The sequence below is a fragment of the Podarcis vaucheri genome, assembly GCF_965113315.1.
Source record: "Podarcis vaucheri genome assembly, chromosome: 5".
NCBI lineage: Eukaryota > Metazoa > Chordata > Lepidosauria > Squamata > Lacertidae > Podarcis > Podarcis vaucheri.
This window is the reverse complement of record NC_138763.1, coordinates 87635605-87706644: the sequence shown is the minus strand read 5'-3', so window position 1 is coordinate 87706644 and position 71040 is coordinate 87635605. Positions and strand designations below refer to the sequence as shown.

The 71040-nt window shown below is 44.7% G+C and overlaps 2 protein-coding genes and 1 long non-coding RNA gene across 7 annotated transcripts; 1 reads left to right on the top strand and 2 right to left on the bottom strand.

Moving 5' to 3' along the window:
* Positions 1 to 11033: 11033 nt before the first annotated feature.
* On the top strand, positions 11034 to 31460 carry VDAC2 (voltage dependent anion channel 2). Of its 3 annotated transcripts, XM_082225153.1 has the most exons (10): positions 17099 to 17259; positions 18497 to 18555; positions 20859 to 20930; positions 22871 to 22920; positions 24301 to 24453; positions 24543 to 24595; positions 25680 to 25907; positions 27297 to 27447; positions 29471 to 29528; positions 30894 to 31460. In XM_082225153.1, exons 2-10 carry the CDS (start codon positions 18522 to 18524, stop codon positions 30983 to 30985), a joined length of 891 nt encoding a protein of 296 aa, XP_082081279.1. In that variant the 5' UTR covers positions 17099 to 17259; positions 18497 to 18521; the 3' UTR covers positions 30986 to 31460. The 3 variants fall into 3 exon arrangements, with proteins under 3 accessions (XP_082081278.1, XP_082081279.1, XP_082081280.1); XM_082225152.1 differs by lacking the exons at positions 17099 to 17259; positions 18497 to 18555 and adding an exon at positions 11034 to 11175; XM_082225154.1 differs by lacking the exon at positions 18497 to 18555.
* On the bottom strand, positions 23285 to 43503 carry LOC309533621. 3 transcript variants are annotated; one of them, XR_014220320.1, is made up of 3 exons: positions 43346 to 43503; positions 38670 to 39065; positions 23285 to 24190 (listed from the first exon to the last, which is right to left on the bottom strand). It is a non-coding gene; the product is annotated as an uncharacterized lncRNA (long non-coding RNA). The 3 variants fall into 3 exon arrangements; XR_014220321.1 differs by lacking the exon at positions 23285 to 24190 and adding an exon at positions 33643 to 33661; XR_014220322.1 differs by lacking the exon at positions 23285 to 24190 and adding an exon at positions 33706 to 33841 and having other exon boundaries at positions 38560 to 39065.
* Positions 43504 to 55947: 12444 nt separating this feature from the next.
* COMTD1 (catechol-O-methyltransferase domain containing 1) lies at positions 55948 to 67874 on the bottom strand. Its single transcript, XM_082225101.1, has 7 exons — positions 67658 to 67874; positions 65681 to 65808; positions 64099 to 64204; positions 62237 to 62355; positions 58482 to 58536; positions 58006 to 58139; positions 55948 to 56214 (listed from the first exon to the last, which is right to left on the bottom strand). Exons 1-7 carry the CDS (start codon positions 67857 to 67859, stop codon positions 56062 to 56064), a joined length of 897 nt encoding a protein of 298 aa, XP_082081227.1. The 5' UTR covers positions 67860 to 67874; the 3' UTR covers positions 55948 to 56061.
* Between the last annotated feature and the right edge of the window lie 3166 nt (positions 67875 to 71040).

The window sequence follows — 71040 nt, the reverse complement described above, 5'->3', positions numbered from 1 at the left end:
ACCAGTCCAGATCAGTTGGAACTGCACTAGACCAGTTTGCACTGGTCTAAGTCGGTTGGACCTGGTCCAGACCAGTTGGAACCGGTTTAGGTCAGTTTGAACCGCTTTAGGCTGGTTTGTACCAGTATAGTCGAATTTGAACCGCTTTAGGCCAGTTTAAACCAGTCAAAGTCGGTTGAAAATGGTTCAGACTGGTTTGAACCTGTTTAGGCCAGTTTGAACCGGTACAAGCTGGTTGGAACCAGTTTAGGCCAATTTGAACTGGTCCAAGTTGGTTGGAACCGGTTTGGGCCAATTTGAACCGCTTTAGGCTAGTTTGAACTGATCGAAGCTGGTTGGAACTGGCTTAAGACAGTTTGAACTGGTCCAAGCCGGCTGGAACCGGTTCAGATCGGTTGGAACCGGTTTAGGCCAGTTCGAATCGATTCAAGCCCGTTGGAACCAGTTCAGACCGGTTGGAACTGGTGTAGGCCAGTTTGAACCGGTTCAAGACGGTTGGAATCGGTTCAGACCAGTTTGAACCGGTTTAGGCCAGTTTTAACCGATTCAAGCCGGTTTGAACCAGTTAGGTCTATTTTGAACTGCTCAAAGCTGGTTGGGACCGGTGCAGATCAGATGGAACTGGTCCAGACCAGTTTGCACTGGTCCATGCTGGTTGGAACCGGTCGAAGCCAGTTGGAACCGGTTTAGGCCAGTTTCAACCGTTCCAAGACGGTTGGAATTGGTCTAGACTGGTTGGAACTGGTTCAGACCGGTTGGAACCGGTCGAAGCCAGTTGGAACTAGTATAGACCAGTTGGAACCAGTCCAAGCTGATTGCAACAAGTCTTGATTGGTAGGAACCGGTCCAAGTTGGTTGGAACTGGTCTAGATTGGTTTGAACTGGTTCAAGATGGTTGGAACCGGTCCAGACCGGTTTGAACCAGTTGAAGCCAGTTTGAACCGGTTGAAGCTGGTTTGAACCGCTCTCACTTGTGCTCTACCAGCTGAGCTATTTGTGCATGCAGTAGTAGTTGAGAAGAGATGCTTTATTAACAAGCAAACACCCTTAAAGGTGCAATGTACATCAACTGAACTTTACAGCATCTGACTGAATAAGCTAACTGAAAACCTTCCTCTGAAGGTGCTATTCGTCTTAAAGATGCAGAAACATATATTAGCAGGGTGTGTGTGATCAAAAGGGGCGCAGAATAAAAGAGAGGAGGATGTGGAAGAAGGAAGGGGAGCTTAGAAGCTGCAATATGTAGGAAGAGGAAGATGCAGGAGGTTACCATGGGGGATGTTTGTGCGGAGAAGTGTCTACTGCCCATAGAAAAAAGGCAGATATCCAGAATTGTAGTCTAACTGTCATTGTGCTGGAATGCATCCCAAAACATGGAGTGTCAATGAAGACAGAAAATTATTATTTCATTCCAGACTCTTTTTTTCAATTGGGAAAAAGGCTAGCTACCCCCCAGAACACATTTTCTTCTTCTTTGGCGATCACTCATAGCTGAGTAAGATTGTCTTCCATAAACACGGTTTTAACAATGAGTCCGTAAGTGACTGTGGAGGCCAATTCTGGATCCACACGTCCTTCCACTGTGGGGACATACTGTATTTTTCGCCCTATAGGACGCACTTTTTCCCTTCCAAAAATGAAGGGGAAATGTGTGTGCGTCCTATGGGGCAAGTGCAGGCTTTCGCTGAAGCCTAGAGAGCGAGAGGCGTCGGTGCACACCAACCCCTCTCGCTCTCCAGGCTTCAGGAAGCTATCCGCAAGCCTTGGGAGCCCGGCGAGAGTTCCCGCCAGGCTCGCAAGGCTTGCGGGCAGCAGGACCTGTTCTGGGAACCCCCAGAACAAGCTCCAGGAACCCCCAGCCCAAAGGCTAAAAACGAAGCCAAGACAACTAGCGGGATCCATCCCGCTCAATGTCATAGCTTCTTTGCTCTTTGGGGCTCGGGAGGGGGGGAATTTTTTTTTTCTTTATTCCCCCCCCCCAAAAAAAAGTGTGCCCTATGGGCCGGTGCGAAAAATACTTTAGGTTTCTGGGCAGGAGTTGATCATGGTGAGGGTTTGCTAAGCGTGCCTTCCTCTTGGCTCATTTTTCCCTTTCATCCTGAGTTTGAGTGTCTTCAAAACCCATGACACCTTTGGTGAAAGCCGTTCTCCAATTGGCACGCTCGCTGGCCAGTGTTTCCCAGTTGTCGGTGTTTATCCTACATTTTTAAAGATTTGCCTTGAGAGAGTTTTTCAACCTCTTTGGTTGACCACCAGCATTATACTTTCCATTTTTAAGTTTGGAATAGAGTAACTGCTTTGGAAGACGATCATCAGGCATCCGCACAACATAACCAGTCTAACGAAGTTGATGTTGAAGAATCATTGCTTCAACACTGGTGATCTTTGCTTCTTCCATTACACTGGCATTAGTTTGCCTGTCTTCCCAAGTGGTGTGTAAAACTTTTCGGAGACACCATTGATGGAATCTTTCGAGGAGCTGGTGTTTATAAGCGGTCCATGTTTCACAAACATACAGTAAGGTTGGTAGTACAATAGCATTGTAAACAAACAAAGCATCTTAAAAATGACTGTACCAAGTCCAATTAAATCCTCATACTCATGTTGTAGCTCATTGAGGATGGAGGGTGCTGTGGTTGAGAAAGAATGAGTTAGCACAGTCCTGCAAAACAGCTCTGCATGGTTATACCTTGTGATTTAGACCTTATCTTGCAACCCCCCCAAGACCTGCAGGTATTGGGCAGTATACACAGTTAAATAGTAGTAAGGTAAAGGTAAAGGTAAAGGTACCCCTGCCCGAACGGGCCAGTCTTGACAGACTCTGGGGTTTGTGCGCCCATCTCACATCTATTGGCCGGGGGCCAGCGCTGTCCGGAGACACTTCCGGGTCACGTGGCCAGCGTGACAAAGCTGCATCTGGCGAGCCAGCGCAGCACACGGAATGCCGTTTACCTTCCCGCTGGTAAGCGGTACCTATTTATCTACTTGCACCCGGGGGTGCTTTCGAACTGCTAGGTTGGCAGGCGCTGGAACCGAGCAACGGGAGCGCACCCCGCCGCGGGGATTCGAACCGCCGACCTTTTGATCGGCAAGCCCTAGGCGCTGAGGCTTTTACCCACAGCGCCACCCGCGTCCCTAAATAGTAGTAGTTGAAGTCAAATGGGCCTTAGAAAGCACTGCTAATAACAAAGCCAGTGAAAGTGATGGTATTCCAGCTGAACTATTTAAAATTTTAAAAGATGATCCTGTTAAGGTGCTACACTCAAATATGCCAGCAAGTTTGGAAAACTCAGCAGTGGCCAGAGGATTGGAGAAGATCAGTCTACATCCCAATCCCAAAGAAGGGCAGTGCCAAATAATGCTCCAACTACCGCACAATTCTACTCATTTCACACACTAGCAAGGTTATGCTTAAAATTCTACAAGGAAGGCTTAAGCAGTCTGTGGACCGAGAACTCCCAGAAGTGCGAGCTGGATTTCGAAGGGGCAGAGGAACCAGAGACCAAATTGCAAACATGCACTGGATTATGGAGAAAGCTAGAGAGTTCCAGAAAGACATCTACTTCTGCTTCATTGACTATGCAAAAGCCTTTGACTGTGTCGACCACAGCAAACTACGGCAAGTTCTTAAAGAAATGGGAGTGCCGCCTGGCGTGCTCTGGTCCATGGGCTCACGAAGAGTCGGACACAACTAAACGACTAAACAACAACAACAAAGTAGTAATAGTAGCAGTAGCAGTAGTAGTAGTAATATCTGTATCATTGTAAGGAGGGGTGGCTGCAGTCCAGTGTTATTAGAGTGACTAGTGGGGTGCCACAGGGTTCTGTCTTGGGCCAGGTCTTATTCAACATCTTTATCAACGACTTGGATGATGGACTCAAGGGCATCCTGATCAAATTTGCAGATGACACCAAACTGGGAGGGGTGGCTAACACCCCAGAGGACAGGATCACACTTCAAAACTACCTTGACAGATTAGAGAACTGGCCTAAAACAAACAAGATGAATTTTAACAGGGAGAAATCTAAAGTATTGCACTTGGGCAAAAAAAATGAGAGGCACAAATACAAGATGGGTGACACCTGGCTTGAGAGCAGTACATGTGAAAAGGATCTAGGAGTCTTGGTTGACCACAAACTTGACATGAGCCAACAGTGTGATGCAGCAGCTAAAAAAGCCAATGCAATTCTGGGCTGCATCAATAGGAGTATAGCATCTAGATCAAGGGAAGTAATAGTGCCACTGTATTCTGCTCTGGTCAGACCTCACCTGGAGTACTGTGTCCAGTTCTGGGCACCACAGTTCAAGAAGGACACTGACAAACTGAAACGTGTCCAGAGGAGGGCAACCAAAATGGTCAAAGGCCTGGAAACGATGCCTTATGAGGAACGGCTAAGGGAGCTGGGCATGTTTAGCCTGGAGAAGAGGAGGTTAAGGGGTGATATGATAGCCATGTTCAAATATATAAAAGGATGTCACATAGAGGAGGGAGAAAGGTTGTTTTCTGCTGCTCCAGAGAAGCGGACACGGAGCAATGGATCCAAACTACAAGAAAGAAGATTCCACCTAAACATTAGGAAGAACTTCCTGACAGTAAGAGCTGTTCGACAGTGGAATTTGCTGCCAAGGAGTGTGGTGGAGTCTCCTACTTTGGAGGTCTTTAAGCAGAGGCTTGACAACCATGTGTCAGGAGTGCTCTGATGGTGTTTCCTGCTTGGCAGGGGGTTGGACTCGATGGCCCTTGTGGTCTCTTCCAACTCTATGATTCTATGATTCTATGATTCTGCCTCCTGGCAAAGGCAGTTGGGAAATGCAGCTGGGAGCAGCTGTGAAGTTTATTGCAGAAGCAGAGCATATGGAGTTGTGATTCATTGTTTCCCCACTCATGGCGGTAGAGGGAGGAGAGAGCAGTGAGACTCTTGTGGGTGGGTGGATCTGATCACCAAAATAGCCTGAAGGTAAGTTGTTGGTCAGACCTCCCCTGGTGCTGCTTCTGCAAACAAATGGACTCCCTTCCCCTGCGTTTCCCTGGAAAACAAACACACCCTGTGCCACTTGAGCCACGGGGTTGTCAAACAGCATTTCGAAAGGTCGCAATAAAAGTTGTTACTAGCTTGGATTTGGAAAAACACCCATCTGACAAATTCCTGAAATGCTGGTTCGTCAGTGGCTATGAACCATGACAGACGGAGGTGATGCTTGCAGGCCAGTTTATCCAAAACGCCAGTTGCTGTGGAGCGGGCAAAGGCAGTGGCGTGCAGTCAGTGGACTAGGAGGACTAGGCTAGTCCCCTCAATGTTTCCCATAAATTAGAGTATCACGGCATTAACACTGCAAGGAGGATCTTGCTTCTCCCCTAGGCATAGGCTTGGGTTCAAACAGAAATCAACCATCGTGCTCTGATCCTCTCTCCAGCTTGCTGCCCTGACCAGCCCATAACGTTTTGTCCTCTAAGTCACATCACAGCCAACTCTCCCTTCTAAACTCTGTCTTTTGTCCTTCTAACTAACTCAGAGCTGGAGGAGGGGCCCCACCCATTTGTCATCCGGTACAGAACCCCTTTCCTTGGCTTTCTTAATGGTCCACTACCTGTCCTTTGTGCTGTTAATGGCCCATCTCCCAGACTATTTCCTGACCATGGGAAACTGGGTCCAGGGCAGGGATTAGGAGTCTGGCATCCAGTTCAACGCCCCAAGCCTTGCTTAAATTCTAACACCTACTGGACCCAGGAATTTAGGGGAGTCTGGCATCCACAAACTCACAATATGTTATTAGATACAATGGTACCTCGGGTTAAGAACTTTATTCGTTCTGGAGGTCCGTTCTTAACCTGAAACTGTTCTTAACCTGAGGTACCACTTTAGCTAATGGGGCCTCCCAGTACCGCTGCACTGCCACAGCGCGATTTCTGTTCCTCATCCTGAAGCAAAGTTCTTAACCCGAGGTACTATTTCTGGGTTAGTGGAGTCTGTAACCTGAAGCATCTGTAACCCGAGGTGCCACTGTACAATTCTAAAACATAATTCACACCTAGCAGCAACAGCTTAAACAAGTGTGTGCATGCAGAAAATTGGCAGCAGGGCATCTAAAATACAAAAACAGGGCAACTGTACAACAGTCTTCCCTTCATGCAAAAGCAGCTCTTAACTCCAGCCTGATCAGAAAATGGAGCTTTCATTTCCTCTCTCAGTCTCCCACTCTGGGAGATTTTCACTTTCCTGCTATTGGGGTGATGCCATGACTATTGACATGGTATAAGACTGCTTTAAATGTATGATATATATGTGATCTAAGTTTTCTGGAAGCACTATTTATTTGGCGAGCATCTTTTGGCTGACGATGACCAGAATGAATGGTCTGCATTTTGTTTTGATTCAGAGTCGTGTGTTTTTTTCTACAACATTCTAGGCCCTTTACTAGCTAGACTGATCAATAGAGATACAGATATGTAAGTGTTGTGATTATCGGTTCCTATTTGTTGCCCACCCCAAGGACAGGATCAGCTAAATCGTGTAAACAGCTATGTTTTCTATTTTATTTTGCCTGGCGCTTCCTTCATTTCTGTAGGAATTCCATGAGAATGAGTCAACATCCTTTCGCCTGAAGCGGCATGGAAATTCAGGACAGATGGAAATTCCTGACGGCTGGAAGGAAGTTGTTAGCTCTGCCTCCAACTTGGGTTTGCGGCATTGAAGTAGGCAAAAGAGTAAATCTAGACTGAAGGAAAAGGCTTGAGCGAAAGATGATCTTAATTTTAAATAAATAAAAAAACTGCAACACATATTGGGGATGACAGTAAGCCAGGGAAGCCTGCTGCTGGTCTCCTACCACCCTGGTTCCTGAAGAAGATCTTTATTCCCCCTTGTTACTGAGGTAGATCATCATTCACTGCTTCTTCCCTGGTGGGGCATGGGGGGGCGCCATTTTTGTGATTTGCCTCAGGTGCCAAAGCATATGGAGCCAGCCCTGTCTGGAGGGGCCCTGCAGACCAAGTGGATGAACTAGAAGGGGCAACCTGTCTCCTCCCTTCTCTACAGGCTCTGATGGTGATACAGATTTCACCGCCATTGCTGACCGAGTAATTAAAATGAAGCAGTACAATGCTTGGGGAATGGAAAGAGGCAAGGAAAAGGGGTTGATTTTTCTGATCCTTAGAATGACTAAGAAAAGGGTCCAAGTTCCTGAGTAGGTTGGCTAAGATTTATAAAAGAATCAGATACGTGTTGGAAGTGTAAAGAAGCAGAGGGAACATTCATCCACACATGGTGGACATGTAAAAAGGTAAAAGGGTATTGGGAAATGATTTGTAATGAATTGAAAAAAATGTTTATAACTACTTTCCCCAAAAAACCAGAGTCCTTTTTGTTGGGGATAACCCAAACTGAAATGCCTAGGTGTCAGAAAAGGTTATTTATGTATTCCATTCTGAAGGAAATCAGCCCTGAGTGCTCACTGGAATGACAGATCGTGAAGCTGAGGCTCCAATACTTTGGCCACCTCATAAGAAGAGAATACTCCCTGGAAAATACCCTGATGTTGGGAAAGAGAGAACACAAGGAGAAGGGGATGACAGAGGACGAGGTGGTTGGACAGTGTTCTCGAAGCTGCCAGCATGAGTTTGACCAAACTGCGGGAGGCAGTGGAAGACAGAAGTGCCTGGCGTGCTTTGATCTACGGGGTCATGAAAAGTCAGACACGACTAAATGACTAAACAACAACAACAACAAATGTATGCAACAACTGCGGCCCGTGTTTTGTTAGCCCCAAAATGGTAGGTGAGTGAGGTCCCAACTAAAGAGGATTGGCAACTTAAATTGACAGAATATGCAGAACTTGCAGATTTAACATAAGAGAGCAAGAAGAAGCCACATTTAAAGAAGACTGAAAACATTTGTTGAATATATGGAAAATAATTGTTTACAGCTGAAAATGTTAGCAGCATTAAGATAAATTCAACAAAGTAAATAATAGTTGATGGATGTAAAAGTGGAAAACAGATTTGAATGGTTATAGTAAAATATGCAGGGATGTACGATATGTAAAATGAACCATGGAAAGAGAAGCAGGGAAGTCATTGGATATTTTAAAATGTTTATTTGGAAATGTAAAATTGAATAAAAATTATTATATATAAAAATGAAAATGGTTCAAGTTCTTTCTGATTCTCTGATTCATCTTGGAAACAACTCTGAGAATTTCTGAGTCAGTCTGGGGCAGGTGGCAGACACTCCCATCTCTAGTCCATAATGTGGCGTCCATAATATGGAGCGAGTTTGGCTCTTTCACAGACATTAGAGGAAAATCCAGCATGAAACAAGAGCAAGCCAGAGTGAATCCCCATGTCGGGGATTTCTATATAAATAGAAGTGGGGGCATGACTCTCTGCATCTAAATCAAACTCAGCATGCCACATTGGTGGCAGTTTGTTGTTTAGTCGTTTAGTCGTGTCTGACTCTTTTTGACCCCATGGACCAGAGCACGCCAGGCACTTCTGTCTTCCACTGCCTCCCGCAGTTTGGTCAAACTCATGCTGGTAGCTTCAAGAACACTGTCCAACCATCTCGTCCTCTGCCGTCCCCGTCTCCTTGTGCCCTCCATCTTTCCCAACATCAGGGTCTTTTCCAGGGAGTCTTCTCTTCTCATGAGGTGGCCAAAGTCTTGGAGCCTCAGCTTCAGGATCTGTCCTTCCAGTGAGCATTCAGGGCTGATTTCCTTAAGAATGGATAGGTTTGATCTTCTTGCAGTCCATGGGACTCTCAAGAGTCTCCTCCAGCACCATAATTCAAAAGCATCAATTCTTCGGCGATCAGCCTTCTTTATGGTCCAGCTCTCACTTCCATACATCACTACTGGGAAAACCATAGCTTTAACTATGGTTAACACCTTTGTTGGCAAGGTGATGTCTCTGCTTTTTAAGATGCTGTCTAGGTTTGTCATCGCTTTTCTTCCAAGAAGCAGGTGTCTTTTAATTTCGTGGCTGCTATCACTCGGTGGCAGGTAGATTTGACTAAACAGTTCTCAAGTCAAAATGACTGTGGCTCTTAATTTCAAACAACAGATTTCAAACAGCAACTTTGAGGCGCCTTTGCTGGAAGGCTGAGACAAACACAGAATAAGAAAATTCTTAATAGCCGGTGCCTGTCTGCTAGCAAAAAACACAATGGCCTGACATTTGAGGGTGAAAGGATTACCTTCCAGGAAAAAATATTAGTTTGTTTAGCATTCTGCATTTTCATACTCCAGCCCAGTGCGCTCCCCCCCCCCCCGAAAAAATTATGTTTAGGTGTACTCTCATTTTGACTCAAGAAAATCACCATTTTATAGTTCATATTGGGAAAAATAAATACAATAAGTGGACAAAAGTACAAAGATTCACAAAATGTTTAGGGGTGTACAGACCCCTGCATCTCCCCAGAAAAAAAAGCTCTGTTCCAGCCACATTTCTTAAAGGGAGAAAGAAACAAAACCGCAGCCCTTCACAATGTGTGACTGCAACAAACAGGTGTTTGCTAACTCTACAGGTAGAGTGATCAGGGAGCTGCAATAGCTGTAGCCCCTTTTGAGTGTATGCTTAGTGGCGTCCCAGGCTGGCAGCACATCATAGGCTCTTGGCAGAGGCGAAAGAAGCTTCTCCGCTGTGAGTCAGCTAGGGGAGTTTTTCGACACACATTCGCAATTTGTCCTTGCCACGTGGGGGCAGTATTGTGAAGCTGCTCAGACTCAGAAAATAAAATATTACAGTCGGATGTGAGAAATAAGGACGTGAATTTCACAGCGTGCTTGCATTTTACCACGGACAGGTCTTTCTGTGAGAGATTAATATCTTTATACCATTTTACAGTGCCCATTAACAGAAAAAAGAGAGACACACTCATGCAATCTGGAACAGTTAAAACAGCATCAGCATAAAAGCAGTCGCAGAAAACAACCACCGTTCAAACCACTTATAGGCACTGAAATGAAAAAGCTTGTGAGACAACAGAAATGTGTGTGTTTTTAAAAAAATGTTTTTTTGGTTTTTCAAATTACAGTTTTACGATCACATATCCAACATACAATATGAAAACAAGATTCCAATGAATCCCCTGGACTTCCCTCCTCCCCTTTCCTCCTGCATCGTTTATACTAATCCAAATCTTTTACATCTCCATTATATCCAAAATTCACCATTAAACTACAAGTGTTATTCCAATCCTACTAAGAATTTTAACTGTTTACAACGGTTTTTAAGATAAATTATAAATTTTCCTCATTTTTTATTAAAATTTTGGTCTTCCTGATTTCTGATTCTTCTGGTCATTTTTGCCATTTTGGCATAATCCATCAACTTAATCTTCCACTCTTCTCTAGTCGGGACTTTATCTTCTTTCCATCTCTGGGCCAATAACATCCGTGCAACTGTGGTCACCTACATAAATAGTCTTTTCTGCTCTGTTGGGATTTTGGCACCTAGAATTCCTAAAAGAACGGCTTCAGGGGTGTGTGTTTTTTTGGAAAATGTTATTTTAGACTTTTTTTCAGTTCATTATATATCATTTCCCAAAATTCTTTTAATACCTTACATGTCCACCACATATGATAGAAGGTGGCATCGAGACAACAGAAATGTTTTCACCTGGTTTTAAAGAGGCCACAATGAAGGTGCCAGGTAAATCTTTGTATGAAAGGCATTGCACCAACTAGGGTGCCACCACAGGAAAGACCTTCTACCTAGACAATAAAGTGGAACCAAACTATATAACATGTTTTGTGCATGTTTGCTCTGAAGTAAGTCTTACTAGGTTTAATAGGTAAGTGGGTTGGGATTGCAGCTTTGAAAATACACCCCTCCCACTGATATATAAGTGGCAGGAAGTGATTATTTAGTCTTCCTTCATTTACAAGAGGTCCCTACAGCCCCTTTAAAGACAGAGATCCTTCTCCCTAGAAAGAGGCAATGACAAAAGTAGTTTCGCCCCAGTGCTAAAGTCCACATCTTCTGCAAACAGAGTCTTGGATCGAGTCAGATTGCCTTGAAGGAAGCAAAATGCTGAGACGGTTTTCACTTATGGCTGAAGAAACGCCTTTCTCTGTGCTGCAGGGGGAAATGGTGGAAATGAAGAAAGAGGAAAAGGTTGAGAAGAAAGAGAAGAAAAAGAAAGGACATAAACGGTCGCATAAAGAGAAGCACAAATGTGAGTACAATCGTGGCCACATTAAGAAGAGAGCTCCATCCTCATGGTTCAGGCTTGACTCAGGGTGATGAGGCGGCAGCCAGGCGTTTATTTGGACCCTAAGACTGGGAGGGGCTGGCTGTGGGGGGCAGAAAGCCAGGTGGAAATTCTTGTTTAGCACACTCTCTTGACTCTTCCAGTTTAAAGGAGAGTCTTCCTAGGAATCTCCATGATCCTCAAAATGGTAGTGCTGCTATAAATCTCCTTGTATCTCTTATAGATCAGAAATGAACTAATTAGGGTTGTATGACGATTACCTGTATACAATGTGCAAGCAGCCTGCAGGGGAAGGTGTACGGAGGTTAGTCTGTAATTAGGGTGCAATTTTGGCTATAAGATTCTAAGGCCTTCTCTTGGATATATTCAATATTCAATTGCAAACAGCCCCCCCCCATGTAGTCTCAGAATACTGATTGTGATTTGTCTTGTTGTGTCTCTCATAATAACCATAGGGAATAGCACCAGTGCTTCTTTTAAAGCAAAAGTATTTGGCATGTGTGCCTGTTGCTAGGGCTGTTGTAACTGGCCGGCTGGATCTTACCTGGATTCTATCCATGTTACTTTTTTTTCTTGTGTCTGGATCTGGACCATTTTCAAGCAATCTAGAACCAAAGATAGGAGACAAAAATGTCTTTCTGATCATGCCTGCTCCTACCTTTCATTGTTCTAGCTCCATGTTAGATGCTGTCCCTAAAGATAAAAAAGTTTGAGTGACACACCCATTGACTGAAGAAAGGGCTTGCTGGTTATTTTGAATCCAGTTGTTTGTCTTCCTGGTGGAAGAGTGATTACTATCCATAGGGGATAGTGGGGAAATCCCTAATTTTATTGTAGCTGTAAGAATGTAGTATTGCATGCACTCCTAAACAAAAGGCAGTTTTCATTCTCTTTCATACTTTATAATGTACTTTTACTGTATGCAAATATTAAAGATTGATCGGAGGGGGGGTGGGCTAAGAAACACATATTTTGCACACCTTAGCTCCTTGCCCCAGAACACAGGCAAAGGGTGCTTTCTTCCCCAGTATGAACATTGCTGTAACCCACCCTGGGACCAAACAAACAAAGAATGAGAAATTTGGGATAGTTCTGTTCTTACTGGGTATCTCATTTGCTAGTTCCCCCTTTCCAGTGCCCTGGCGTATTCATACGAGTCGGCATCTGGGGTGCTCAAAGCAACAATCCTGTGGGAAACCCTGCTCTGTTGCAGATTTGGTAGACTTGAACTATGCTTCAGATCTTGTCTAATTTCACAACATCCCCCGTATTAAAAATTGGTTGCCAGCCAGGATCTCTGAATCTTTCTCTTGCCCTGGCAAAATCTTGAAGCAGGCTATCATTTTACTCTAAGCTCCATTCGTGCGTGCCGGGGGTGGTTTGCAGGCTAAATTCTAATTATTTTGGCGAGCTCTTGCTCTGGCCTATTCTCATTCTTCCCCTCTCCCCCTATTCTGTAAGCACTTAGCTCTTATCTGCAATGGCCTGTGTTGTCCTGCCTTCTAAAGTAAGGGTATTTGCAAAGAGGCTGTATGGGCCTCAGTTAGCTATGTATTATTATTTATTTTTATTGGTTTAGGCTGCCTCCCCCCCCCCGGCTACGCCCACTGCTGCAGCAGCTTCTTTTGTTAAAACTTGAGGATCTTGCTTTTATTCTCACAACCAATATGGTTGTACTTATCACAGAATAGTTACGGCTGAAGCAGCAACATCTACAACCTAGATAAGAGGGAGAGGAGTGAAGCGGTTCGCTGGCAATTTGTTTAGATCAGTGTTTCCCAACCTTTTTTGGGCAAAGGCACACTTGTTTCATGAAAAAAATCTCGAGGCACACCACCATGCCAGATGGGGAAAGGTCACTTTTTACTTATGTAAAAAAAAATAAATAGTAACAGCATAGAAGGTAATGGTTAGGCTAGCATCTCTCTTCCAAATATGCTAGGTTTTTATTTGCAGGGACTGTTCTACATGGGAAAGCATTCAGCACTGTCATTCTCCCATCTGCCATCTGAATTGGTACTATTCTGGGTCAACTTACTCTGCTGCATGTGTAGATGAAAATGGCACCAAGTGTGGGGGAGGGGGCAGAACAGGTTTCAGATACAGGATATTAAGCATACACGTACTTCAGATTGAACTGGTTGCTTGCTTTGCAAGTTTTCATTTCCCAAATGACTGCCTTGGCAAGCGCAATACCTACCAGGCTCAACGCCGGTCTCGCGCTGCCGCTTCCCGTGCTCTCAAGGACCCGGGAGGAGGAAGGCGTGAAGGCAATCCCGAAGGCGCGAAAACCTCGCGCATGCGCAGGCCTTCCGCCTGCGACAGCCCAGTAGGCCGGCCGAAGCGAGCGGCGATGGGATGTGGGAGGGAGCTTGCTCGCCGCCCCGCGTGTGCCTATGTGGGGCACGTTACAGCCCCGTGATGTCAGCGCCACGCAGGCAGCCAGGCAGGCAGACGGCGAGAGCCCCGCGCTGGGCGGCCTCTCCTCGCCGCCGCCGCCCCGCCTCTCGCCGCCCAATTCGCCCGCCTCCCTCCCACGGCACACCAGGCAACGTCTTGCGGCACACTAGTGTGCCGCGGAACACCGGTTGGGAAACACTGGTTTAGATAACCACGAAAGAATTAACTGAGTCACAACCAGGCTTTGTTCGCAAGAGCAAAAAAACTGGGGGTGGTGAAGTTGGAAAAACATAGTTGCCCTGCTATATGTGATATCATGGCAATGGTTCAAAATGAATTCCAGCGGTTGTGATTTGGGAAGTGGCAGTTGTACAGTCCCATTGTGCTTTAGTGTCCATGCAAACTCGACAGAAGTGAGATTCATGCAGGTGAATTCAGTGGGGGTTTTTTTCTGGGGGGACGCAGGGGTATGCGCACCCCTAAACATTTTGTGAATCTAAGTTTGGCTTCATTGAAGGGCAGTATTTCAATATGAGTTGGAAAATGAGAGTACCCCTTAACATTTTTTTTGGGGGGGTGGAAAGCATTGGGTGAATTAATTGTCTAAACCACTGAGCCTCTTGGGCTTGCGGATCGGAAGGTTGGCGGTTCGAATCCCTGTGACAGGGTCTGCTCTGTCCCAGCTCCTGCCAACCTAGCAGTTTGGCATCATTGAAGGGAAGTATTTCAATATGAGTTGGAAAATGAGAGTACAGTGGTACCTCGGGTTACATATGCTTCAGGTTACTTACACTTCAGGTTATAGACTCCGCTAACCCAGAAATAGTACCTCGGGTTAAGAACTTTGCTTCAGGATGAGAACAGAAATTGTGCGGCAGCAGCATGGCAGCAGCAGGAGGCCCCATTAGTTAAAGTGGTGCTTCAGGTTAAGAACAGTTTCAGGTTAAGAACGGACCTCTGGAACAAATTAAGTACTGAACCCGAGGTACCACTGTACCCCTAAATATTTGTTTGGGGGGTGGAAAGCATTGGGTGAATTAATTGTCTAAACCACTGAGCCTCTTGGGCTTGCGGATCAGAAGGTTGGCTATTCGAATCCCTGTGACAGTGTGAGCTCCCGTTGCTCTGTCCCAGCTCCTGCCAACCTAGCAATTCGAAAGCACGCTAGTACGAGTAGATAAATAGGTACCGCTGAGGCAGGAAGGTAAACGGTGTTTCCGTGCGCTCTGGTTTCCGTCATAGTGTCCCGTTGCGCCAGAAGCAGTTTAGTCATGCTGGTCACATGACCTGGAAAGTTCTCTGTGGACAAACGCCGTCTCCCTCGACCTGAAAGCAAGATGAGCACCACAACCCATAGGCACCTTTGACTGGACTAAACGGTTACCTTACCATATTGAATTGAACACGCCAACCATTTGTTTGGAAACGTGGGATATAAATTATTCTGACAAATAAATGGTAAGATAAAAACGTATCTATTTATTTTACAAACTACTTCTAAGGGCATGGGGGGCATGTAAAGCCTTGGGTATAGCAACTTTATTGCAAAACTATGCAACACTAAATATTTTATTTCAGAACTGGAAGAGGGAAATGGAGGATGGCCTGTACATAAGAGACAGTCCACAGTTAATACGCTATGCATCAATACAACATGACTATCCTCTCCTTTTCACATAAGCATTGGGTGGAATTTGACCCAGCTAAGTCAAGTCTTTATTAGCGCTGCTCTTGGTTGTTAAGTTGTTCCCCTTGGAAAATGTGTTTTAAGTACTGTATTTGTTCAGATTTGGACGGTGGCTATTCTTAACAATTTTGCCTATTTTTAAGCTATCCTTTGCGATGTGGCTTAACCAAACAATGATGTGCACCAAAAGGCAGATAATGTGGGCAAAAATGGTCCATTGTTTGCTTTGGACAAGTACCAGGAAAAAAGGAACCGATCCCAGAAGCATATGGTTACGGTGTGGTTAGGGCTGCAAAATCCCATAGCATCGTTGAGAAAAGTGGGATTTGCTTCTGAGAATCAGTGTGTAGCAGGCTGCTGCTGAGCTAAGAATCCAGAAATCCATTTTCAAACTCTTCTCTGCTGTACACTGATTAGGTGATGTTAGGCAAACAATTTCCTAATTCCTGAATCCAGCATGGATTCAATTGTTGGACTAACCAGGACAGCCTGGGAACAGCCCGCTAAGGAGGAATCTACACACATATTAAAAAAACGCTTTGAAAATGCTATTTTAAAAAACGTTTTGAAAAATACTCGCCCCAAAATGAAAAGAAGCAGAAGTCCCAGCAAAGGAAGAATGGATACAAAAACTTATGGAATATGCAGAAATGGCAAAACTTAACGGAAGAATAAGAAAGCAAGACAACAAACCTTTTTTTATAAAAGAATGGAAATGATTTATTGAATATTTACAGATAAATTGTAAACAGATAAGAACATTGGCAGGATCACTGCAATAACGTGCAGTTTTATAAGAGTATATATTTAAAGCAGATGAATAAATGAGCAAATTAATTTGGATATGCAGAAGACATTAAAAATAAATTTAAGTAACCACAGAAAGAGGGGGATAGAAGTCAAGTTTTGAAATCTTAAAATGATTGCAAAGTCAGGGAAATGTTTACATCTGAAAAACATAAATTATATATATAACCAAATAATCTATATGTTGCATTATATGCAATTGCATTTACCATATATCCCTCCTAAGCCAGAAGACCATGAGGTGTTTCATCTCACAGCCCCTTCCAACATTTCTGTGATTTTATATTTATAGAATATATCGTAAAAAAATATTTTGTGTGTTTCTTTATAGATCTCTCCTTATCTATATCTAAACATATGTATATATTAAAAACCGGGAATACTTTTTTTTCACTGCAACAAATGCTATATTCAGACACACAACCCACTGTGTCTGGATACAGCATTTGTTGCAGTGAAAAAAACGGAATTGCTAGTAGAATAAACTTAAATGCTTCTACTCTTGTTTGGAAGGCGCGATTCAAGCTCCAATTCCGCGCATGCTCAGCTCAAAAGCAACTCCGCCCTGAGCTCCCCGCGGCTTCTTGCCCGGCAAAGCGCAGGCGCGGCCTCCCAGCACCTCGAAACCCGCGTTTCTCGTTCGCTCGCACTGCGCATGTCTGCTCGGCTGCCCCGTCGCAGCCCGCCCCTCCTCTCCTCCCTCCGGAGCCCCGCCCCTCTTCCGCCCCTCCCTCCTCGAGCCGAGGACCCTGCCGGCCCGCGGCAGCTCCTCGGCAGGGCTGTCTACTCCAGTGCCTGCGTGGGCCGCGAGACTCCCCGCGCCCGTCCCCGCTCTCTCTGCATCCCTCCCTCTGCATTTTGCCGACAAGGGTCTCCTCGGCGCTCGCTTGCTCGCCGCCGGCCCGTCTCCGTAAGCGTCCCCGGGGCCGCTCCAACTTAGGCGCCCGCCTCGGGCAGCCCGCCTGTCGTTGCGCGCCCGAGTCGCGGAGGGGGTCCTTGCGCGCAGGCGGGCGGCGAGCGCGAGGTGTCTCCTTCACTTCGCCCTCCAGCGCGGCCTTCACGCGGGTAGAAGAGGGAGGGGCGGCGGAGGAGGCGCGCGCGGGTCTCTCTGGGTCTCGGAAAGAAGCACGTCCCTTTCCCCCCCGACTGGGCAGGTAAGGGCCGTGGCGGGGTTACCATGACAACGCGGGGTGGGGTGGGGGGTTCCTTTTGCCCGGGGGTGATGGCGCGGGAGAGGAAAGGAGTTGAAAAGGAAGCATCTCTCCCCGCTCTCGTTTCCCCGCAGCAACAGCCCGGCGAGGTTGGCTCGGCCTCAAATCCCTCCTGCGGGGCGTAATAGGGAATTTATTCTGTTCGGGGTGTTTCTCCACGCGCTCTTTCCGTCAAGGTTTTCCGTGGGTGGGTGGGGGGATCCCGAGTGGGGTGTTTCCCCCCCCCCCGTCCCCCCTTTCCCTTCCTCCTCCCTTTCCCCCTGGTGAGGTATCTGGCGCAGGCCCTACTATCCCCAGTTTCCTGTTGGGGCTTTCCTCTTCGCTTGCTTTTTCAATCAATCAATCAATCAATCATTTTGTTTGTATGCCGCCTTTCCGAAGTTTAAACTATCCTCAAGGCGGCTTACAACGTATATAAGAAAAGCACATAACTACAAACATAAAAGCAATTGTAAATAATAAACAAAACTTCAAAAAGTACACAAGCAAATCGAACAGTTTCCACATAATTCCAAAATAAAGATACGGACAACATGTCACTTGCTTTATTGTTTGGGGGTCAAGTACCCTTGGCGTCTAGTTAAGTTGAGCATCAAGGTGGCTCCCTCTCCCTTTCCTCTGCAGTTTCTGGATGGTTCACCCTTGCAAGTTTTTGGCTTGGCTCCCGTTTGCAAACTGTCCCCTTTGCAAAAAAGGAGCTGGCATTCTCCTATACTCCCCTTTTCGATCCTAGTTTTTGGGTTCAGATCTGCTTCTTCCTTTATTTGTAGCTTTGTGACGTTTGCAAAGAGGAGAGGAGGATGTGCTTTTCTGGTGGGCTGTACTTAGGCTGGCGATGCAGGGAAGGGGTCAGGACTTGCTCCCTAAGATGGCCGCAAGGAAGAATTCACATTGCAGTAGCAGGGGGAAAGTTATTTTATCTTCTCTCTCCCCACCACCACCACCCCTCCTTTATCCCCAATAGCTGCCACACCCAAAGTCGTCTCCTTTATGTGGGACAGGCAGCCTCCATGAGTAAAGGGACACTTCGGTTCAGAAGGGAAACTGCAGAAATTTTCTGTTATCTTTGTGTGCAGCATCCCTCCCCAAAGTCATGACATGAGAGTTATCTGAATACCACGAGAGTTCTTAATTCTAAAATCTGTGTAATTTATTTTTAATGTAATTTTCCATTTTATAGATTCTCTAAATTGGAGTAGATAGCTATGTCTTTTAATCCAGCATGTCAGCGTCCAAGACGTAAGTAGGGAGATGAAGTAAGGATGTTGAAGTAACCTAACTAACAGATTTATAAGTTACAGTAAGAGTGAGCTTTGACGATGAGACTAATACCTAACTCACCATATAATCCACAGTCAGAAAAAGTCAAAATAAGTATTTGAAATCTAGGTGGCTAAGCTGCTTAAATATGTGTTTAAATGAAATATTTCTACTGTCTGTTATGGGTGTGTCTGCCTGGACTGCTTAATATGTTAATATGTTGGGAGTTGCAGATATTTGCAAAGCCTTGGGGATGTGCTTTGTGATAAGGGTGTGGAGGTGTTTGAAATAATAACTTGAGGGAAAGGTGCAGCATAATTATGTAATCTTCATAACTTGTGGTTTAATCATACATTGGGCTGCTCTTAGCAAGGGTTTTGCAAATATTTTCTCTCCTTGATCGTCTGTCCCTAGGGCTCAGTACATAACTGGAATTAGGAAGTGCAATTACTTGCTAAAATTCATTATTAAGAAGTTGTTACATGGTTGGCAACTTATTCTTAATGGTATTGACTTGGAATTCCCCCCCCATTGGTTTCAATGGGACTTAAACACTTGACTGTTCAAATTGGCAGGCCTTGTGCTTTTTCTTTGCAAATGTATGTTCTGATAAAATTGTCAACATTTTTTGAAATTGGGAGAAAGTGATACTTAGAATGCCTATTAAAACTTTGCCTCGTGCTCTACCGACTGAGCTACCCAGAAGTGCCCCATTGAGAGTGCAGGGTAGTGGACCTTGCCTATCCCCCAAAGTGAGTTGCTTCAGCTACCACCAGCTGAATTGGCAGCTGAGGGGAGGTGAAGAAATGGGTGGTCTGCAGCGGGGGTTCAATTGTTGATCCTACTGGATAGGAAAGGAGAAGTTGGCTTTCATTGAGCCTATGCTATCCCAGTTGACAAAACTAGATAGTACAAACCCACACAACTGCATTTCTCTAATATGCAAGTGAAACATAATTACTATTGCATTCTTGTCATATTTTTATACCCAGCACAGCAGAGAGATGGAAACACAGGCCTTTGTTGTAGGATAAACATTTCTTTATACATTAGTACATGCAAAAATGTACTAATGTTATCCTTCATGCCTCAAATGTGCACTAATACATTTTGACTTGGAAATATTACATATTGATGTTTGGTTCAAACCACTCATTGAATTCTAACTTTCTCCCAAAATGAAAGATGCAGAAATCTGAAACCGAAGCTCTTCACAACATTATATCTGCCTGTCAGTATTTTGAACATATTAATAACAAATGCTGTTAACCAAGTTTTAACAAGTATTTTGTTCAGTGATATGCAAGTTAAATGTGGTGTCTGATTCATGGTACACGTTTTGCCGATTGGAAAGTTGGCGGTTCGAATCCGTGCATTGTGGCAAGCTGCTGTTGCTCTGTCCCAGCTTCTGCCAACCTAGCAGTTCTAAAGCACACCAGTGTGAGTAAATAGGTACCGCTGTGGCGGGAAGGTAAACGGTGTTTCCGTGTGCTCTGACTTCCATCACAGTCCTCCATGCGCCAGTAGCGGTTTAGTCATGCTGGCCACATGAGCCGGAAAGCTGTCTGTGGACAAACACCGGCTCCCTTGGCCTGAAGGGAGATGATCACCGCAACCCCAGAGTCGCCTTTGGCTGGACTTAACCGTTCAGGGGTCCTTTACCTTTTTTACACATTACATGCAGTTTGTATTATATGGGGTGTGCGTGTGTCTGTCCTCAGTTGTCACAGGATTCTCCATATTCTGCATGAGCAAAGCTGTATTACAGATTTAAACAGATTTGTGGCAGAACAGTTTAATAAGTAAAGAGGATATTGGGTTTTACTTCCACTATGTGAATAGATTTGCAGCTGTTACTGAGTGGCTCCTGGCATTATTGGATGTGAACATCTGCTTTGTAGGACTTTCATGCATGGAATGGGGGAGGAAGCATTTTGTAAAATGCATCAACAATTGTCTGCATGTTATAATGTATTTTAAATATTGGTATATATTTGAAATATTTGCCCTTGCTGTTGTCAAAGTGCACCCGGATCCCCCCTAAAATCATCTAGAGGTACATTAGTCTGTCATCTTAACTTTGCAATTCCTTTTAGTACAGTACTGCATTGCCGGACTAAATATATCACCTTTTGTCAAATTACTTAAAAAAAATATGATGCAGCAGTACTGGCTAAACCACCTCATTATGAATTGTTATTTGACTTCACAGCAGACAGAACTAATTACTGCTTACGTTTTGTTCTTGCAGTACTAACATTCCCGTTATTTTGTCTCCCTAGCTCCAATGGCTATCCCGCCACCATATGCGGACCTTGGCAAGTCTGCCAGAGACGTCTTCAACAAAGGATTTGGTATGAAACATTTGTAAAGAATATAGTATTGTTTGGAAGCGGACACAACATTTACTGCTGCTCTCAGCAAACGCAAACTATGCTACATAGTTGCCGTCTTCCACCTTTTCCCAACTTTATTGGGCAAATTATTGCTAGAAGTGGAATGTTTATCACCAGAATGTTTGGTGTGTCATTAGACATAACTGTAACTTGCTGCTGAATATTTTCACTGTTTAGTTTCTCTTTGGACATATAAAGATTGGCACTGCCAAGTACAGTGGAGCCTACTGTATCGGGAGACTAATAAAAGTATTAAATATACTGCTTAGGGAACACTTAGAAGGTAGCTCAGATCAAAAGTTTCTTACGATAGGCCTTAGTATGACGATTTTCAAACAGGTGTAGATGTCACAAAGGGAATTTACTATGGTTATTGCAAAGTGAGAACTCGCCCATCTACCCTGGGTGCTGTTTTTTCCCCCTGACAGGAGCAAGAGGTGGGAGTTGAATTAACAATATTCCCCCCTACTAGTGCTGGTAGTTGATTTCCAGCGAGGGAAACCTTAGTTTTCAAACTGTGGGATGATTCTTCTTTGGGGGTTGCAGGGCACCAGGAGCAGGGTGGGAGTTTATGAGATTATTGGGAGGGATAAGGTCCTGAGGCAGTTAAAAATTTCACTCACCAGCAGCTGAGAACCTGATGGGTTGAATGCCCCTGAACAGAAAGCACTGATGGATGCATTTTTGCGTTTGTGGAAATAAACAATGTACTGGGAAAAGGGATTCTGAAAGAGTTGCTGCTTTTTTTCTTGTGTTAATTTGTGTATCGTTTCATAATGATGTCAGAGATTCTGCTCTGTTTCTCTTCTAATGTCAGCACAGAATTGCATGTTCACTGACATTAGAAGAAACACTTAAAACCATTTTGAGGTTGCTGGTTTTACTTTGTTTTGTTACAGTCAATCTGTGTAGTAAGTTTTATTAACCAAATGAATGAATGAACCACTTGAAACAGTTAGGGATTCCCCAAAGAATCCTGGGTACTGTAGGATAATCCCAGTCTCCTCAAGGAGCTACAGTTCCCAGCGGGGCTTAACTATAGTCCCCTTCCCATAGAACTCTGTGTATACTAGCTCAGAAGAGGAATGGGGACTCCTATCAGCTCTTAACACACTTAACAAATGCTTAACGAACTGCTGTGGGGTGCATCTAAGTAAATATCTCCCAGGTAAATATTGGGTTCTGCTCTGCTGAGCTTTAGTAAAGAGCAAAATGTTTTCATTCCGCATCGCCAAAACTTCAAGGGGATCATGGAAGCCATAAATTGATTTTTAGATTGCTTTGGTCTAGCAAAGGTCTGTTGAGTTTTCTTTGGTCCAACAGTGAATCTTTCAGAAGGGTGTGGGGTGAGATAGATGCAGTCCCTGGCTCCCTAAGGTAGGCAAAGATGCTTTAGAGTTGGTCAGGAACCCATCGGAAAGCAGCATGTCCTGGGCCTCCTCTGTAAAATGCTTTTGCTCCCACTAAAAGCTTGGTGTGAATTCTTTTGGGGGTGGGTCCTTGATCCAATATTTCAGTTTTTAAAAGTCTTTCCCCCATCTGTTCCGGGAACAAGCATGTGCAGTATATGCAAGAAATGAACTTTCTTCTTGATGTTGCTAGAGAAACTGATTAGATCCATGTAGATGGTCATTTCAGTTGTAGAATGCTTTACTATCGCTGTAGTTAAATAAAAGCAGTGCTTTAGTGAAAGAGCCCGTGCTCATTCATCAGAGATGTAGATGTCCTAAGATCAGAATTTTGTTACAGTTACAGCGATGCAACCAGGAAGAGAGCAGCGTAATGTTTTCTTATGACTCTGCTTGGAATTGTATTCAAGCTTGGCTATAGTGTTAACTTCTTGAAAAACTGGCATGTTGTATAAAAGGGCAGTAGTAATTCCAGTTTTGTCTGTCAAGGTTTTGGTCTGGTGAAATTGGATGTGAAAACAAAATCTGCAAGTGGCGTGGTAAGTGCATTTTGGTGTAATATTAAACAGTAGCTCATAACCTCTGAAATGTGGTGGGGAGTGCTCCAGACCCTTCTCAGCCTTCCCACACTCCCTTTCTCCCCTCCCCAGGCAGTAGTAGTAGTAGTAGTAATCTGCCCTTCATCACATCGTGCCAAGTTGACAAGAATATTAAAATCATTGAAAACATCTTAACAAGCAAAAGGCCATGGGTTAAACTTGTCTCCATGAGGCATTATTATTTACCCTCCCTTCATCTTAAGGTCCCAGGGAAGGTCTCAGCAATTTAAAATGCAACATTAAAAACAGTTCAAAACAAATTCAATTCCAAATTATTATGTTGCATGCTTTCCCCCCATAGAAATGAAGGAGAAAGTGATTTTATTTCCTTTCCTCTTTCTCTTTTCTTTTAAGGGAATCTTTCTAGTCTAATTGCAAACTAAGTTGACCTTGTTTAACATGCAGTGTTCTGAAGTGACAGCTGAATGGGGAATCTGCCATGGACTCATTTCTCTTCCTTCCCTTGCAATCTCCTTTCCCTCCTCTCCCTTTTCTCATCTGTAATAATCATCGCTTGTTCTGAAGTCCAAGCTGGGCAAACTAATGCTAATCTCAAAGCTATAGTTTCAGATGGGTTTGCAAGCCACAATTTCAGTATTAACAGTATTAGCATAGATGCTCAATTTGGATCCCTGTAATGAAGGAGGGAGCATTTTTTCTGATCTTCCAAATCATGGTTTGTACGATTGCCTGAACTGAGAAATTACATTTCTTTTTGGTCATTTGTGATTCCTTTTAAAGTACAGGTTAATAATACCTCAGGCCCCATAATTAAGTAGCTTGATCACCAGGGTCTTTCAGGCATAACGTGTTAAACAAGAATGACCAGGTTTGTGTACTTTGTCCTCACCCTTCCTCTTCCCTGTATTCATAGTAAAATTTGGAACTTGTGGAGCTTTCTTCAAATTTTGCCAAAGAAGTAACACATAGTTTGCTACAGACCAGTTTGTCATAAATGGACCAGGAGTTTCTGGTTGCTCTGAGTGTTGTTTGAGGTTTTTCTAACACAAGTTGCGGTGACACTTTGAGCATAATCACAATTGTAGCAGAGATATACAGATTGTCCGATTCTTCAGAATTTCAGTAAGTCATTGTCAATGGCATTGAAACTCAAAGGTCCGTCCAATTAGTTACGTCAGAAACTTACAGAAAGCTGCAGGGTTTTTTGGTAAAACAAGTTCTTATTTTTATCTGTAAGCTGCCTTGAGTCCTCTCAAGAAAAAAGAAGGGATATTAGAATAGTCATAGTAGTAATTGCTCCTCTCTGTATTCCCCTTCGGTTTGTTAAACCTTTTCTTCTCACCTGCATTGTCCTGCTAGGAGTTCGCAACAGCTGGTTCATCAAACACAGACACAGGAAAAGTGAATGGGAGCTTGGAGACAAAATACAAGTGGTCTGAGTATGGTGTCACTTTCACAGAAAAATGGAACACGGATAACACTCTGGGAACAGAAATGGCAATTGAAGATCAGGTAATTGAATTTCAATTTGCTGAAAAGTTAAGTGGAAGTCACTTTTTACATCTGCTAATTCATAACTTTTTCCCCCCTCTCTAAACTAGCTTGCCAAAGGTTTGAAGTTGACATTTGACACAACTTTCTCACCAAACACCGGGTAAGTTCTTTCCCTCTTAAGTCTTGGCACGTTCCACGTAGATTACACTGAAAGCGAGAGATGGGTTAATGAATGCTACTGAAGAAGACTTCAGTGACTGGACACATACTGTGGTCTTTAAAAACAAAAAAACACAAATATACAAAATGAATTCACACCACACATAATACTTATTTTAATATGTCTTAATTTTATAATACATCTCAGGCACATACATGGTGCCTCATGCCCATGGTTCAAGGAATAATTCTATAAAATCTCAGTGAATTCAAGCAGATGATCCCAAAAACATGTGACAGAGGAAAACCAGCCAAACGTACAGTAATGGCTATTCATCTGACCTGGCAAAAGACACTTTTCTGTCTCCAAATGCCAGTTATAACCAGAGCAGACAGTGTGAAGCTGTTTTTTAGTTCTTGGTGTCACAGAATCCAGACTTCTCTTCATAAAATGTAGTAGCAGATATTGTTATCAACTAGATAGTGGTAAGTGGGGAAAGCCTCCATTAACTTGTGTTTGAACTGCCTTGATTCCTAAATTCTGAATAAAACAACTTAAACTGCTGAATCGGTTTATCTACTCTGCAAGGGCAGGAGTTATTGATTGTTTTAGGCTTGGCTTCTGCCTGACTCATGGGGAAGAATGATAGGCAAATATTTGTATACTTGAGTGGCATATAATAAACTTACTGATTTCCCTTTACCCCATGATATGCTTCTAGTTATGTCATTTGAGAAAATGTGGAACCACTTAACACCAAGTGAGGCCATAGGTCAAACTACCAGCAGCTCCCCGTGATTTTCCTGCCCTACCTAGAGGCGCCAGGAATTTGATACTGAACAAGTTTCCTACTGTAGAGTTGAGTTACTAATTTCAAGTAAAGTCATTCTACAAACTCTTGCCCCTTAAACATACAGATCTCCTTCTTGTAGCCACAGGTCGGCTCTGTGGCTCTTGATCTAGTGAATACTCACATTTTGGACTACGTGGACATCTTTAATTTATCTGCTTAAGATGAGAATCAGTATAACTTGTGCATTCCAGGGGAAGAGCAGGGTTTTTTCTTACATATTTCTTTTTCCAGGAAGAAAAGTGGCAAAATCAAATCTGCTTATAAGCGTGAATGTATAAACCTCGGTTGTGATGTTGACTTTGATTTTGCTGGACCTGCCATCCATGGTACAGTTGTCTTGGGTTATGAGGGCTGGCTTGCCGGCTACCAAATGACCTTTGATAGTGCCAAATCCAAGTTGACAAGGAATAATTTCTCTGTGGGATACAAGACTGGAGACTTCCAGTTGCACACCAATGTGTAAGTATCAGAAGCTAACACGATTGCAGTTAATGAAGGTATCCAGAAATCTTGAAAACTAGGGGAAATAATTTCATTGTTGCAGCTGTAGTAGCACTGAATATGCCTACATTCTGAGTAGATTTTTTGTTGGGTGATTAATTATCAAAATAAATTTTGAAGGTCTAGAATAGCAGAAGTACTTTTAAAGCATTATTCTAAAGTATATTGGTTGTTTTAAAAAAGTTCATGCATGCATTTTTTTTAAAAAAACGGGCTACCTTCCCAACTCCAGTGAGTAGTTTTATTTCACACAACTTCAACTGGATATGATCTAGTACAAATTGGTATGAGAACTTGCCGTTTCTCATTGATAAATACTGCATTAGAGTGTGTTGGAGTTTTCAACTTCCTATTTCCAAAAATGAGGGATGCTAAAAAAAATAAATTGTAACATGGCTTGTAAATTCAAAATATATTTTGGTTAAATTAATATAATTTAGTTTTGCTAGGTAAGTAAAATGTGTAATATTGCATAAAAATCATTGCCAAGTATTTGCAGTTATGTTATATATTAATAGTGTTTAGTTAAGCCGATCAGAAGGTTGGCGGTTCAAATCCCCGCAACAACCTGTTGCTCTGTCCCAGCTCCTACCAACCTAGCAGTTTAAAAGCACGTCAGAGTGCAATTAGATAAATAGGTACCGCTCCGGCGGGAAGGTAAACGGCATTTCCATGCGCTCTGGCACTCGTTGCAGTGTTCCATTGCACCAGAAGCGGTTTAGTCATGCTGGCCACATGACCTGGAAAGCTGTCTGTGGACAAATGCCGGCTCCCTCGGCCTGAAAGCGAGATGAGCGCCGCAACCCCATAGTCGCCTTTCAGTGGGCTTAACCATCCAGGGGTCCTTTACCTTTTTTACCTTTTAGTTCAGTTGGCAGTTAGTGCATAGATCAATCGGGCCTGGAACCCTAATGCACTACAGGGTATTTGGTGAGGTGGAGGAGAACTGAATATTTATGAACAGAGCAAAAAAAATCTGTTGTAGCTTACCATCGTTGTAGCCTTTTGCTTACCAGCAGTGTCTTAAGCCACTTCTCACAGCACTTTCATAAACATAACGACTGCAAAGGAAAAACTTGACGAAATCTATTATTCTTGCCAGTGTGACTTCAGGGTCACAAGTTACTATCATGCCTTTCAGAGGGAAATGGAAGACTGCCTAAATGTTTGCATTTTGTATTATGTTTGCACTTTCTGTAGGGTGAGCCAGGGTTTTTATCTCCCACTACCACCCTCAAATGCAGTCACTTCCTATGTCACGGGGAACCCTCAATGCTCTTCTTCATTTGAATATTTTCTTTATTTTATCACTTGAATAAAAAAAACCATTTCAAAACTATTTTTCAGCAACGATGGGTCGGAGTTCGGTGGCTCAATTTACCAAAAAGTCAGCGACAACCTTGAGACTGCTGTAAACCTTAACTGGGCAGCGGGCAGCAATAGCACTCGTTTTGGAATTGCAGCAAAGTACCTGTTGGATCCTACCGCTTCTATTTCCGTAAGTAGAACTATAGAAGAAAATGCCATAGCTATCTTGGTCCACAAAACTATACATAGAAAACTTCTATATCCCTTACATGAGAAGCCCCCCCTCCCCATCATAGCTTGAATGAGCATGTCCCAACTGGCCTTTGTTCGTGCCTGAGTTTACCTTTGTGAGCTGCCTAACTCCAACTTTGGCATGGACAACTTTTCTTAATGGCTTCGTAGTCTGAATGAAACTGAGTGGGCTCTCAGTAGCACCATTTTCTCCAAGTGAGATCTAGCCCAGCAAAATGGTTAAGAACATAACCGAAGCCGCCTTGTGCAAGGACAGATAATTTGTCTACCTCAGTATCATCCACATTGATGGGCAGCATCTATTTGGAGTTTCTGAGGGGGCAGGGTCATTCCCACCCCTGTTTCGTAAGTTTACACAGATGAATTGCTTTGTGTGTAGCAAAAAATGCTGTGTACAGTCGTAGCTCGGCTCCTGAACGCTTTGGGAGTCGAATGTTCTGGCTCCCGAACAATCGAAACCCAGAAATGAATGTTATCGTTTTCGAATGTTCTTTTGGACGCCAAGTCCAATGGAGCTTCCGTAGCTTCCGACTGGCTGCAGGAGCTTCCTGCAGCCAATCAGAAGCTGCGCTTTGGAAGTCGAATGTTTCAGAAGTCGAACGGACTTCCATAATGGATTCTGTTTGACTTCCAAGGTATGACTGTATGTTCTAAGAATTCTGGTAAGGTTCACTCATGAATGGAAATGAGGTCTAATTACATAGCAGGGACTTGATTGCATTGGGGTAAGGTTTCCCACAGCTGTGCTTTGAGCTGTAAATTTAACTGTAGGTGTGCCATTATCTTTTACCCCCATCAGTAAAATTAGGAATAAACGACCTGAAGGGAACGGTTGTAAAGTTAAGATAAAACAGTATAAAGCATCCTACTGCATGTTTTAAGTGCTTTACAGATATTTGATGGAGATTATAACAGTCCAATATTGCAGTGAATAGCACTACTTCTGAGGCTTTTGCCTGGTATGGCTGTAATGGGTTCCTTTGACCTGTGGCCTCATTCTTTGCTAAGACTCATGTACATAGATGGCAGTATATAAATACTAACCCATCTCTTATTTCCATTGCGCATGACAAGATTGGAAGCTCTGTCATAGTAGAAACAGGCTTTAAAGCAAAAGAAAAGGGAAGAAAACCCAAGTTGCATAGATCTCCTGGTTGGAACAGTCCTGAGGACTAGTGATTATCTTCTGCCTACAAATTCTGGCAGCCCTTGGTAGCCAACAAAAAATGTCTGGTTGTCAGGACATGCTCCTACTCCCGTGCGTCATGTCCCTGGTCTCGTGATAACATCACTGGAATGCAGGAGAAGGTCAGGGACAAGCAGAAGTGTGACTCTGTCACCCAGCTCTGAGCTAGAGAAGGGCAGCAGAAACATGCTGCCTCTCTCTTCCTCTGTACCTGCTGGACAGCGGAAGTTTTAACCACTTGGCAGAAACAGAGACAATGCAACACGACTTCTTCATTCTCCTCTGGAGAGGGGCAGCAGGGGTGTTTGTCTGCTGCGACTGGGCCGTTGCAACTCCCGCAGCCCAGTTGTGTACAAAGACAAGGCTCTGTGCTCTTGTGGTCTCACTCCAGCTTGGTGCCAGAGTGAGGAAGCGGAGTTGCATTCATCATTACTTGGACACGGAAATTGCATTGCTAAAGCCAATTTGTGAGCTTTTGGGGCTGGTACTCATCTTGCCCACCTCGCTCATCCTTTAGGAGGAAGCCCCGGGTTTGGTGTTGCCATGGCGAGGGGATGAGAGAGAGATTATTTGAAGCCTGGTCATCATAAGTTGAAAAAGCAGTTTGAAGAAATCTTATCCTAGATTACACTCCGGTTGCGAGTGCTGCCTTCTTGCTCTAGTTGGGCACTATATTCTTTGGAGCAGGGCAAAGGGATGTTAAAATTAGGGCACAACATATTGTGACACACAAAGGATTGATAAAAATTTCATTTTGCTTCTCATTGTTTTGCAGGCAAAAGTGAACAACTCTAGTCTAGTTGGAGTTGGGTACACCCAGACCCTGAGGCCAGGTAAATAATTTTGATTAGAATGTGAGAGATATTGAAGGTTTTGCTTAATATTCAGGTTAACGGCTAGAGTCTGTTGTTAACATGCTCTTGGAAGTTGGCAGTTCTCCATTCAAGGTTCGAAAGAGACTTGATATATAACGATGAGAAAACACTGTCCAAAATGTATAAAATCTTATTAGAATAGTCAGTGAAGGACGAGGAGGTAAAATCAGCCATGGTAAAATGGGCAAGAGATCTAGGTCTCAACATACAACTCTCAGAATGGCAAAAATTAAGTTCAGAGCATGTTATTCTATTAAAGAAAACTACAGGAAGACTTTCTGTCGCTAGTATTTAACACCGAGGAAATTAGCGATAATGTACAAAAATAATTCAGACTGATGTTGGAAATGTAAGGAGCTGGTGGGATCAATGTACGTTGTCTGGTGGACTTGTAAAAGAATGAGGGATTCAGTCTATAGCAAGTTGAAAAAGATGTTCAAAATTTCATTTCCAAAAAACCTGAGGCATTTCTTTTAGGGATTATTGGGAGGGAGATTCCTAGAAATTTAAAGAAATTATTTATGTATGCCACCACGGCAGCGGCGAGAGTTTTGATTGCACAGAATTGAAAAAGTGAGATGATACCATCAAAAAAAGATTGGCTGATTAAACTAATGGAATACGCTGAGATGGATAAACTGACAGGACAGATAAGGGATCGAATGAAACAAAAATTTAGTAAAGATTGGAATATATTTAAACAATACCTGAAAGACCACTGCAGAGAATTTAATTTTTTGACTGGTTTAGATTAACTCTTGTAATGAGAAACATCAAAAAGTAGCGAAAAATTGGTTACCAATAAACTAGATTTATTATGAAACACATTCAACCAAGAACTCTAAAGGACCCAAGTAAGAAGGGGAGGGAAGTCAGAAGTAATTAGACTATTAATGTGTTGAATGAGTAAGAATATATCTTTGTTTTTCTTTATTATGATTTAGAAACACATGCACATTAACAAGAAAATGAAACTTTATACAGTACTGTGGTTTTACATTAAGAAAGCATTTCTTTTAAAAAACAATAAAGATGAATTGCAAAAAAAAGTTGACAGTTCTCAGAGTAGCAGAACTTTCCTCTTCAAAAAGGACACTTGCATTCAGTGTGAAAGTTTGAAACATTCCTTTTTGTGTCTCTGCAACTTAACTGGTACGTAGGCGCCTTTGTGTGAAGCTTGATGCTTCTAATCCCACTGGCTTCGGCATCCATGTGTGTTTCAATATAATTTACTACCTTTGAGCATTGAAAAATGTTAGCAGCAACTGATGTGTTCAGTGGACCTTGATTTCTCTAAAACCCTTTGGTTCTATTGATCTGCAGGTGTGAAGCTCACTCTGTCTGCCCTAATCGATGGGAAGAACATCAATGCTGGTGGACACAAACTTGGTCTTGGCCTAGAATTGGAGGCTTAAGAAGTGTGAAGAAAGCTGCCGCAGGAAATGGGATATCAGAAGAATATGGCCTTAAAAATGTATTTCCAGTGTGACCCGGGGGGCTTTTTTTCCTACTCAGACGGATGGCCTAGAACAAGAGCTGTATTCAGAGTATTTAGGCAGTTACTTGTTAGCTGGTTTTTAGTTAAATTGGTTACCTATCTAGTTCTCAATTCTGCATTAGTGCAGTCACTACATAATACATTATTTAAATGTATTTAACTGTTGAATGCGCTACCCACAAATAATGAAATAGACTTTATGAAAACCTGTACACATGTGTGCATGTTATGTTTCTTTTAACACGTGATAATAGCCATTGAAATAACAGAATGGATCAGTGGATGTTCTGAAAAGTAAGGTCAACGGTTTTGTTAAAATCACCTTAACTAGAAATACTTTTGGTATCCCAAGGCAATTCGAAAATTATGAATAAAACAAATACACACACATACTTGTGCCTCCAGATATGTTGAAGTTATTGATAGGGAGGGCTGAGGTCCGCCTTAATTTTGCTTTAAAAAAAGCTGCCTGTTGTTCCAGGTGCCCTTTCTCTTCGGCGTTCTGGAGCATTTGCTATGACTCCAGTTTGCCGAAGCAGTTAAATGTCCAATCTGGGGATTTCTTGAGTTTGGCCATGGCTTAGCGAGATCTTTTGAGTGGAGTAGTACTCTTGGGGCAATCGTTTAGTGCTGCCACAGAGCCTAGGACTTGCCGATCAGAAGGTCGGCGGTTTGAATCCGCTCAATGGGGTGAGCTCCCGTTGCTTGGTCCCTGTTCCTGCCAACCTAGCAGTTCGAAAGCACGTCAGAGTGCAAGTAGATAAATAGGTACCACTCCAGTGGGAAGGTAAACGGCATTTCCGTGTGCTGCTCTGGTTCGCCAGAAGCGGCTTAGTCATGCTGGCCACATGACCCGGAAGCTGTACGCCAGCTCCCTTGGCCAATAAAGCGAGATGAGCGCCGCAACCCCAGAGTCGGCCACGACCGGACCTAATGGTCAGGGGTCCCTTTACCTTTAAGGAATCATAGAATTGTAGAGTTGGAAGGGACCTCGAGGGTCATCCAAGCCGCTGAAATGCAGGAATCATGCCCTCAGCTGTCCATGGGTGGGCTGGAACCACCAACCTTCTGGTTAGCAGCCATGTGCATGGACCTGTTGAACCACCCAAGGGCTGCTTCTCTTCTTGCCTATTAACAAAATATGCCAGCAATATGAAATGGAAGCGGCTTTGGGAGGAAGAGGTACAGAGATTGCCCCCTCGCTTGCCCTCCTTAGGTGCTGTGCCCCTCAACATGGAGATTGGAAGAGTGGAGATGTATTAGCTCTGACCCTGCCCCCCTCTACATGTTGGAGGGCAAACGTCTGCCATGGGGAGTCTGCTCTACTTGCATAGGCTCCCCACAGAATTTAGAAACCCCAAGACAATGAAAGTGGCAGAGCTAGCGTGCTTGCCTGCACCCTGCCTCATACAGTCCTACTTACATGAGGGAAAGACATTCCTGAATAGTGTTTCATAGCTGCATTGGGTACATACATTTATTTTGACACATTGTAGAATGCGCCCATGCTTGGTTCATGCGTGAAACTGTTCTCGGTGCCTGTTGGCTTCGGGAGCTATTGGTTGCAGTGTCTGGGATTTTTTAAAGCACCTCCATCAATTGCTTTCTCCCAGATGTTGAGAATAGCTTGCTACACATCCTAGCCCTGTATTACCCCTAAATGGTGGATCTACAAGAGATAGTAAAAGGTCTGTTCCTCTGCGTTGTTTTTTTTAAAATTGTTATTTATTAAATTTGTGTACTGCTCTTCATCCATAGATCTCACGGCGGTTCACAACATAAGAGGTAAAAAAAATACAACAAGAAAAACAAACCAATAGCCCCCCTATCTCCCACAAACACATTTAAAAGGATATTGGATGTTAACCAGACAAAGGCCTGGTTGAAGAGAAACCTTTTTGCCTAGTGCCTAAAGGTGTATAATGAAGGCACCAGCCAAACCTCCCTGGGGAAAGCATTCCACAGATGGAGCCACTGCAGAACAGGCCCATTCTCATATTGCTACTCTCCAGACCTGGAGGGGCAATGGACGCCCCCTTCCTGATTTAGATCATTGGGATTATTGAAAAGGGGCAAATGGGGCTTGTCAACCTGGGAAGGCAGCCCATCTGGGAGAAGGAGCATTCTGATCCTAAAGCTCCACTGCCTTGCAGATATCTTCGGGAGAAGAAAAGGATAAGGAGTTAAGCCCTACACAGATCTGGAGTGGAGTCCCTAAGGTGGTTGGATGCTTCCTTGTCCGCCTCCTGGCAACTCCTGCAACCCAGCTGGTGCCAAACTTACTGCTCTGCTTTCCTTTGGACCATGTCAGCGAGGCCGAGGGGGTGGGTCTTGTGGTCTGGGCAGCCCAGGACCTCCATAGACACAGTGGCATAGCGTGGGGGGTGCAGGAGGGGCTGGCCGCACCGGGCGCAACATCTGGGGGTTAGGGTTAGGGGGCGCAAATCCACGGGTTAGGGGGCACAAATTACTTGCCTTGCCCCGGGTGCTGACAACCCACGCTACGCCACTGCATAGACACTACCCAGGCTTGTGCCCCGGGAGGTCACTTCATTGATTTGACTTCACCCCCGGAGGTTCACTGTATTGTTTCCTGAGACGGATGGATGTAAAGCAATCATTTAAAAAGCCCCAATCTTGCTCAACAGGACATTGGAGACTTACTAATATTGAAATGTGTGGGATCTAGAAAAGGTTTTCTACAGGACTGGACTCTCCTAGCCTTCAAGATTACAGGGACTGTTCTTTCTATCCAGGAAGCATTTACTGTCTCCTTTACCCAGCAGTTGGCGGGTGGCGCTGTGGGTTAAACCACAGAGCCTAGGACTTGCCGATCAGAAGGTCGCCGGTTCAAATCCCCGCGACGGGGTGAGCTCCCGTTGCTCGGTCCCTGCTCCTGCTAACCTAGTAGTTCGAAAGCACGTCAAAGTGCAAGTAGATAAATAGGTACCGCTCCGGCGGGAAGGTAAAGGGTGTTTCTGTGCACTGCTCTGGTTCGCCAGAAGCAGCTTCGTCATGCTGGCCACATGACCCGGAAGCTGTGCGCCAGCTCCCTTGGCCAATAAAGCGAGATGAGTACCCCAACCCCAGAGTCATCCATGACTGGACCTAAAGGGTTTTCTTGTGTGTGTGTGTGTGTGTGTGTTTCTTTCTTTGTGGCTCATTAGCTGTTTTCCCTGTGTAAAGGTCAGAGGGGGCAGGGTTTCTGTTGAGGCAGGGGATTAGCTGTGGGAGGAGCTTATCAGAGTTTGCAGGGCATCAGTTGAAGAAGTTAGATCCATCTTTTAGATTTAGGGGAGCTAGTCTCAAACGTTTGTTGGGGGAGATCTAGGTGTTTTTTTGTGTGGGGGAAGTTATTTGTCCTGTCTTCAAGCTTTTTATGATGGAGGACCTCTGTAGCCAACCCCAACGACACGATCTCAAGATGGAAGGGGAGGGAACAGCTGCAGTCGCCTGCGATTCCTGCGCAATGTTTGCCATCTTGCCAAAGGTTGCAGGCAGTTTTACCTGCAGCAATTGCATGTTGATTGCCCTCTTAAAAGACAAAGTCCAGCAACTGGAGGAACGTGTAGCTACGCTCCAAAGAATTAGAGAGCTGGAGCTCTTCTTGGAAGCAACAGAGCACACCGTCTCCACCAAGGAGGAGACAGGGGACTCCCCTGAGAAGGAGTCTAGTTCACCAACACAGGAGCCAGATATATGGAGAAACGTGACTCAAAGAAGTAGGAGGCCCAGGGTTCACTCTGATTGCTTAGAAATACACAATCGCTTTGAGGTCCTCTCCCCTAGCATGGAAGACGAAGAGCAGACTCCATTTGAGGATCTCTCCCTCATTACAGTCGATCAGGTATATGAAGATGAGCAGCAAAGTCAGTCCTCAGGGAATGTGCAGGCGACCTTGGAACGGACAGCTCACGGAAGAACCCCGACCAAACCCAAGAGGAGGCGTGTAGTGGTGATAGGGGATTCCCTACTGAGGGGAACAGAAGCAGTGATCTGTGGGCCTGACAAGATGTCTCGGGAAGTGTGCTGTCTCCCCGGGGCTAAGATCCAAGATGTAACTGAACGACTGCAAGGAATCATAAAACCCACTGACAAATACCCCTTCCTCTTGGTTCATGTGGGAACCAATGACACTGCAAGCAATAGCCTCCAGAAGATCAAAAGAGACTACGAGGCTCTCGGCAGGAAATTGAAGCAACTAAATGCACAAATTGTCATCTCATCTGTCCTCCCAGTTGAACGACGTGGCCCAGGGAGAGAGGGGGAAATAGTGGAAGTGAACAGCTGGCTTCGCAAATGGTGTAAACAGGAACGGTTTGGATTCTTAGATCACGGACTGCAGTTTCTTGAAGATGGACTTCTGGCAAGTGATGGGCTGCACCTCACAACGGTTGGGAGAAATGTTTTTGCCAAAAATCTCAGAAACCTCATCAGGAGGGCTTTAAACTGACTAATGTGGGGGAGGGAGACAGTGCTCCTGAAGGTAGGAGTCTATCAATTAATGAAGATGATCATCCAAATGTCATAGACCAAATGGAGCAAACAGCACGCGGACCTAGTGGTGGGAGGAAAAAATCCTTAAATAAGAGACACGGGGGAATGATTAATGGACTTCAATGTCTGTACACTAATGCGCAAAGCATGGGAAATAAACAAGATGAGCTTGAGCTCTTGGTACAGCAAACTAAATATGACATAATAGGCATCACTGAAACCTGGTGGGATAAGTCCCACGATTGGAATGTAATAATGGGGGGATACAATCTATTTCAGAGAAACAGACCAGACAAGAAAGGAGGAGGAGTGGCGTTATATGTCAGGGATGTGTATACCTGTGAAGAGATCCAAGATTTAGATCCTCAAAGCCAAAGTGAGAGCATTTGGGTCAAAATTAAGGGAGAGAAGAATAACAGAGACCTCATTGTGGGAGTTTACTATAGATCCCCAAGCCAAACGGAGGACATAGATGATGCCTTCCTGGAACAGATGGCCAAGCATGCAAAAGGAAGGGAGATAGTAGTAATGGGGGACTTCAATTACCCGGATATTTGTTGGACGTCAAACTCAGCCAAGAGCATAAGGTCAAACAGATTCCTCACTGGCCTTGCAGACAACTTCATTGTCCAGAAAGTGGGAGAAGCAACAAGAGGAACAGCCATTTTAGATCTGGTCCTAACCAATGTTGATGACCTGGTTAGTGGGGTAGAAGTGGAAGGATCATTAGGCGCGAGTGATCATGCTCTTCTGAAGTTTACTATACAGCGGAAAGGAGCAGCCAAGCATACTAGGACTCAATTTCTTGACTTTAAGAAAGCCGACTTCATAAAACTTAGGGAAGTGCTGGGTGAGATCCCATGGACAACAATACTAAAAGGAAAGGGAGTTCATGATGGCTGGGAGTTTGTTAAGAGGGAGATACTAAAAGCACAACATCAGGCAATACCAATGAGACGGAAACATGGAAGGTGCCTAAAGAAGCCAGGGTGGCTATCTAAAGAACTTTTAACTGAATTAAGATTAAAAAAGGATGTGTACAGAAAATGGAAAAGGGGGGAAACCACCAAAGAGGAATTCAAACAAATAGCCAGCACGTGTAGACACAAAGTCAGAAAAGCTAAAGCACAGAATGAACTCAGGCTTGCTAGAGAGGTTAAAAGCAACAAAAAAGGCTTTTATGGGTATGTTCGTAGCAAAAGGAAGAACAAAGAAACAATGGGATCACTCAGAGGAGAAGATGGTGAAATGCAAACAGGGGACACAGAAAGGGCTGAACTCCTCAATGCCTTCTTTGCCTCAGTCTTCTCCGATAAAGAAAACAATGCCCGACCTGAAGAATTTGGAGCAAATGATTCAGCAAAGGAAACACAGCCCAGAATAACTAAGGAGATAGTACAAGAATATTTGGCTAGTTTAGATGTATTCAAGTCTCCAGGGCCAGATGAACTGCATCCAAGAGTATTAAAAGAACTGGCAGATGTGATCTCAGAACCACTGGCAGTCATCTTTGAGAATTCCTGGAGAACAGGCGAAGTCCCGGCAGACTGGAGGAGGGCAAATGTTGTCCCTATTTTCAAAAAGGGGAAAAGAGAGGACCCAAATAATTACCGCCCAGTCAGTCTGACATCAATAGCAGGGAAGATTCTGGAGCAGATCATTAAGCAAACAGTCTGTGAGCACCTAGAAAGGATTGCTGTGATCACCAATAGTCAGCATGGATTTCTGAAAAATAAGTCATGTCAGACTAACCTGATCTCGTTTTTTGACAGAATTACAAGCCTGGTAGATGAAGGGAACGCAGTGGATGTAGCCTACCTTGATTTCAGCAAGGCATTTGACAAGGTGCCCCATGATATTCTTGTAAAGAAGCTGGTAAAATGCGGTCTTGACTATGCTAGCACTCAGTGGATTTGTAACTGGCTGACTGACCGAACCCAAAGGGTGCTCATCAATGGTTCCTCTTCATCCTGGAGAAGAGTGACTAGTGGGGTGCCACAGGGTTCTGTCTTGGGCCCGGTCTTATTCAACATCTTTATCAACGACTTGGATGATGGACTCAAGGGCATCCTGATCAAATTTGCAGATGACACCAAACTGGGAGGGGTGGCTAACACCCCAGAGGACAGGATCACACTTCAAAACGACCTTGACAGATTAGAGAACTGGGCAAAAATAAACAAGATGAATTTTAACAGGGAGAAATGTAAAGTATTGCACTTGGGCAAAAAAAATGAGAGGCACAAATACAAGATGGGGGACACCTGGCTTGAGAGCAGTACATGTGAAAAGGATCTAGGAGTCTTGGTTGACCACAAACTTGACATGAGCCAACAGTGTGACGCGGCAGCTAAAAAAGCCAATGCAATTCTGGGCTGCATCAATAGGAGTATAGCATCTAGATCAAGGGAAGTAATAGTGCCACTGTATTCTGCTCTGGTCAGACCACACCTGGAGTACTGTGTCCAGTTCTGGGCACCACAATTCAAGAAGGACGCTGACAAACTGGAACGTGTCCAGAGGAGGGCAACCAAAATGGTCAAAGGCCTGGAAACGATGCCTTATGAGGAACGGCTAAGGGAGCTGGGCATGTTTAGCCTGGAGAAGAGGAGGTTAAGGGGTGATATGATAGCCATGTTCAAATATATAAAAGGATGTCACATAGAGGAGGGAGAAAGGTTGTTTTCTGCTGCTCCGGAGAAGCGGACACGGAGCAATGGATCCAAACTACAAGAAAGAAGATTCCACCTAAACATTCGGAAGAACTTCCTGACAGTAAGAGCTGTTCGACAGTGGAATTTGCTGCCAAGGAGTGTGGTGGAGTCTCCTACTTTGGAGGTCTTTAAGCAGAGGCTTGACAACCATATGTCAGGAGTGCTCTGATGGTGTTTCCTGCTTGGCAGGGGGTTGGACTCGATGGCCCTTGTGGTCTCTTCCAACTCTATGATTCTATGATTCTATGATTCTATGATTAATGGTCAGGGGTCCCTTTACCTTTACCCAGCAGTTGAGCCCCCTTTGTTCTGGTGGCTCTATTTAGCTCAGCAAGGCAAAGCTCAAGTGTGCAAATGATATGCAGACTTCGGGTCTTCCAAGTAACTTACCAATGTCCTTGGGCTGCCATAACCCCAAGCAAATGTGGCAATGAGGAGACTGCAAGGACATTCATAGCACAGCAAGTAATGTGACACCCAGGTTAAAGCTGAGATACGAGCGAGATTATCTGCAAAGTGATTCACAAGTGGGTCACAAAGGTTTACCAAGTGTTCCTCATGTGTAAATTAAAGTCTGTAGAGATGGAGAGAGAAATTGATTTAGAACATCCTGGAGTCTGCTTGGGAAGTTCATTTTAGAAAGGAATTAGTTGCAGTTCACATTCACCCCCTCCAGAAGAGAACTAACTCTGTTTCCAGTTCGATTTGCAGCTCATTATGTAATTGATTCACGTGGTCCTTGGCTTCAGCTCCCCTCCAGCCTTCAGAATTTTACAAGCTGCTCTGCTGGAGTATAAAATAGACATAAGAAACCATCAAAACACACAGTGTAATGTGAACAACTGTTTCATTTATTTCCCCCAACAATTAGGACCTTCAAACTTAACACAGCAGCATTACTTTTTAGTGGCCACAAACCCAGAATTAAGTGTGACGAAGCTCCTATACATATACAAATGATTGAAATGCAATTAAATTGAATTAAAATTGCCCCAAGCCCCACTGCAAAAGGAACTTCATTTGCTTTTCAGTTCCCCCCCAAATTATAAGGAATGGCTTTCAGGTGCCATTCAGTGCCATTTTTGAATCTGTTTATAGTGAATTAATTTGTCTGATTTAGTTCATGCCAAGCACTGATCAGAGCTAGAACCGAGTGGCTGAAAAAACAAGCAAAATAAGGTTGAGCTAATAAGTTGGAGTAACTTGGGAGAAAGGTTTAAGCAACTTTCCGTCTCCAGAGTTTCATGCAAATAGCCTTGAATGGGCGACAGGGCATGTGAACTTTGACCTCTCTGGAGTGAGGAACTGTGTGCACATTGGATATTGCCAAAATAAGGGGAAACAGCCACCAAAAAAAGAGGATTCAGATTCACATATAGTCTTCATATGTTACCATACATATATGTGTGCAAATATATAGACTCGATTGCTATAATTTAAACAGAAATACAATACGGAAAAGCTGCTCTGGTAATCTGTGTCTGCCTCCTCATTTCTGCTGCCCAGATACAAACTATGGATGGGCAGCTTCAAACCACCAGCAACACTCCTCTTTTTTTGGGGGGGGGGGGTCTTAATCTTTAAATTGGACTTGGACAGGACAGCGCTTCAGATTAGATCTGGCCCATCCATGAGGCAGACGCCTTGGGTGGTGGAATCCCCGGGATGGCTTTCCATCCCTCCTGCTAGAAAAGAGAGGCGAAGTGCTGGCGGCTTCCAGCGAGATCTCTCAAACGGGATCTCGCTGGAACTTGGGAATTGCTGCCACACTGCCCCGATCCGCAAGGCTTCAGGGAGGCAAGGCCTCTTCCCTCTTCACCTCCAATGGCCAAACGTAACATGCCGTCCCTGCTTTGGATAGAAGGCTGTCTTCTGTCAAGTATGGTAAAAGATAAAGGTAAAGTCCAGTCAAAGGTGAATATGGGGTACAGCGGTCATCTCGCATTCGGGCCGAGGGAGCCGGCGTTTGTCTACAGAGGCAGCAGATGAGAGAGACACCTACAAGATGTTTCTCTCTCTGTGTGAGAGAGAGTCAGAGCCTTCTCCCGTTTCTAAACTCTACCATCTCAGCCCCGCAAGCTACTGGCAACTCTTCTTCAGCAGGCAAAAAGTTCCCTGCACATAGGGTTTCCATATTTCAAAAAAGTAAAATTCCTGACACCCACATAATTGTTGAACTTTCTTTTTGGGGAACAAACCCAAACTGTTGAGCATTTTTGGGGAAAACTCCACCCCCCAAATAGTTGTTTTAAGCTTTTTGAGCTGTTTCCACTGCTTTTTCCATCGCGTTGCCTGCTGAAGAAGAGTCGCCAGTAGCTTGCCGGGCTGAGATGGTAGAGTTTAGAAATGGGAGAAGGCCAGTCTGATGTGGAGCAATTGCACCATCTGCTGGCAATCCAGAGCAAAACAAAACAAAACTACGGAGGAGAGATTTATGGAATGCTGCTTAATGAATAGCTGGAGCCTAAACCCTAACCGCTGGTGGTCTGGCTAAATCTATAACTAAATCTATAACTATATAAATATATAGTTGCAGAGTCTCCAAGTGTCCCTATTTTCCAAGGACGTTCCTGATTTAGAGAAGCGGTTCCGGTTTCTGATTTGATCCAGGAATGTCCTGCTTTTCCTTAGGACGTCCCAGTTTTCATGGGAGAAATTTTGGAGGTTATGGTAAGATTTTCATCAGAGAAATGTTGGAGGGTTTGGAGTTGCAGTTTCACATGGTAAGCTTTCCTTTGACTTAATACTGTGTTTGTGTGTGTGTGTGTGTGAGAGAGAGAGAGAGAGAGAGAGAGAGAGAGAGGAGAGGAAGAAGAAGAAGAAGAAGAAGAAGAAGAAGAAGAAGAAGAAGAAGAAGAAGAAGAAGAAGAAGAAGAAGAGTAGTAGTAGTAGTAGTAGTAGTAGTAGTAGTTTGGATTTGATATCCCGCTTTATCACTACCCTAAGGAGTCTCAAAGCGGCTAACATTCTCCTTTCCCTTCCTCCCCCACAACAAACACTCTGTGAGGTGAGTGGGGCTGAGAGACTTCAGAGCAGTGTGACTGGCCCAAGGTCACCCAGCAGCTGCATGTGGAGGAGCAGAGATGCGAACCCGGTTCACCAGATTACGAGTCTACCGCTCTTAACCACTACACCACACTGGAGAGAGGGGGGGTTGTATGTGAATGCTTAGTACAGGCTTCCTCATCAACCTTGGCCCTCCAGATGTTTTTGGCCTACAACTCCCATGATCCCTAGCTAGCAGGACCAGTGGTCAGGGATGATGGGAATTGTGGTCTCAAAACATCTGGAGGGCCGAGGTTGAGGAAGCCTGGCTTAGTACTTCCTCACCCCACAATCCTTGCATGTAGAAAACCAGCATGTCAGAAGGACAGTTCACCCTTCTCCAAGATGTGCTAGCTTTCTAAGTAAAGGAATATGTGGGGTTGGTTTTTTTAAATGATGCATTCAACACATAACCCTCTCACATTTCATTTCATCTTGTTTAATATATTTCCATGCTTCTTTTCACTCACATGTATCACAAAGCAGCTCGCAAGCGATAAATAACAATAACAGAACAGCACACCACAGTTACAACTTAAATCATATAGAAAAACGAACAAATTGCCAGTAGCAATTGCAAATCATCGGTAAAACAACCACCTTCGGTAAAACACCTGAAGGAGTGTCTCCACCCCCATCGTTCTGCTCAGACACTGAGGTCCAGGGCTGAGGGCCTTCTGGCGGTTCCCTTGCTGTTACAGGGAAGCAGGCAGAGGGCCTTCTCGGTAGTGGCACCTGCCCTGTGGAACACCCTCCCACCAGATGTCAAGGAGATAAGTAATTCTATAACCTCTAGAATATATCCGAAGGCAGCCCTGTATAGGTTTTAAGGTTTAAGGTTTAGTGATTTTTTTATATATGTTGGAAGTCACCCAGAGTTGCTGGGGCAACCCAACCAGATAGGCAGTGTACAAATAAAAATAAAAATAATGAATATATTATTTATATATATCCCGCCCATCCGGCTGGATTTCGCCAGTCACTCTGGGCAGCTTCCAACAAAAGATTAAAAATACATTAAAACATCAGTCATTAAAAACTTCCCTAAACAGGGCTGCCTTCAGATGTCTTCTAAAAGTCAGGTAGTTGTTTATCTCCTTGACATCTGATGGGAGGGTGTTCCACAGAGTGGGTGCTACCACCGAGAAGGCCCTCTGCCTGGTTCTCTGTAACTTTGCTTCTTGCAGTGAGGGAACTGCCAGAAGGCCCTTGGTGCTAGACCTCAATGTCCGTGTTGAATGATGGGGAGGGAGACGCTCCTTCAGGTATACTGGGCTGAGGCTGTTTAGGGCTTTAAAGGTCAGCACTAACACTTTGAATTGTGCTCGGAAATGTACTGGGAGCCAATGTAGGTCTTTCAAGACCGGTGTTATATGGTCTCGGTGGCCGCTCCCAGTCACCAGTCTAGCTGCCGCATTCTGGATTAGCTGTAGTTTCCGGGTCACCTTCAAAGGTAGCCCCACGTAGAGCGCATTGCAGTAGTCCAAGCGGGAGATAACTAGAGCATGCACCACTCTGGTGAGACAGTCCACGGGCAGGTAGGGTCTTAGCCTGTGTACCAGATGGAGCTGGGAGACAGCTGCCCTGGATACAGAATTGACCTGCACCTCCATGGACAGCTGTGAGTCCAAAATGACTCCCAGGCTGCGCACCTGGTCCTTCAGGGGCACAGTTACCCCATTCAGGACCAGGGAATCCTCCACCCCCGCCCACCCCCTGTCCCCCAAGAACAGTACTTCTGTCTTGTCAGGATGCAACCTCAACCCATTAGCCACCATCCATCCTCCAGCCGCCTCCAGGCACTCACACAGGACGTGTCACCACCTATTATCTATTATCACCGCCTATTATCTGCCTGATATAGGACAGTCCAGGTCAAGTTCTACTGGGCAATGCTGCTGCCCATGCAACAAGCCCTGAGCCCCATGAGGACTCAAGAACAGCTGACATAGTTGGGTATGTTTAGTTAGGAGGATATAAAGTATGGGGTGGGAGGGGACATGTTGTGGGTCTTCAAATACCTGAAGGGTTGTCACCCAGAAGATGGAGCAGACAGTTTTTGAGAGTGGTTAGGAGGCTCCTATTCCCCTCACAGAGCTAGATTTCTCAGAGTTCCCCGGGGAGAGGGATTGACTGTTAAACCTCCATGGGAATTCTAGCTATGCAAGGGGAACAAAGGTCTCCTAGCAACTCTCAGCACCCTTAACAAACTACACTTCACAGGATTCTCGGGTGGGGGGGGGGAGCCGTGATTATTTAAAGCAGCGACATACTGCTTTCAGGGCATAGCACTGATGGGACTTAAGAGAGGAGCTGAAGCGACTTAGCCCCCAATACTGCTGTGGTGATGCATGAATAGGTCTAAAACCCCAGCTGAAATGGGCTTAGCCCCCTGAGTTGCGGTAATAATAATAATTTATTATTTATATATACCCCGCCCATCTGGCTGGGTTTCCCCAGCCACTCTGGGCGGCTTCCAACAAAAGATTAAAAATCCATCAAAACGTCAGTCATTAAAAACTTCCCTAAACAGGGCTGCCTTCAGATGTCTTCTAAAAGTCAGGTAGTTGTTTATCTCCTTGACATCTGATGGGAGGGCTTTCCACAGTGTGGGCACCACCACCGAGAAGGCCCTCTGCCTGGTTCTCTGTAACTTTGCTTTTCGCAGTGAGGGAACTGCCAGAAGGCCCTCGGAGCTGGACCTCAATGTCCATGTTGAATGATGGTGAGGGAGATGCTCCTTCAGGTATACTGGGCCGAGGCTGTTTAGGGCTTTAATGGTCAGTGCCAACACTTTGAATTGTGCTCAGAACATACTGGTTGTCACGAGGTTATCTCTGCACTTGGATGGGCTGCCTGTTTCCCAGCACTGTACCAGAAAAGTCCCTGCCCCGCCCCACCCCAATGGTAGCTATCAGACTGCATTACACGTGCTTGGTTTAGAATTGACAGCTGGACTTGTGAACTTGCAGTTCTGCATAGGCAGCTTATGCAGTTCATTTTCCTGGGATTTGCACCCCGCCCCCGAATTATTTTCTTCTTTGAAAGGAGGACGAGCACTGCAGCGTGACTCTTCCCACTTCTGACACCACGTGGCGTTCACAGAGAACCAGGACGCCAGCTTGGGCTGAAACCCCAACCCAGCTTTAGTTTCCTGGCCTCTTCTCTCCTTGCGCTGGCGTTTATGTGGCTCAGACCGCACAGCTGTGGCATCTGAATATAGACTGCATTTTTAATCAAGGCATATATTGGCTTATATCTTGATCAGGTTCCTAAATTAAATGGGCTTAGATTTTCAAAAGTTTCAAGCCAGGCAGAAGACCAGCAGTTTACAACCTTGGTAATGTTTATCCTCCTAGACAAGGGCCCCTTTGATTGATAGCAGAAAACAATTCTCAAAGTCGTAAAAGCTGGAATTACAGACTGAGAGTGAGGACACTGACCCTACATGTTACAGAAGATAAAAAGGGCAGAGACCAAACATAATAAAACCGTTAAACTTGAGCCACAGGACAAAAGGCCAAGAGCACATGGCTGGCTAGAGAAGGGGGGGGGAGTGTAAAAAGGGGAAGAGGCTTTTTCTCCTATTTTATTTTGAGGCTGTAAACTGTTTCTTCCTTTTTACTTTGAGGAAGTTTATCCTTCTAAAAAGCTATCTATGTTATGTATTAAATATATTGTCTTAAATGTAATTATGCAAAGGATTTAAGAAATGCTAGATTTCATATTAGTTGTCAGACATTTGTTTAGAAACCTTCAAATGAAGGAGATCTTTCAATGTTGATGTGAAACTCAAGATCCTTGACATATGTTTAAGATAAAAATTTAAGATTAATCATTTGTTTTGGAGGGCAAGGAAGGCAAGAGACACATGTAAGATATATTACTACTTATTTGTCATTTATAGATGTAACAATATATAGCTCTTTGTGTTCCATATAAGGACAGAAGGATATGGGTGTATCTTTTAGAATTAATTATAGCAATCAGCCAATAGGAAATCCAACCAGGCTGATTGAACAGAGGCAGCCACAGGAGGAGCAAAGGGGGCTGGATTAAGGGAATATAAGTGCTGGCCATAATGGCAGGAGGCCAGGCCAGAGCTTGGTAACCATATACCACTGTGCCTCTTATTTATTTGTCTGACAAATAAATTATTATTTTAATTTCTCTGTTGCTGCGTTGAATATTTCATTCCAGCTAAGCGTTAACCACAAGCAGGGTGCTACATTTTATGGTGCCTGCGACTCGGATAAGTGGTCTGCTGGAACGCAGCCCCTTCGCCTTACTGGACGGGGTACAAGAGAGAGGACAACTGATTGCCTACCCAGCGCGCACTGGAAAAATTTTTTCCAGGGGAACGCAGCAGTCTCGTCTGTCTGATACCCTGCCCACTGACGGCGACGGACCGGGGGGGACCAGAGAAATAAACAGGGAACCAGCTAAGGGTAAGTGCACTAAGGGGTTTTGGCCCTCCAATTAATTGGGAGGAAGAGAAGTCCTGATCAAACTTCTGCGTCTCAGTAAAGGGGAACTGAGTACGCTAGGTGGCTGGGTACATCAGATGGTGATCTGGTGTAGGGAAAAGGGAAGATTGGGAGGTAGAGTATGGTTGAAGTATCTGGCGCATTGCATGTGTGAGAAAGTACAATGTGTAGCTGACCTAAGTGTGGAGTGAGTACTACTTCGTTTCCCAGTAAGGTGTGTGTGTGAGTGACTGAGTGGATACTTCACAGGGCCATACAATGGGAGTTGGGGGTTCAAAGGGGGGAAATACACCTTTTAAATGTATGTTAAATAATTTTAAGAAAGCCTTCTCAGGGGCATATGGAGTCAAAATGACGCCAGAGCGCCTGAGAACGTTATGTGAACTAGAATGGCCAAAACAAAATACTGAATGGCCATCTCAAGGAACCTTTGATATAAATTTAGTAAGCAAACTTTGGCCTAACATCGCCAAAGAAACTGGAGGGTGCCCAGAACAATTTTCATATATAGATTCCTGGCTGAGCACATTAAATAAAAAATCCTCCATGGATAAGGGAATGCAAAGTCCAACGATGCAAATTATTGGCTGTAAAAGCCAAAGCTAGGAAAGGAATCTTGCCAAATAAACTCAAACCCATTTTTTGAGGGACCAGAGGAAGAGGTGCTTCCACCTCCACCCTATGCTCCACATCAAAGGGAGCCTAATTCAAACCCTCCACCAGTTGTAACCCCAAGGCAAGAAAGTGGAACGAATAATGGGGGTGGAGTCACAGAACTTGATTCCTTGATAGATTATGATAAATATCTTCAGGAGGCATTGGAGGCCTATAATGAAGCCCAAGCAGAAGTGGTTATTCCACCTGTGAGTCCCAGTAGAACTCCATCTACAGTCTCCTTTAATGGAACAACTAATTGCCCACCCCAAACCCCTGTACATCCAAGTCCTAGAGAATTATTACAGAAGTTACAGGGAGACCTTGATCGGTCAGCAAGCAATACAGCCAGGCGTATAGAGCTGCTAAAAGAACGCCTTGGGACAGATACCATCCCCTATGATTTGAGGCCCCTAGAGCAAAGCGAAGAGAAAGGTCACATAGTAGCCCCTCTTAGAAGAGTATTTGATGCACTTGAGGAGCCTGTGCTGGTTAATGGGCAACCCGGACCACGGCCACCTCGAACTTCGATCCTCCAGTACATTCCATTCACAACTACGGATCTGATGAATTGGAAAACACCCTATCTTTCGCAGAAAAACCTCAGGCTATGATGGACTTGGTGACTTCAATAGTAAATACTCATAGTCCTACTTGGACAGATTGTCGCCAGCTCCTGAATACTCTCTTCACCACTGAGGAAAGGAGAGACATAATTGAAAAGGCACAGATATATTTGCGTGAGCAGGCCAGAGTGGGAAATATTTATAATATTGACAGTCATCTCCAGAACAACTTTCCCTTGGAAGATCCTAATTGGGATCCAAACAATGCAATTCACCTGGCCAGGCTTACCACCTACCGCCAGACGCTTGTGCAAGGTATCTGCAGGGCATGCCAGAAGCCCACTAATATGTCTAAAGTCTCAGGAGGGTAGACGTGTTACCCATAACACTGTTTCGTGTTCGGTGCACACCCACAAAAAGACTTAAGTTGTCACCTTTTGAGCTCCTGTATGGGAGGCCGCCCTCCTTTGTTCAGGATATTCCAACTGACCTCAAACAAATAGGAGACCATGTGACACAGGGACAAGTGCAATCTCTCTCCCGTGTTTTTGTCTCTCTCCCGTGTTTGTTTGTTTGTTTTTTATCTTAACAGGTGGGCCCTCGAGCGCACGCCGTGCAGCATTGCCGTGCCGATTCATCAGCTCCAGGCTGGCATAGCATATGGGTGAAAGAGTGGAAACGTGATCCACTTGCACCTAAGTGGCGTGGACCTTACACCGTCTTGCTCTCTACTCCAACAGCGGTGAAGGTAGCTGAGGTGACCCCCCCTGGATTCATCACTCCCGTTTGAAGAAGTCCGAAGGCAGTTGGACGTGCAAAGGTGACCCCTCTAATCCTTTAAAACTGACTCTCTCCAAAAACCCCTGTATCTAGCCCTACGGGGAACGGGCTAGGTCACGGGCAACATTAGACGACCGGCCTGCTGCAGCCACAACACTGGAAGCTGGCTGACCTGCGCACGCCTGAAGCTTGAGGAGCATCAGAACCAGCGATTGTGAAAGGAAAGATTCTCTTATACAATTGATTGACTGCCCCCTTGTGGAACAATTATCAGAGATATTACACATTGGGGATCCTTGGGATATATGTTTTGGTCTTGGTGGTTCCCCATTTCTGTCACTGGGGGAATTATATTGGGACTAATAGTTTTATGCTATCACAATAAGGTAATCTTTTGTGAAAGGAATGCATATGCTAGACATCAACATGATTTTATTATTAATCCTGATCCCTTGGGAAGGGGAAGGGTCCTTGAATCTGACTAAATTTGCTAAATATGGATTCCGCCATGACCACAATATGTGGGTAGGTTTAGCTGAAATGGTAGCCAATGTTGCAAATAGGACCAATTGCCTTGTTTGCTCTCTTGGGCCAGATGATTCAGAGGGAGGTATGCCCTTATTACCAATACCATTAAATGCCATTGGTATGGTAAGCGAAATGCCACACCAAACAGAAGTACAGAATTTCCCCGGATGGAACTCAACTAAACCATTACGAGTTATACCTGTACAAGGGGAATTCTGTGTACATAAATCATCAGGTGCAGCTGATTCTACCATGATAGGCTCTTCTCATTGTCACTATACTTGGGATAATATTAAGAATACCTGGGCACACGGTACCACCTATCGAACTCGGAATGCCTTGCCCTGTGCACCTTCTTTTATTCATGCATGGAAAGTAGTATGGAACATAACTGTGACAGAAAAAGGCAATCTAACATACTGCACTGTGAACTCTATACCCCTTGTGATATTTCGCCTTATGCACTCCACATACCAAAACCCTCAGACCCGATGGTTGTGGTGGATATGTGGAGAATGGGCATACAAGAAACTCCCTTCCAAATGGAGTGGGACTTGTTTCCTGGGATGGGTATTACCACCAATGTGGATTATGTCCACTAGTTCAGCAAAGCGAACATGAAGAAACGCTGATATTTCTCATATAGCAGGAGGAAGTACCCGGAGTTGGAGCGGTACTGATGATTGGCCACCAGAGCGCATTATAGCCTATTATGATCCTGCCTCCTGGAATCCTGGTGAGCCCATACAAGGGGCACGGGATCCTATTTATAATCTAAACAGAATAATTCGATTGCAAGCAGTAGTGGAACTTGTAACCAATGCAACGGCCCAGAGTTTGAGACTTATTGCACAACAGCTGGATGAAAGTAGAGCCGCCATTTTGCAGCTGTAAATGGGAATGGATTATGTACTTGCCAAGCAGGGAGGCCTATGTGGAGTCTTGAACTTGACAGGGAATGCCTGTTGCTTTAACATTTCAGATAATGGTGAGGCAATCCGTGTGTTGGCCACAAAGAAGGAGAGTATAGCACATGTCCCAGTACAAACATGGGAAGGATGGGATATGGGATGGCTCACCAATTGATTACCTAATGTCACAGGACCTAAAAGGGATACTATTGTCTTGCTTGTTTTTCTTGACAGTAGTAGTGATGGTTTTATGTATGATGCCATGTATCATTTCATGTTTTAGAAGTATAATTAGCAAGATAATTTCGAATGAAACTCTACCTCATATCATGGCCCTATACAGAGCTTTAACTCAGGAATATGATGAAGATCAAGCTATCAAGGACGCTTGGTAGCAAGGTCCTTGAGCTTGAAAGGGGGGAATGTGGCATCTGAATATAGACTGCATTTTTAATCAAGGCATATATTGGCTTATATCTTGATCAGGTTCCTAAATTAAATGGGCTTAGATTTTCAAAAGTTTCAAGCCAGGCAGAAGACCAGCAGTTTACAACCTTGGTAATGTTTATCCTCCTAGACAAGGGCCCCTTTGATTGATAGCAGAAAACAATTCTCAAAGTCGTAAAAGCTGGAATTACAGACTGAGAGTGAGGACACTGACCCTACATGTTACAGAAGATAAAAAGGGCAGAGACCAAACATAATAAAACCGTTAAACTTGAGCCACAGGACAAAAGGCCAAGAGCACATGGCTGGCTAGAGAAGGGGGGGGGAGTGTAAAAAGGGGAAGAGGCTTTTTCTCCTATTTTATTTTGAGGCTGTAAACTGTTTCTTCCTTTTTACTTTGAGGAAGTTTATCCTTCTAAAAAGCTATCTATGTTATGTATTAAATATATTGTCTTAAATGTAATTATGCAAAGGATTTAAGAAATGCTAGATTTCATATTAGTTGTCAGACATTTGTTTAGAAACCTTCAAATGAAGGAGATCTTTCAATGTTGATGTGAAACTCAAGATCCTTGACATATGTTTAAGATAAAAATTTAAGATTAATCATTTGTTTTGGAGGGCAAGGAAGGCAAGAGACACATGTAAGATATATTACTACTTATTTGTCATTTATAGATGTAACAATATATAGCTCTTTGTGTTCCATATAAGGACAGAAGGATATGGGTGTATCTTTTAGAATTAATTATAGCAATCAGCCAATAGGAAATCCAACCAGGCTGATTGAACAGAGGCAGCCACAGGAGGAGCAAAGGGGGCTGGATTAAGGGAATATAAGTGCTGGCCATAATGGCAGGAGGCCAGGCCAGAGCTTGGTAACCATATACCACTGTGCCTCTTATTTATTTGTCTGACAAATAAATTATTATTTTAATTTCTCTGTTGCTGCGTTGAATATTTCATTCCAGCTAAGCGTTAACCACAAGCAGGGTGCTACACAGCCTCCCTTCCCCTTCCAGGGAAATTGATTTAAAATTAGAGTGTCAGAATAAAGATATGTACAGATCCATGAATGACTGAATGCAGAAATACCTGCACACGTGCTCAGAATGGGGAAAGGCAGGTGAGAGACATAAGAATATTAAAAAAACCCCACACCCTAGCTACATTTATGGGTGTGGATGGCAAGCAACGGAACAACAGGGAATACTGTGAAAAAAACGGGAAGATGTGGAAATTGATACAGATGTGAGAAATGGCACTGCCAATTTTACCCCTCCCCTATGAAGCAAACCTCGTTCCATTCAACGTTTTTTGTATTAAAAGAGTCAAAGCGAACCCGTTTTGTGGTAAGAGACTCTACTCCATTTCAGTAGGAACATATAGCTCAGTTGGTAGATCGTGAGACTTTTAATCTCGGTTGTGGGTTCGAGTCCCACGCCACTCAGAATATGGGGTTGGACTAGAAGACCCTTGGGCCCCTTCCAATTCTTTGACTCTTAAGTTTTTACAGTCTGGCCCCTGCTCCCTGCTCATGTCATTTCATTCATTTTTTAAAAATTGTTTCTATTAAAAATTTTATCGGGTACAAAAATACAGAAAGCTTCACAAATTTTCTTTCATTCGTTTCTTCCTTGCTGTATTATTTTATGGGTCAAAAACCCCACTACAGTATAAATGTTTGCAGCTGTTTGGCGTTTATTTCCAAAACTGGCAGCCAGGCCCAAACATGAATTATTTTTAGTAACTCTGGTGTGGCGCTATCAGTAAATGTTGTGAATATTTAGCTTCCCCCAGGAGCCTTAGCAGTGTAGGAGGTTGCTGTGTTTAGAGTGTCAATGAAAGGAAACTTAGAAGCCTTTAAAGAATGATTCATCGCCACCTCACCCCCTTTGCAGTAAAGCGCTAGTCAATCAATAGCCTTGCCGCTAACTCTGGGGAGGGTTTTTATTTTATTTTTTTAGTTGCCTTCATAAAATATTTTAATTATCTCAAAATCATAAAATATAAGTAGGCACAATTTGCTTGGAACTCAGGAGGGTAATATGAACGAGAGGAAGAGATAAATGTTTGCGTTTCCACAAACTTAAATCAACCTCTATAATATGAAACCTAACACAGAGCGAAACCAGTGAGTTATTGGCAATATTTAACTTCCCAATAATAGGAATAAATATTACAGCAGCCAGTTTATGTACTCGCTGTTATGGAAAAGAGAGAGAAATAAATACATTGTTCAGAACTGTGCATTAATCCCTCCCTTTGGCATGTTTCTCACCACCACAATTGTTCATTTATTCTTTCCAACTGTTTTACAACTGTGCATTCCTTGGCTGGATCTAGACGCATCAAAGAAGTGTTTCAGTCTAAAGCACTGTAAATTTAAACAGGGAAATCTGGTAGGGAAAAACGGGACTCCACGTTGCCATCTGGTGGCACACAACGTTATATCACACATACAATGCACATAAATTGCTTTTTCTTTAGCAGTCTAGCTGAATCCCTTCTTTCTGAAGACCAGCTTTATAGAAGTTACTCTTATTGTATTATTATATTAATGCAACAGATGACAGAGGCTGTGAGCACCTGCAAAGGGTCACTGTGTGACAGCCAGGCTTGTGTGTCGATGGGGCCTTCCGATGGGGGCAACCCTCACAACAGCAGGGCTAAACTTGGTGAGAGAGGGGGACTTGGTGCTCACCTTCTCTGCCCCGGGGCAGACAAGCGGCAACACTGAGCGCTGGAATGGCCCCCTCTTGCCCAAACTTGCCAATTCCCTCTTCTATGCAAATGTTCAAGCTGCAAGAACCCTGTCCTCTCTTTTACTGCTTACCCTGCAGTGCTGACAGTGCTCACAGTGTGAGGCAGCTGCAGTGTGTTGCAAACTCTTCTCCCACCCTCGCTGCCCCAAATTTCCTGGGTTTCCTAAGTTAGCTTGCCATGGACACACTACCGTATTTTTCGCTCCATAAGGCGCACCTAACCATACTTTGGGGGGGGGGAGAGCCTGAATGCATCCCAGGCTCTGCTCAGCGCTCCCTTTCATGAGCCGCGTGGAGTGTGTGTGCAGCACTTGCAGGCTTTTCCCCTTCTCCCTCCTCGGGGAAAAGCCCCCAAGAGCCCCCCCCACACTCCGCACAGCTCTTTGAAGGGAGCGTGGCTCTTGGGGGCTTTTGTGGGAGGTGGGGGGAGTGAAAGAGCCTCTGTCCCTTCCCCCACCTCCCGCAAAAGCCAGGGATAGCCGTGTGAAGCCTCCCCAGGGCAGCGGGATGAAGGCTCCCCACTGCCCTGCAGAGGCTTCGCGGGCTACCCCAGAGCTGCTCAGGTGCTTGTGGGGCTGGCGGGGAAGCTCGGGTTTCCCCCCCCCCCAGCCCCAAAAAGCAGTTCGGGGAGCAGCGGAAAGGCTGCACGCAGCCTTCCTGCTGCTCCCAGAGTTTGTGGGGCTGGCAGTGGGGGATGCCCGGGTCCCCCCCCCCAGCCCCAGGGAGCACACATTCGCTCCATAAGACACACAGACAATTCCCCTTAGATTTTAAGAGGAAAAAAGTGTGTCTTATGGAGCGAAAAATACAGTAATTTGGCCCACAGGGCATTGCTGCTGAGGCAACCAGGAAATGTACCTTTGTATCGGGATATTCATTTAAGTGCGAATGGAGTTCCTGGGCCCCACATTGCATCTGGTGGCAGACACTGCCCAAATGAAGAGCAGGGCATTGAGGCAATTCTCTTTAAAAATAATTATTATACGAATTTTCATTCATAACAAACATTTCAACTCTAATTCTCACATTTCAAACTTGGACTTCCCTCCCTCTCTTTCTGTGGTTCCTTAGATTTATTTACATCTTTCCCCACATATCCCAACCATCTCTACTTATTCCTTTATTCGTCTGTTTTCATCGATGTTTTTGAAACTGCAGGTTTCTACACTAATCCTGCCAATGTCCTAATCTGTTTGCAGTTTGTAGATATTCAACGAACCATTTCCATTCCTTAATAAAATGCTTGCTGTCTTGATGTCTTATTCTTCTGACATGTTTTGCCATTTCTGCATGGTCCATTAATTTCTGTAGCCATTCTTCTCTCCCAACGAGACTTCTTCTTGGGCATTGAAACAATTCAACTTTTCTACCAGGGTTGAGCTCTCTTTCTCCTGCTTCCAACACAGATGGGGGACGGGGACGACACACCACTGTTTGTGAAGAGGCAGGGAAGAATGCACAAGAGAGTTCCATGTTTTTGCACCTCCAAAATCGGTTTTGCAGCATAGATCAAATTCCACACACACACACACACAAAATACCTAGAGTAGGTAGGCATAAAGCCTTCATGATGGAGAAGTGTGATTATATTACTGGTGAAGAGTCGGCAGAAAACATATCCAAACATGCCTGCCACAGCTTTCCTGAAACTCCTCAGGCTGACTCACAACCATGATATCTGGAGTGGGTTGGTATGGAGAGCAGATTAAAATGCCGTTAGCATCAAAGAAAGAATCAAGGAATATTTAGTAGTCATGAATGCAAGACAACCCGGGACAAGTTGCTCAAGGTTCACCCACGCTTTGAGGAAATGGGAGGCGGCGTAATATATTCTCGGTATTCAGTTCCACCCTGCTTCCTTCTTAACTTTTGCAGCAAGTTTACAGATGGTTCATTGATTGGTGGCCTAGCTGGGCATTGCGGGTCTTTCCTGATGGCAGCTATGGGATCAGAAAAGAGGCACCTTTCATGAACGTGCTCTCTCTACGTCTTTCATGTAGAAGACAAGCAAGGATCATTGTAGGAGAGAAGTGGCCCCACACTGGTGGTGCTGTGGTCTAAACCACTGAGCCTCTTGGGCTTGCTGATCAGAAGGTCAGCAGTTTGAATCCCTGCGACGGAGTGAACTCCCGTTGCTCTGTCCCAGCTCCTGCCAACCTAGCAGTTCGAAAGCACACCAGTGCAAGTAGATAAATAGGTACAGCTGCGGCAAGAAGGTAAATAGCATTTCCATGCGCTCTGGCACTCATCACAGTGTCCTGTTGCGGCAGAAGCGGTTTAGTCATGCTGGCCACATGACCTGGAAAGCTGTCTGCAGACAAACGCTGGCTCCCTCAGCCTGAAAGCGAGATGAGTGCTGCAACGCCATGGTTGCCTTTGACTGGACTTAACCATCCAGGGGTCCTTTACTTTTACCTTTTATCCCAATGCCATCCATGGGTAAGGGTTCGTCTGCCGTGAGGCAGCCTGCCAAGCGCATGTTGGGGATCGCTGTGGGTCCTCAGCCATGGACAGCGTTGGAGAGAAGCTAGTTCAGACACAACACTAAAGCACAAAGCCTGGTTTCTTTCCTCTTCGGCGAGCCAGGAGGAGGAGGGCAGTGAAGGAGTGGTTTTCTTGTGAATGCAGTAAACCATGGTCAATCTTACGTATATAAAATCCACCACACAAAGAAAATAAAAAATGAGGTGCCAAAATCCCAAAGAAAAGACTATTTATGTAAGCGACCCACAGCTGCACGGATGTTACCGGCCCAGAGATGGAAAGAAGAGAAAGTCCCTACCAGAGAAGAATGGCAGATGAAGTTAATGGACTATGCTGAAATGGCTAAAATGACTGGAAGTGTTAAAAATCAGGAAGATCAAAATTTGAATAAGGAAAGGGGAAAATTTATGAACAGTTAAAATCGTTAGTAGGATTGGAATATCACTTGTAGTTTAAGGTTCATAGAATCATAGAATCATAGAGTTGGAAGAGACCACAAGGGCCATTGCGTCCAACCCCCTGCCAAGCAGGAAACCATTGATTCTGGATATAATGGAAGAGGTAAAGGGTTTGGATTAACATAAAAGATGTGGAAGGAAATGAATAATAGGACCCACAAAGGGGAGGATGGAAGTCCAAGAGATTCCTTGGAATCTTGTTTTTATGATTTATGTTTGATATATCTCTGTAAAATTTTAAGTTGAAGAACCAAATAAATAATTTAAACAACATCATCATCATCATCATTATCATATTGGGGAGACTAGTCTAGAACCCCTCCCCAACATGAATTTCTCGTTTAAGCAACTGGTGTCCAATGTGTCCTGGAAACACCTTGGGTATTTTGAAGCTTATTTTCAGTGTATGATTTTGCATGTGAAAATAAGAGTTTTTGGTTTTCCCCCCACTGAGAACATGCAAAATACAGTTTTCCTGCGCCCTCCATGATTTTCAGCCGTGACTGTGATAGAGAAAAGAAGGAACTTGTCTATGTCAGTTGCTGATTTCAAGTCTAGGCTATTTTATTGAGACAAGTTCAGAAATATACATCATTTCATCTTCAATGTTCCCATGCTTAGAGGGCCCAGCCCATCAACAGCACCTGGGCTTCTCTTCTACAGCTTAAATGCCAACGTCACCCCATCGCCAATGGTGAGCATGCTAATATTCACTCGCGGATCACGGAAGATCTTCTCATTCAACTGATGGAGGTGCTGGCCATCTAGGTCATCTTTGGCTGGCTTAAGGACTCTCCCCGACCACAAAACCTATTAGAAAGGGTGGGGAGGGCAGGGGAGAGAAATCGTATACTTACTTTTACAAGAAAAACACAGCACAGCGCACCTTTTATCCTTATATTTACATATATTTCATTCTATATCATCTATATTTATTTCCATATATGCCTAGGGCCTGACATTGGAGTCTGACCAATGTACCACCAGATTTGAAACAAACAGCCCATTTCCCAAAATACTCATTGAAAAGTGTAGTCTGTAGCTCTGAAAATGAGATTTAAGCCATCTAATGACGACGACGACGACAATATATTTATATCCCACCTATCAGACTGGGTTTCCCCAGCCACTCTGGGTGGCTCCCAACAGAATATTAAAACATGATAAAACATCAAACATTAAAAACTTCCCTGAACAGGGCTGCCATCAGATGTCTTCTAAAAGTCAGATAGTTGTTTATTTCCTTGACATCTGATGGGAGGGCGTTACACAGGGCGGGCCCCACTACTGAGAAGGCCCTCTATATTTCAATCTTTGCTCATAAGTTGAGTCAAGCAGTCTTACTCCCAAACAAGGGACCGTACTTTTAGTCTTTTCCCCCCAGTACAAAATTGACTAATAGTAACTGAGATTTTTTTTAAGATACAAGAGATAATTCCCTTCCCAACAAAGTTCAAAATGCTTTCCCCCTTCTCCTCCTTTCCTTCCTGTTAGTAAAGGCATAATATGTGCCCTCTGTCCACCACCGCCAGTATTTCCCCCGTAAAACATACCCATGTGACTGAGGGCCTATCACTTTAAAGCTGTCACCCAAAAATAAAGGAGTGGCTTCTATGACTTCCCTTGATCTGGACGCTATGCATCAACAAAAGTCTAGTATCTATCCAGGGAAGTCATAGTCCTGCTCTACTCTGCCACGCCTGGAGCCAGGCCATACCTGGAATAATGTGTCTAGTTCTGGGCACCACAATGTAAGAATATTGACAAGCTGGAACGTGTGCAGAGGAGGGTGACCAAGGTGATGAAGGCTCTGGAAGCCAAGCCTTATGAGGAACGGTTGAAGGAATTGGGAATGAAGGGGAAATATGTGTGCGTCCTATGGGGCGAATGCAGGCTTTCGCTGAAGCCTGGGGAGCGAGAGGGGTCAGTGCGCACTGACCCCCCTCGCTCTCCAGGCTTCAGGAAGCTATCCGCAAGCCTTCAGAGCGTGGCGGGAGTGCCCACCGGGCTCTGAAGGCTTGCAGATAGCAGCCTGTAGACCGAAGCCTGGGGAGCGCAGCGCTGCGCACCCCGGGCTTCGGGCAGCTATCCGCAAGCCTTTGGAGCGCGGTGGGAGTTCCCGCTGGGCTCCAAAGGCTTGCGGATAGAAGCCTGCAGCCTGAAGCCCGGGGAGCACAGTGGAGGGTAGGGCCTGTAACAATGGCTTCAAATTACAAGAAAGGAAATTTTGACTAAACACCAGGAAGAGCTTTCTGACATTAAGAGCTGTTTTGACAGTTGAGCGGACTTCTACGAGGTTGTGGAGTCTTCTTCCTTGGTGGTTTCTCAGCAGAGGATGGAAGGCCCTCTGTCATGGATGCTTTAGCTGAGATTCCTGCATCGCAGGGGGGTTGGACTAGATGACCCTGGGTGTCCCTCTTCGTAAACTCTACAATTCAATGATTCTTTAGTGTTCATATAATCAAATTATCTGTTGGAATTCTTTGAAATGATTTAGTATTTGATTGTCAAACAGGCTCCACCAATACCTATGATCCAATGAATTTGTTAAGAACTTTTAATTGGCCACAAGACTTTCTTGAGGAAGCATGCTGTGCTTACATTATCAATTGCTATTATTCCTCCTTTTCTCACGAGCTGTAAGCATCTTTCATAGTAGTCGTTGTATCCATCTTTGTTAGCATCTATGAAAGCAAAGTCAAATGTCCCAGCTTCGCCATTTGCCAGAAGTTCATCTAGACATTAAAAAAAGGACTATTTCATTTCAAATAGGAAACATCTGTAGGACAGTTCAGTTTCAGTGAAATTAGCAGACTCCTCCCATTAGCATTGCCTAATGTACAATAGCGCTGTGCCATAATATTCACAGGAGTTTGATTTTGTGTAAGTTGACATTTCAGAGGTGAGGGGCCTACCAAAAAGCAAACCATCCTTTATGAAAAAACAACACTTTTTAAGCCACTCTCCTGACACACCACTAAACTGGTGAACCCATTTTGTTATCTACTCTTCTCAACCACTATGACATGTCACAATTCAGCTGCACATTCTATAATTTCCAGGCATTATTGACATACCTAGTGTTTGGCAGGCTGGCTTTATCCTTAGGTCAATTTTGTGATCCACTCTTGCCTGAAGTGAGAGAGGGGTAAAAGGTTATTTCCTAGGAAAGGCATACAGTCGTACACTGGAAGTCGAACGGAATCCGTTCCAGAAGTCAGTTTAACTTCCAAAATGTTTGAAAACCAAATTGTGGCTTCTGATTGGCTGCAGGAAGCTCTTGCAGCCAATCAGAAGCCACGTAAGTCCCATCAGATGTTTGGGTTCCAAAAGAACATTCACAAACTGGAACAATGACTTCCGGGTTTGTGGCGTTTGGGAGCCAAAACGTCTCGAGTTCCAGGGCATTCAGGATACAAGGTATGACTGTACTATAGGTGATTTTGAGAAGGGCCTGATAAAATCAATGTCTTTTCATATGTAATTTCTCCATTTCATTGGATATCATTTGCTCTGCTTGAAGGCCAAGGTTAAGAGGTCTTCGTCTGGTCTGTGAATTGGAGTACTGGGAAGATTACGTGGAACATTAAACCACTCTCCACAAGAGTTATTAGCCCAAAGCAAGCTTTATGGGCCACCTATATACCGTATTTTTCGCTCTATAAGACACACCAGACCACAAGACGCACCTAGTTTTTGGAGGAGGAAAACAAGAAGAAAAAAATCTGAATCTCAGAAGCCAGAACAGCAAGAGGGATCACTGCGCAGTGAAAGCAGCAATCCCTCTTGCTGTTCTGGCTTCTGGGATAGCTGCGCAGCCTGCATTCGCTCCATAAGATACACACACATTTCCCCTTACTTTTTAGGAGGGAAAAAGTGAGTCTTATAGAGCAAAAAATACGGTACATTGCTTGTGGCCTAAAAAACCCAACTTCTGCAAAGTTTCCTTTTTGCCACAACTGACCAGGTGGGTGGTTGTTTACAGAATACACTAAATCCCTGCATTTGGGAAATCAGAGTTGAGAGGAAAAACAGAGAGGTGGTGGAAATAAAAGCTGAGTGGTTCAGCTGTGGCTTAGCTGGAGGCTACAAACCATTACCTCCTGGATCCTTTCTTAGGCAAACCGCCAAAGTCACAAATTCTGAAATCGCTTTGTTTCAGGGCTGAACGTGAAAACACAGAGGACGCTGCCAAATGGAAGCCAGTTGGCTGATAGTTGATATAAGTCATATCCACATTTCCCCTTACAAAAAAATTTGTGGGGCATGACTGGGCAAGGAAATGGCGCACCCTTTTTTCTTTGCTTTTTAATTTCTACTTATTTAATTATTGGAGGAGGAGGAGGAGGAAGAGGCCACTAACTCCTCTGATGAGATAAGCAGGTTTTTTTTATTTCTTTGCCTGTTACAGGATGGGAATGCTCAGCTTTCAGAGCACAAGAAAATCTACAAAAATAGCGCCACGTCAGAGGCAATGCCCTGTGGCAAATATTGCTGAACTACAAGTCCCAGCATCCATGAGAATTGCCCTCATGGCTGAAGGTGCTGGAATTTAACAGCATCTGAGCAGTGCCAGCTCAGCCACTCCTGCCCTCTTAGGCACCCATGCCATCAGCGGCGTAGCGTGGGTTGTCAGCACCCGGGGCAAGGCAAGTAATTTGCGCCCCCTAACCTGCTGCTGCTGCCAGCTTCTTCTTGCTGCTGCCTGGTCTGGTCTGGTGTGGTTTTCTCCCGCGCTCAGCGCTGCGCTGGGCGGTCGCTGCACTGTCCCTCCCCCAGATAGTCCCTCGCTCTCTCTCCACAACGCACGCCTGGCACCCCCCCCTTCACAGTGGGCGGCGACCCAGCGGCTCGGATCGGATTCGCACAGCCAGCACTGCAGTGAGAGAGAGTGAGTGAGCCAGGTAGGGGCAGAGAGCTGCGAGTGCGCCTCCCCCGATGTTGCGCCTGGTGCGGGCGGCCCCCCCTGCACCCCCCACGCTACGCCACTGCCTGCCATGCAACCATATGCCATGGATACACTTGGCAGTGGGTGAGAACCAGTTTCAGATAAAAAATATTGCGCTATGTACGTGCAGAAAAGGGGAGAAAATCCTCATATTTCGAGAAAAGCATCAAGCATATATTTCAATCTCTTCATTGAAGTTAAGAGAGAGGATTTAAAACAGGATTTGACATCTAGCAAGATCGTGTCCAATGCCCTAAGACGGAATGCAACATTTGGACGCGGGTGGCACTGTGGTCTAAACCACTGAGCCTCTTGGGCTAGCTGATCAGAAAGTCGGCGGTTCGAATCCCTGCAATGGAGTGAGCTCCTGTTGCTCTGTCCCAGTTCCTGCCAACTTAGCAATTTGAGTGCATGCCAGTGCAAGTAGATAAATAGATACTGCTGCGGTGGGAAGATAAACGGCATTTCTGTGCGCTCTGGTTTCTGTCACAGTGTCCCGTTGCACCAGAAGCAGTTTAGCCATGCTGGCCACATGACCCGGAAAGCTGTCTATGGACAAATACTGGCTCCCTTGGCCTGAAAGCGAGATGAGCGCCACAACCCCATAGTCGCCTTTGAGTGGACTTAACCGTCCAGGGGTCCTTTACCTTTACTAGCTAGAGCAAAGATTTCAAAAAAATGTGTCACAGCGGCATCACTTATGGAGCATAAAGATGCTTTGGCACTTGTAAAATGGTGACTGCAGACATTCTGTACTTTGTGGGACACTAATGGTGCCAGCATCAGTTACCGGTAATGTAGCCAATATTGCTAGGGAGTGGCTGCAACATTATTTCCCAAGCAGTTACCTGAGTAAGTGCCAAATAACACATCTGCAGTTGTATTTCTACAGGGCCAATAGCAGATTGCCGGGGGGGGGGGAGTGGGGAGGAGAAGATTTAGCTCTGTTGTTCCCAATGTGGGGCACATGCCCCACAGGGGGGCAATTTGATTTTTAAGGGGGGCAATTCGAGAATGAGTTATTAGCAATGATTTTTTTGCATTTCTTATGGTCCTAGGGGCCTCATAGACGGTATATAAATGTATTTTGTGACATAAACATTTTTAAAATTAAAATTGGCAAGTACACGGCAGTCAGCTGGTAGCAATGCAGAGGTTATCTAAACAGAAAAGGTTATCTAAACAGAAAACACACTGGGCGCATTCAGGGGGAGTAGTGCTCTGGGAGCACTCAGTCAACAGTTGTGGAATTGCCCCCTGCTCTGAGCACTGGTGATCAGCAGGAACTCAGATACCTCAGGAAATTCATGATTTATCCATAGTAAGAATTAACGTATTTTTTGCTCTATAAGACTCACTTTGTCCCTCCTAAAAAGTAAGGGGAAATGTGTGTGCGTCTTATGGAGCGAATGCAGGCTGTGCAGCTATCCCAGAAGCCAGAACAGCAAGAGGGATTGCTGCTTTCGCTGTGCAGCGATCCCTCTTGCTCTTCTGGCTTCTGAGATTCAGAATATTTTTTTTATTGTTTTCCTCCTCCAAAAACTAGGTGCGTCTTGTGGTCTGGTGCATCTTACTGAGCGAAAAATACAGTATATGTCACGGGGGGGGGGCCGAATCAGGATTTTAGAGATGCTTAGATGGGGGATGGCCAAAAAAAGGCTGGGAACCACTGATTTAGATAGAAGGAAACAGCATCAAGGGGAGAGGTTTATATACTCTTATAAGCCCAGCTGCGCCAACCAAATCCGTGCTTCCCTGCATTTGATTCAGAGTTAAAAACTTAGACAACCAATGCCTGAAATGACAGATCTCCCATGTAATATGTTGCTTAGCTCCGGTTCTCAGGTCTCCCAATCCCCAGGTGTGCCGGCGCAGCTCATTTACCTCTTTCCACACTGGCTTTCCGATATTGGCATAATCTTCGCTTATATCGCAGGCGACGACTCTGCCATCCTCGGGTATGACCAGAGCCATGTTTAAGGCATTGTACCCTGTAAAGACACCTGAAACACACCAGGAATTACGGGCAGTTGTCGGAGCTTGGTTCCTATTTCTGCGACACAGAGAGTTCCACGAGTTCTAGATCCCATTAACTGGTATCTTAACACAACCTCATCCAGGCATGAGAGACTGTGGATGTCTTCAGTACTTGTTTTCAGAGAGAGAAAAATATTAAAAATAATATCCTGGCCTCTTGGGTGGGTTATTCCAACGCTACTAATGATTTTAACTGTTTACAATGGTTTTTAAGATACATTGTAAAATTTCCCCATTCCTTATTAAAATTTTGGTCTTCCCGATTTCTGATTCTTCTGATCATTTTGGCCATTTCGGCATAATCCATCAACTTGATCTGCCATTCTTCTCTGGTAGGGTTTTGAATATTTTCATGTTCTATTTGGAGAATGCCATTGTGTCATGAGACAGCTACAGTGGGGGGGGGGGAGAAGCAGGCTCCACAAATCTCTTGGTCCTTTGCCCAATGACCAATCCTGCATGGATGCTTGGGATGTCTCTGCAAAACCCACAAATTGCTCTCCTCTGCCCCACCCCGAATTATCTCGCAGTCTCTAGTAACTAATGCAGAAGCGGAGATGGTGGCAGAGGCGGCCCAACTGAAACTTGCGTGCCAAGTGTTTTTTTTCCACCCATGGAGCCTGTGAGACTTTGCTTGTCTCTCATTTGGCCCTGCCGTGCCCTTCCTGTAAGCAGCTCAGACTGGTGCTCTTGACCATGGATTAAGCCCTGAAATGCAATTATTCAATGCTTACTTATTTATAGTGTTTGCCCTTGCGACTTCACAATGCTCAGAGCAATCTAACCGCAGCCAATGTACATTTGCAGGAGCTGTGGCAGGTTTGGGACTACAATATGGTCTGGGACGCAGCGCAGTTCGGAAGCCACTTCCTGGAAAAATAAAACTTCTCAGAATACTTGGCCTAAGAGGTTGCAGCCTGCTCAATGCTAGGCTTCCATTCAACATTGCCCTGGCCAGCTCAGCTCCAAGAAGCTAGGAGAATTCAGACAGGGTTCAGACAGGAGACAGCGTTCTTTGGAGAAACCAACGCAATGTTTTAAGGTGGAGGGCCAGGGATTGAATGCTGAGAAAGCCACAGAAATTATAAAAGAACAAACGTTTGTTGCAGAATTGGGGAGTATTTGTTCCTATGCCTCAGTCCACAGCCTGAAAAGAACATGGGGATCTTTAGAGTCAAGCCAAAGAACAGAAACTAGAAAGTGGTTGGATGCTAAGCAAAGTAGCGGGCTATGTTGAATCAGCCAAGCTAACAGCTAAAATACGATAATCTAATGATGACTGGTTGTTTTTTTATTTTGACGAATGGAAACCTTTTTCAGATTATTTGAAGAAATACTATAGCACGAAGAACCCGCCAGCAGGTTTCAAACTATGAGCAACAGAAAGAATGAAAGATTTAACTACGTTAAAAAGGAGGGAAGACAGGATACAGCACAGGGGAGATAAGAAAAACGTCATGGAAAATAGGATGGGATGTTGACACTCTCTCTCTAACGCACTGGAATTTTTATGTGGATTTTTTTTTAATTCAATGAATTATTATTTTTTTAAAAAAGAAAGTAAGTGACTGGATGCCAGACTTCCAGTGGACGTAAGGTCACTTCTCTTTCAGATGTGATTAGCAGGCAACAGCCACATGACCCACAGATCCTGCAATTCAGCCTACAGATCATTCTGGAGCCTTCCCTGCATAAACAGAATGACTTACCTACTTCAATGACCTTCTTTGCTTTGATCAGCCTTGCCAGGTTGGCTAAAAGCTGGGCCTCGTCAATAGACACCATCATATTTTTATTGGGAAGGTTCCAAGTAACCTAGAAAAGAACATCTGCTTGTTACAAGTTGCTAACTTACTGATCAGTAACCAGTGCTATAAGTTATTATGGGGGGCGGGGGCTATTTGTGCATGTGAACACAATTTGCCTTTGGCTGATTTCTCCATTTGCATGACCAGAGAAATGACAATAACCTTCTGCACAGTGCTATTTTTCTTTCAAGAAAAAGAGGTGCCGGGACTCTCCACGAATGCCACCCCTGTTCTCTTAGAATGGCAATGGCGGCCACCTGAGTTTGAGCAAGTTCCGGCTAAAAAAAAGCCCTGCTTCTGCATAAAGTCTTTGGCTGTAAGTCATTTGAGTTGCCTTCAGCAAAGAAAAAGCAACCGATAACTCTGACGAATAATAATAATAATAATAACCACAATAATAATTGTAAAGGCTATACACTGAATAGCAGGGGAGTGGGGAAACTATTGATCCACGACTGAATAGACAGGTAACACAGGGATACACATTTTCAAAACTGCTTTGTGCAGTAGCGGAACTTCATGCTCCGGCAGCAGGGGGTGGAGAGCAGCGGCGGCAGGGCAATCTGGGGGCGTAGCATGCCCAGCGCAGGCGGGGGGGCAGCTGTAATGGCGCCCCACCGGGATCACACTGCTGGGGTGGTGCGCTCCCCCCACACCCCTCTTCCTCCGCCAGTGGTTACATGAATTAATATTCACTACAATGAAAAGTTCAGCTGTCACAAGCTCCTAGAAAGTACCTATAGGTCCGCCTTGTTGCATTTGTTGTTGTTTAGTCGTTTAGTCGTGTCCGACTCTTCGTGACCCCATGGACCAGAGCACGCCAGGCACTCTTGTTGCATTAAATAGGGCTATTTAGAATTGCAAGGGTATTTAGAACTGAGTTCACAGAGGCAAGGGGAAAGGAGAGTCCACACCATGATACGACCTACTTCTCACTGCGGCTTAGCAGTACCACTTCAGAGGAACACAGTCTGGTGTTCACATGATGCAAAGTTCTCTCAGGAAAGCAAAAGCTAAATTCCTCCACAAACAAGACTAGCAGGTTGGGGAGAAACCTAACTGAGCACCTCTCTCTCTTGTCTTGAGTCAGCCACCGTGCGCCTCCACTTGCAATGGAACCCAGCATGGCCACATTTACAAGGGGAAAGGCGGGTCCTGGTCTTTACTGATATTCTATTGTTTTTTAGAAGACTATATGGGAATTATCTGGTGAAAACAGCACAGAAACATGGGGCGGAGCTTGTGGGTTTCACTGTGGGCCCCATATACCTTTTCCTTGAGACAACACGGTTCTGATGTGAAATGAAACCATTGCAGAAAATAAACAACCCTATATTTTTTTCTGGGATGTCTATCCTTATCATCTCATGGAGAAGACAAAACCCAGTTCTGGGCACGAGCAAGTTCCTAAGTGGACTCTGAACGGGGCACTTATGTGAGAGCTGAAGTCGGGAAGATGGACCTAGTAGAAAGACATACTTACCAATCTTAGCTTCTTCAAAGCCGGGTGCTCCCTCAAGGAGTGATCCAGCACATACTGCAGTAATGGGCTGTTTTTCCCTCGGAAACGGCTTTTGGGAGTTCCAAAGGGAAGGCCTGAATATCTTCTGCCTTTGGGGAAAGAAATAAGACAAGCATACAAACCCATAAGCTTCCAAAGATTTCTGGTGGGGCTGCATGCACACATCACTCCCTTGCACCTAAGGGTTTCTCCGTTCACTTCAATGGTGGAAGCATATCTGCCTATTTACAGGCCTGTCTTCTTCATGGAAGTTAACGGTAAAGCTCATCCCAAACTCAATGTGTACATCAAAGCACAAGAGCCCGAGGACCGGGGTAGTAGAGATCAAGGCTGTGCCCCACCCTCTTCCCTATAGAAGGGCATCACAGGACTGGGAGCATGCAGATTGCCACAGCGTGAATTTTCCACAGCCCCCCAAACCGAAGAGTGCACCATAGCACTACAGTGAAACTCTGCTGTCATGTCCTTTTCCCAGGCTCCATCCAGCCTTGAACAGGAGGGCTGTTACACTATACAGTGGTACCTTGGTTTGCGAACTTAATCTGTTCCGGGAGTCCGTTCGACTCCCCAAACCATTTGAAAACCAAGGAGTGTCTTCTAATTGGCTGCAGGAGCTTCCTGCACTTAATTGGAAGCTGTGTCAGACGTTCAGCTTCAAAAAAACGTTCATTCGAGAATACAAGGGATGTGGGTGGTGCTGTGGTCTAAACCACTGAGCCTCTTGGACCTGACAGTCAGAAGATTGGCGGTACAAATCCCCGTGATGGGGTGAGCTCCCATTGCTCTGTCCCAGTTCCTGCTAACCTAGCAGTTTGAAAGCATGCCAGTGAACTTCATAACCAGACACTGGAGAGACCTGTCAGGAGTAAGCATGGACCAATGGTACCAAATAGTATGGGAAACAGCCTTACTAGTAAAATTAACCAATAAACTGAAACTGACATGGGGACAAATAGAAGAAGAGGCCTTCACCCCAGTATGGCTCCCCTTTATCACACACACAGCCCAAGAAGACAATGACAAAAATCCACCAACAGCATACAAATCAATATGGCTAACCTGATCCAAAACACCCACCCACCCCACTCACACACGAAAACAAAGATCACCACAGCCAATCACAAACAAACAACCGCACCCTAGGTCAACCCCAACCTCTCTCACCACAAAGGAACACAAGGGAACAGCAGAGAACCCGCACAAGCGACCCTAACACAAAACCCCACATATATTAAGTAAAATAGAAACATTGCCACCTGACCCCACCCCCACTCACCTTTCCCCCCTGCCACCTCTTTCCCCCCTTTCTTCCTAATGTCTCAACAAATGAAACAGATCTGTAAAACATGTTACTTGAAAAAAGAGAGATTGCACATACATTTGTAAACCAAGAAAATCTTTAATAAAAATCCATTTTAAAAAAAGAAAGCATGCCAGTGCAAGTAGATAAATAGGTATCGCTGGGGCGGGAAGGTAAATGGTGTTTCCGTGCGCTCTGGTTTCCGTCACGGTGTCCTGTTGCGCCAGAAGCGGTTTAGTCATGCTGGCCACATGACCTGGAAAGCTGTCTGTGGACAAATGCTGGCTCCTTCGGCCTGAAAGCGAGATGAGTGCCATACCCCATAGTCACCTTTGACTGGACTTAAACATCCAGGGGTCCTTTACCTTTTATTTTTTTTTATTTTTTGAGTGTCACATAGTGTCAGCACCCTCAGTTTGTCTTGTTAAAGGGAGACTGGGGCTTGACCCAACCCTAAACCCATGAGCTCATTAGGGTTTGGGTTGCCCCTCCTGCCACCCAGCCCACCCACAACTCCACCCTCGGCCGGGTCACGCGCGCAACAAGCCGTGGGGCCGCTGGCGAACGCGCAACAGGGCGGCGCCCACGCGGATCCTGCTTCCAAGACGGACAAAGGGATCTTAGTCTCAGGATCTTACCTATTAGGAATCCAGCAACAGCAACCACCCCCAGCGCTGCAGTCCCGACGACTGCTTCTTTGGAGAGGTTGAAAGCGGGCATTTTGGGGGCTTTTATTTCTTGGGTTTTTCTTGGAAAGCGTGTCAGGGAGAGAGGAGGCTTCCTGCAGCTTTGCACGCCGAAGTGCACTTTCTCCCCGCCGCGCTCACGTGACGCCTGCATGCTCTTGCTGTCGTCACGGGAAGGGAGAGGAAATTCCCGGTTTGAGCGGACGGCGCGCGCAGGGGCGAAACTGGGGGAAAGCCCACCAGTCTTGTGGATAGAGCAAGCGGGGCGTCGCAGGCTCGACCCCCGGCAGCTGCGAAAAGGCTGAAAGCCTGGACAATCGTAGAACGATCGAATTGTAGAGTTGGAAGAGGGCTACCCAGAGTCATCTAGTCCACCCCCCTGCGATGCAGGAATCCCGAACGCCTGCATCCAGAACAGATGGACACCCGACCTCTGCTTCGAAACCTCCAAAGAAGGAGAGCCCGAAACCTCACGAGGGTGTTTCTTCCGCTGTCGAACTTTTTTTTATTAAAAAAAACCTATTTTTAATTTTGACAAAGTAATAATATTTTTTATTTTGACAAAGTCATAATCATAAATAAGTTACAATAAAAATGTGCGCCCCACCACCGAGACCATTTCATTGTAACTATCCGACCTTCCAAAATGTCAACTTCCTGATGTTTAGTTGGACTCTCCTTGAAACCTTGTAACTTGATACTCCTTGATACTGTGTTTTAATTTGTTGGAAGCCGCCCAGTGCTCCTGGGGGTAACACCAGGCATAGGCGAACTCTGCCCTCTTCCACCTGTTTTGGGACTACAACTCCCATCATCCCTAGCTAACAGGACCAGTGGTCAGGGATGATGGGATTTGTAGTCCCAAAACATCTGGAGGGCCGAGTTTGCCTATGTTCGTTATAGGCCTATATAGAGATTTCCTCATAACGTCTGATGTAGAAGTGCAGTCTGGTTGCCCAACTTATGGTCTAGCTATTATTATTATTATTATTATTATTATTATTATTATTATTATTATTATTTCTATTTATATACCACCCTTTATCCAAAGATCACAGGACAGTGTACAATATTAAGAACCTAATTTACACAGTTTGACCTCACCTCTGAAGACACACACCTCCATTGTCTTCCGACACAGACGGATGCCTATATATATGTATATGCCTTTTAGAAATGGGTGGGATGTTTTGAATGTATTCCTCCCCACCCCCAGCCTGGTTTTAATGTATCTATGGGGGTTTCAGGGTTGTAAATTGCTTGGGTTGCCTTGGGCAGGGGTGGACGTTGGTAACATGGCAGCTAGAACAAGGACAAAAAATTAGCGCCCCCTGCAAATATTTCTTATTTTCACAATAATTCCTTTTGGTACAGTTGCCTTCTGATGGACCTTCTCAGTAGGTACCTATATTATTATTATTATTATTATTATTATTATGCCCTCCTTTGGCTCAGAGCCCTGTGTAGGCTAAGGTAAAGGTAAAGGGACCCCTGACCATTAGGTCCAGTTGTGACCGACTCTGGGGTTGCGGCGCTCATCTCGCTTTATTGGCTGAGGGAGCTGGCGTTTGTCCGCAGACAGCTTCCGGGTCATGTGGCCAGCATGACTAAGCCGCTTCTGGTGAACCAGAGCAGCGCATGGAAACGCTGTTTACCTTCCAGCCGGAGGGGTACCTATTTATCTACTTGAACTCTGACGTGCTTTTGAACTGCTAGGTTGGCAGGAGCAGGGACCGAGCAACGGGAGCTCACCCCGCCACGGGGATTTGAACCGCCGACCTTCTGATCGGCAAGTCCTAGGCTCTGTGGTTTAACCCACAGCGCCACCCACGTCCCTAGGAGACAGGATAGCCACCTTCAAATATCTAAAGGGCTGTCCCATGGAGGATGCTTGGGAGGGTAAGGTAAAGGTAAAAAGGTAAAGGACCCCTGGACTGTCAAAGGCAGCTATGGGGTTTGCTTTCATCTCGCTTTCAGGCTGAGGGAGCCAGCGTTCGTCCACAGACAGCTTTCCGGGTCATGTGGCCAGCAGGACTAAACTGCTTCTGGAGCAATGGGACATTAAAAGCATTAAAGATAGTAAAATGTATAACCCCAGTTAACATAAAGGACACTCTTTGAAGGCATCCAATCTCACTCCGCCATTCACACAGCTACTACAATAAATCACTGCTTCCCAGAATCCTAGAATCATACAGTTGGAAGGGACCACGAGGGTCATCTAGTCTAACCCTCTGCAGTGCAGGAATCTTTTGCCCAACATGGGGCTCAAACCCACAACCCTGAGATTATGAGTCTCATGCTCTAAGGACTGACCTATACCACCCAACCACTTCTGCTCAACAGTATTACAACCCACAAATGAAAAGACCACTGCCTTTACATTTGATTTGCACCAGTCCAAATAACTGCAGAATGGATCCCGTTTCCGTTCCGTTGTAGGATTTAAAAAAGGATTTAAAAAGAAAGTTGGAGCGCAGCTTAAGGTGCCCTGTTGAATATCATAAATCAGATTAGTAACTATCTGCCTCCATCTAGTGGTCACTCTCAGTAACCACATCCTATTATGTGGTTCCTATTATGCTTTCTAAAGTTTAGCATCATTGCTTTTATGGATCAAGTTCACGATAATTAAACAAGCATTGTTTTACTTGTGCTTATTTTGTTATGAAAGCTACTGCCGGGATTAACGTTTCAGTATCCGCTTCAAACTTATTAATCCCCCCCCCAAGCCTGTTAAGGGTGGTTTCAGCTTAGTTTTACCAAGAGGAAACAAATTGAAATTAATGAGTGGCATTCATTCATTTCAACGAGTCTACTCTTGAGCAAAACGTAGCTGAATACTACCCTAAGTGTTGAGATTGTCAGTTTTATGAAATTAAATTATTTTTTGAGCATTGGTTTCCTCTGTTTTTGTGTATTCTGGCTATGTTACACTTTGACTTTATTGCTGAGAATAACAAAGGAGGGAACAAAAAAATCCTAAATAAAACAAACAAATAGAGCCCCTGGTTTGTACCACACCCCTGTTCTGTATTCCACTCTTTCTCAGTCTTGCTTTCCCCTCCATAGGAAATGTGTAGGATAATAATATTGCTTTACCTTAGAGCAGGAGTCCCAAGCCTTTTTTTATTATATAAAAAAAATACATTTTATTTTTCAGTTTTCAGTTTGACAACAACCACACGTAAATCAGTACATACTCAGTTTGACTCCCAACCCGTTCCGTGGTTTCGTATAAAATCATTTCCAAAAAGGCATCTCCCATTTTACACCTCTTACTTAGCTACTCTCTAGTTTCCTTTTAAATAAACTTTTTAACTATTTGCTTTTTG

Excerpts from the sequence above, each read along its gene's own strand:
- COMTD1 (XM_082225101.1), bottom strand. The coding sequence starts at position 67,859 with ATGCAGGCGTCACGTGAGCGCGGCGGGGAGAAAGTGCACTTCGGCGTG. Across the intron at positions 62,356-64,098 it reads AAAGAAGGTCATTGAAGTAG|GTGTCTTTACAGGGTACAAT; the intron begins GTAAGTCATTCT and ends GGTGTGTTTCAG. Across the intron at positions 58,140-58,481 it reads GCCAGCCTGCCAAACACTAG|ATGAACTTCTGGCAAATGGC; the intron begins GTATGTCAATAA and ends TTTAATGTCTAG.
- VDAC2 (XM_082225152.1), top strand. The coding sequence starts at position 11,049 with ATGGCTGAAGAAACGCCTTTCTCTGTGCTGCAGGGGGAAATGGTGGAA. Across the intron at positions 22,921-24,300 it reads CAAAATCTGCAAGTGGCGTG|GAGTTCGCAACAGCTGGTTC; the intron begins GTAAGTGCATTT and ends TTGTCCTGCTAG. Across the intron at positions 24,596-25,679 it reads ACTTTCTCACCAAACACCGG|GAAGAAAAGTGGCAAAATCA; the intron begins GTAAGTTCTTTC and ends TTCTTTTTCCAG.